The sequence below is a fragment of the Ciconia boyciana genome, chromosome 13 (genome assembly GCF_034638445.1).
Source record: "Ciconia boyciana chromosome 13, ASM3463844v1, whole genome shotgun sequence".
In the NCBI taxonomy this organism is placed as follows: domain Eukaryota; kingdom Metazoa; phylum Chordata; class Aves; order Ciconiiformes; family Ciconiidae; genus Ciconia; species Ciconia boyciana.
Genome location: NC_132946.1, coordinates 3,718,306 through 3,777,084, shown reverse-complemented (window position 1 = coordinate 3,777,084; position 58,779 = coordinate 3,718,306). Strand labels below are relative to the sequence as shown.

The 58,779-nt window shown below is 49.9% G+C and overlaps 4 protein-coding genes across 10 annotated transcripts; 1 reads left to right on the top strand and 3 right to left on the bottom strand.

Annotated features, from left to right (window-relative positions):
• Nucleotides 1-716: 716 nt before the first annotated feature.
• PLD6 (phospholipase D family member 6) lies at nucleotides 717-3,155 on the bottom strand. The gene is made up of 2 exons (XM_072878377.1): nucleotides 2,744-3,155; nucleotides 717-2,622 (listed from the first exon to the last, which is right to left on the bottom strand). The coding sequence occupies exons 1-2, from the start codon at nucleotides 3,153-3,155 to the stop codon at nucleotides 2,381-2,383; spliced, it is 654 nt and encodes a 217-aa protein (XP_072734478.1). The 3' UTR covers nucleotides 717-2,380.
• Nucleotides 3,156-3,611: 456 nt separating this feature from the next.
• FLCN (folliculin) lies at nucleotides 3,612-16,937 on the bottom strand. 3 transcript variants are annotated; one of them, XM_072877597.1, is made up of 12 exons: nucleotides 16,740-16,937; nucleotides 15,561-15,839; nucleotides 14,599-14,745; nucleotides 13,695-13,916; nucleotides 13,043-13,203; nucleotides 12,146-12,237; nucleotides 11,207-11,397; nucleotides 9,910-10,023; nucleotides 9,406-9,529; nucleotides 8,906-9,037; nucleotides 7,171-7,276; nucleotides 3,612-6,362 (listed from the first exon to the last, which is right to left on the bottom strand). In XM_072877597.1, exons 2-12 carry the CDS (start codon nucleotides 15,807-15,809, stop codon nucleotides 6,161-6,163), a joined length of 1,740 nt encoding a protein of 579 aa, XP_072733698.1. In that variant the 5' UTR covers nucleotides 15,810-15,839; nucleotides 16,740-16,937; the 3' UTR covers nucleotides 3,612-6,160. The 3 variants fall into 3 exon arrangements, with proteins under 3 accessions (XP_072733698.1, XP_072733699.1, XP_072733700.1); XM_072877598.1 differs by lacking the exon at nucleotides 16,740-16,937 and adding an exon at nucleotides 16,632-16,725; XM_072877599.1 differs by lacking the exon at nucleotides 16,740-16,937 and adding an exon at nucleotides 16,422-16,501.
• Nucleotides 16,938-21,080: 4,143 nt separating this feature from the next.
• Nucleotides 21,081-33,325, bottom strand: COPS3 (COP9 signalosome subunit 3). Of its 5 annotated transcripts, none has more exons than XM_072877645.1 (12): nucleotides 33,167-33,325; nucleotides 30,436-30,565; nucleotides 28,605-28,717; nucleotides 28,453-28,502; nucleotides 27,485-27,577; nucleotides 26,587-26,766; nucleotides 25,188-25,328; nucleotides 23,813-23,986; nucleotides 22,841-22,927; nucleotides 22,385-22,498; nucleotides 21,678-21,758; nucleotides 21,081-21,419 (listed from the first exon to the last, which is right to left on the bottom strand). In XM_072877645.1, exons 1-12 carry the CDS (start codon nucleotides 33,219-33,221, stop codon nucleotides 21,366-21,368), a joined length of 1,272 nt encoding a protein of 423 aa, XP_072733746.1. In that variant the 5' UTR covers nucleotides 33,222-33,325; the 3' UTR covers nucleotides 21,081-21,365. The 5 variants fall into 5 exon arrangements, with proteins under 5 accessions (XP_072733746.1, XP_072733747.1, XP_072733748.1 ...); XM_072877646.1 differs by lacking the exon at nucleotides 33,167-33,325 and adding an exon at nucleotides 32,759-32,917; XM_072877647.1 differs by lacking the exon at nucleotides 23,813-23,986.
• A 1,399-nt stretch (nucleotides 33,326-34,724) lies between these two features.
• Nucleotides 34,725-44,036, top strand: NT5M (5',3'-nucleotidase, mitochondrial). Its single transcript, XM_072877650.1, has 5 exons — nucleotides 34,725-35,596; nucleotides 38,945-39,045; nucleotides 39,530-39,590; nucleotides 40,007-40,121; nucleotides 40,329-44,036. Exons 1-5 carry the CDS (start codon nucleotides 35,333-35,335, stop codon nucleotides 40,484-40,486), a joined length of 699 nt encoding a protein of 232 aa, XP_072733751.1. The 5' UTR covers nucleotides 34,725-35,332; the 3' UTR covers nucleotides 40,487-44,036.
• Nucleotides 44,037-58,779: the final 14,743 nt, after the last annotated feature.

Here is a 58,779-nt window from a genome sequence, read left to right as displayed (position 1 = left end):
TGGTACCTGAAGTAGCAGTGGCTGTTCAGGTACTAAGGGTCAGCCTTCCTCCACCGTCCTAACGCGAACAGAAGGCTTGCCTTAGTTCTGTCTGAGCACAGCGTTAACCGACGACTGACCCGTAACCGAAAGAGACTCGTTCTGGATTAAAACCACACACGCACCACTCTCTACCGCTTGTACTCTGGAAACCACCCGAGGGAATTGTGAGCAATGAGGATGCAAGAGTAATTAATTTCCCAGTTCCTGTGACGATGCGACGCAGCGGCCAGCCCTCCACCTCCGACCTGGGATGTGGCCAAGTGGGAAAGCGGCAGCAGAGCAGGGACAGCCGTGCCCGGGCAGCGCCAGGATGCTGCAGCCTCACGGCTACTGGAAATCCCTGCGGCTCAAACGCAGGAGCAATCACAGCGGGGTGGCGGGGAGAGGAGGAAGCACAGTTGTCCTCGAGCCCTGTCTATCCATAGGGTGGAACGGCCTCTTTTAAGGGGCATTTTCCACACAGATTAGTCTGGGAATAACGTCTCACGCGTGGTATTTTCCCTCTGCAAAGGGGAATGGGTGTTGGAGGCTCCCGTTTCTCAGTATGTGTGAGTTCCTCTCCTTCCCTTCCACTCCGGTTTATTTCAGTGCTTTTTTAAGAGCCGCTGTTCCCGATCAACCGCTCACTGTAATAGAAACGTCACTTTTTCTCACAGTATTTATTCCTTACAAAATCTTGTGTGACATGCTAGGTTCCCATGGATGTAGCTGATCATTTTTATTTTGTAAATATAATTACCTAACTTTACATTAACTATATCGTAATAAACTATTTTTGCACCACCCTTTGCACGCTGTGTAGCAAAGTGTTTTTTTCAACAAGGACGCTACAACAGAAAGAGCGGAGCAGAGGCCAGAGCCTGAAACCCAGTGAGCCATTTGCTCTTACAGTCACCCTTCACAAAGAAAATGCAACGGGTAGCACTTTAATAGCAATAACATGTTTAAAGTAGTGTAAGTCTAACGCTGCTGAACGGGATTTACCACATAATGAACTTCCTCAGCTGCCTTCAGAGTTGCTACACCACAGGTAACAGAAATGCAGGGGTTTTTTTCCCCCAGACCCATGCCAGCTTTCTCAGAGTAGAACAAATCTGCAGTCTGTTGATGTTACTCCCTGTATCCTAAGGAACACCTAAGGATCTACAGGAATTTTTAATGATTTGGATCTTTGGAACAACCAACCCACGAGGGCTACTTGGGGTGCAAAAACCAGAAGATGATATTGAGCTTTTCTGTGAAAGTGGTTTATTGAATAGTGCCAATCGCAGCACTACTGTAACAAGCAAAATGTTAAGGCCTCTAACAAATGTTAAGGCCTTTTTTCATTTTGAGAGGTTTTGAGGCACTTTATATTCAGTATAAAGTATTTCTTTCTTACACAGATGCTGTTTAGAGTTTTGAAATGCTTAAGTTTAGACCCATCTTTGTTCTACTCTGAACTGTAGGGACAGAGATCTTCCCTCCCTCTTGTTATTCACTTGCTGTCCCCCACCCTGCTGCTGCCAACACAGGTGGTCGAAGTCACCGAACCAGACCAGGACACGGTGTCCCCACCTGAAGGAACTGGGGTTTCCTTCCACCGCTCCATGCTGAAGTCAGTGACAGAACTCCAGCCGTGTCTGCTCTCAAGACAAGACCGACTGATCCCAAAGAACAGTTTCTCTCATTTATTTCCAGCCTTCCCTACACTTCCTTGCTGGAAGATGAGCTGCCATTAGTATCTGTTCTCACACTTTTATGCTGGAGCTCTGCTCATCTTAAACCAAAGGAAACGTGTACACAATCAAAACGTACTTCTAATTTCTGCCTTCATATTTCCCACAAATCTCCTTTTACAAACTTTCAACAATTAATGCCAACAAGAAATGTAACTAAGGTGCTTAACCTCTCTATACAAACTCTAGCTTTGCTGTAGCCCCCTTAACTCTTCTTCAGTTACTGATGTAGAGAAGCTATTGGGCTACAATTCCATTCTGCAGTATCTCAAGTTGGAAAATGTCCATTTCACTGTCGAAACACCTACCCAGCACCGTATGAACATACCTCGTCTGCGCCCTCGTCTACGGGCCAACGAGCCTGCCCGTAGCTTTAAGCTCTGTGAATGCCGTCCTATCACACCTATCCTCACAAAACAATTCACCAAGCAGTTGGGTCATTCCCTCTAGCACGGGAATGACCTAATCCAAGGGACCTTTGGGGTAGAGAGCAGTTTGCTTCTCCAGAGGAGCTTACCTAAATTACACCCAGATGGATAATACAGTGATGTCTATACATAATAATAAAGTCCATGAATGCTATCTGTTAAATACGCCACCAGCCCTGTGAGGCAGCTCAATCATTTATTGTCTTTGGGAAAAAATCTGTACTTGATGGGACTGTACTCTTCCCAAATCCTTTCAAACTCATCCAGAAAAGGCTTCACATACTCGGCGTCTTCCATGACCAGCACGTTCTCCCGGTTGTTCTGGATAGCTTGGGTGGTCCAGTTGAGGGAGCCTGTGATGAGCATCCTCCTGTCCACGATAGCGAACTTGTGGTGCATGTAACCATCCTCCTGGCCATGGCGCACCTGGATCCCTACAAAGACACAACCACCTCTTCAGCGGTAACCGAAGGTGTCATCCAGGCCACGGCCACCCCAAGCGCCCGGCCGTGCCCTGCCCCGCAGAGACCCCTCGCCGCGGGGAGGCCGCCTCACCGGCCTGCCGGAGGAGGCCGATCTGGGAGCCCTGGAGCCCCATGTACTGCGCGTCGGTGACGACGCGGACGCGGACGCCGCGGCGGTGGAGGAGCTGGACGGCGCGGCCCAGCTGGGGGCTGGAGAAGGCGAAGAGGCAGATCTCGAGGGAGCGGCGGGCGGAGAGGAGGCGCCGCAGGAGGCGGCTGAGGGAGCAGTCGCCGCGCGGCAGCGGGCAGGGGCAGGGCCGGGCCGCCTCGCCGGGCCCCGCCGCCTCGGCCAGCAGCGCCTCGGTGCAGCTGGGCCGCGAGGGGAAGAAGAGCACCTCCCGCCCGGGCCGCCGCCGCCGCCAGGCCGCCAGCGCCAGGGCCAGGGCCAGCGCCGCCGCCGCCAGCGCCAGGCCCGCCCGCCGCGGCGCGCCCACCGCCCACATGGCCCCGCCGGCAGGCACCGCCCCGGCGCATGCGCGGTCGCTCCGAGCAGGCGAGCGCGGCTAGGGCGGGAAGTTTCCTCAGGGAGCCTCCCGCCGCTTCGGCGGTGGGTGTCGAGCGGCCCCGGGCCGCGGCCGCCTCCCGGAGCCCTGAGCCCCGCGGGCTTGGGCTGCTTTGGGGTGGGGGAAAGACGGACCGAGGGCTGCACTGAAGAGGCGAGCCTCGTCTGAAAACGAAGCCCTCCTCACCGCCTGCAGCCGACTCTAACCCTTCCCCAGATGCCAGCCGGCTATGCTGCATGTACTCAACAGATCCTTTAAGCTGGATCCTGCCCCAGCTTAAAGTGCCCCAGCGCCGGTGGTGGGTCTCTGTCAGGCTGCAGCTGCGGCGCTCACTGCTCCCACCTCCATCCCAGGTATACGCTGCTCGGCCATGCAGAAAAGGAAATCACGCCGGAACAAAGAAACATCCTGCTTTAATCAGTTTGTCTTTAAGGCATATCGTTCAGAGGGAAGGAGGGTGGTGAAAGACGTCTGCAGACATGCTTTTTTGTTAATTAAGTTGTGCACATTCCAGCTATCACTGACAGCAGCCTAATCTGCGAGCTGCAGGAACTTGCCCAGACAATTATTTGGTAATCCCACGTGTAGATCTGTTCTGGCAGGCAAGCACATCTGCTTTTATAGCTACACAGGAGCCCTGGGTTCGCAGACTTAGCTACTCTCCGCCTTCTTTCCTGTGGGCATTTTCTAAGTGTTAAGCTAGTGGTGTCCTTGCCCTGGCTCAAAAATGATACATTATCCAGAGTCTGGTTGTCTGTGACACAGCCCCGTTTCAGATCAGGACAGAGACCGATCGACATTGTGTACAACTCACCGCTTACACCAGCACAAGGAAAAATAAGGTGAAGCCTCAGGCTTGACCTTGTGATTACCTTTTTGCTGTTTTGGAAGAAACCACACCTCTGTTCAGAAACACAGGCTTTGCTAATGGGTGCTTATGCACCAAGTGCAGGTTAGATAGAGACTAGGTTTTAATGTTGGATTGCTTGAGAGAGCTATTCTTTAAAAGATAAAAACAGTTCAGCAGTCAAGAAGGCCTAAATGCCAAATAATGTCTTACCTGTTGTGTTACACAGCTCTGAATTCGACCAGAATAGCTTTCAAGTATAAAAATAAAGAGTACTAGATCACATAAAAGGTAGCCACAAGACTGAGCACCGACCTAGCACTGGAAATCCTGATTTACTAGTCCACACTGTCCTAATTCTTCTGTTGCTTTTATCCCACTGTCAGTGGGCTTTGTTCTTCCCTCATGACTAGCACCTAGGAAGCAAGATGCATATATTATTCAGAGCTTCCTTTCCTGTGGATAGAGCTTGAGCACCTCTTTTGTCTTGTTTCCTTACTGACAATTGGGAAATGCAAACCTTTTTGTGAACCCTGAAATTAAATAAAGTGGTTAGTTTTTGAAATAACAGAGCAATGCCTTTTTCCAAGCATCTGTTTGCTGTTTGAATATCCTGCGGTTGTTTATGTCCAGTCAAGCATTTTCAATTAATATATCTGAGCATCTCTTGCTCCATATGTACAAGAAACTAACACATACAAAGTTAGGAGGAAAAGACCTGTAAAATTCTATAAATTAGATCAAGGCTAAAATGCAGGAATTACCTTGTGGATCAACTGCTGCTTCCCCCACCCCAACATAAACGCATATTGAAAATCAACACAAAACTAGGCTTTGTCCATTTTACAAAAATAGCTCTTAATGAGATTTAATGCCTGCCGCCATTTTACAGATGTTCCAGACAAAAATCAACCTGCATATTTTATATATAAGAACAGAACTTGTGACAAGTTGGAACATCTCCTCTGAGCTTGAGTCTTGTTTGAATGAGTGTAGAAGGTCACCTGGTAAAACCTGCCTCTAGCTTGTTAAAAATGTCTATGGTAGCATCAAGTTTTCCCAACAATGATCGGGGGGGGGGGGGGAGGGATAATAAAAAAAAAAGACTTCACAACAGAAAACAGTAATTCCTCACAATACAGATAAGGAATATCTGTTTAGGTAATTAAAAAATGCACCAATGTTTCCATGAACTATTAAGCAAAAATGGCTACTGTAGAGTTATATAAGACAGAAGCACCTACAGGTTGGATCTTTTCTGCTTAACTTAATTAGGAAGCTAGAAAACTATTTCTGAAGACTGAAGAACCCCAGCAACCTTATCCTGGCGAGGTTATCTTCATTACCTGGAAGTTTTGTAACCACAGGCAAAACAAGGTGAGTATTTTACCCTCCAGAGAGGCAAGCAGGCTGCATCTTGAGACTTCTTATATTACAATTCTCCCTCCCAGACAAGATTTCCAAAGCAAATGCTGAAACCGTATCAAGTTAAGATATAAATAAAGTGGAGTGACAGGACTCCAATGGGATATCCTGACTTACGCTACAGCAGAAAATAGTCTCTTCTTAAATCCGAGCATAAAGTGGTTTGAAATAATTTACATGTGATCCATAACCTGTGACACGTCACTTATTTTTGGTTCTTGTTCTCTCAGGCATTTAGGCGATTTATGTGGGATTCGGAGAGACTAACTACATCCACTCCCAGGAGTTCTCGATGTTGTCACAGGTATCCGAGTCTTGCCAATGAAATCTAAAACTGAGGTCTACTGCCACACCATAATGCTTAATGAGGACAGTAGGGGATTTTAATTAATTCACGCTGATTCTTTGAGTGTTGCTGTATTTTAGTCTTGAGTGTAGAGGTCTAGATTTAGAGTTGAGTTTCAGGACAGACAGCAGCACTATTTATTAGCACTTATTAGTCCGGTCTCACAGCAATTAGAAAAGACTCAAGTCACTCTTCAAGTTAGTTTGAGGAACAGAAGAATAGTGATGAAGTTTCACTATCCACCTAATGCACATGCTGCAGGCTCAGCAGTGGTAACTCGGGGTTCCCTGCGATTATCGGAAGGCAGCAAGTGAGGTTGGGCACCCTTTAGTTCCGGGACTCTGAGGACGTTGGGCTGCGAACTGTTGACATCAGGTGGGACTTGTACGTCTTGCTCAGGCCAGTCATCCAGAACTTGAGAAGCTTGACGTTGTCCTCCTCTGCAGCTCCCAGAATGCTCAGCAGTTTTTGGGTATCCTCCTTGGGTCTGCTGTCCACTTTAGTGAATTTAAAGAGGACCTTCACTTTACTGCAGAAACAAGAAACTCCTGTCACCATTACGATGGACTTGCATGCATCAAACAGGGAACGAGCAGTAACTGTAGCTTCTCTCGGTACCTACTGCAACCAAAGGTTAGTAAAAGCTTCACACAATATTCCACAGAAACTATTCTCATGCTTTGAATGAAGAAGATGGGGGGAAGAAGAGTACAAGAAAAGGGGGGATTAGTCAGCGGGATTACTCATTTTCAGTAGTAACATGCGTCATTCTAGTCTGTTTTTTCATTCTAGCGAAAAGTAAAAAAAATTAAAGTAAAAAGTAAAAAATTAATTGTGACAACTGGGAATCTCCCTGGGAGACACGTCGAGTGCCCATCTGGCCTTCAGGTAAATTCACAAAATGGTAACGTTCCATGAATTATTTCACATGACTATCTGGTCTTCATTACTACTTGCACCTTTGAGATGTAGCGCCTGAAGGCGCAATCGTGACATCTGTTTGGCACGTTATCTGCCCTGGAATATAGTGCACATTGACAGGCATATATGTATTTGCATACTTCCTCCTCATAATGTATATGAGGCAGATGAGTATTGTCGTGTAGGTAACCTACAGGTGCGTGAACTGAAGCATGAAGGTTAAGAACTGCTGAGAGCCAAAAAGACAGCTTGGACCAGAGCAGAACTCCGATATTCTTAGCTCCCAACAGTAAAGCCAACTACTGTCAATACTACAGCAGAAGTTACCTGACTACAAGTTTGTCCTGTACTCTGCTGTAACTGTTCCAGGGTTAGTGCCAGAGCTGTTTCTCTGAAAGGAATGTAGTCGTACTTACTTCATCCACTCCTCCTTCAGGCAAACAAGGCACTGATCCACAACATCTACAGAAAGGTTCTGGTTGGTCAGGGCAGCTTCGATCTTGTTCAAGATTGTAGGGCCAACTACAAGATCAGAAAGAGGGGAAAAAGGGTGAGAAAGAGGACGCACAAGCTATAGATTGCCCGCTTACACCTTCACTAGTAACTGTTAGCAAGGATTAGTCCATTTATTCTGTGACCTGGGCCTGAACACCTGCTGGAATTACAGACAAGAGTACACATTTGTTCCACCTCTTCTTCTGTTCAAGAGCACTAGTCTGCACTCATTTTTCACCAGTACTTTGGTCTGGTGCGTTACTGCAGCTTCCTCTACATGCAGAAACTACACTACTAATAACAGCACGGCCAATTTCAACATAGAATTTGGCTTGATTATCTGTTCACAGATAATAATCTTCAAGACAGAAAGAAACCTACCTATTCTACAAGGTGGAAAAATATACCCCCCAGTGGTCTGCCTTGATTTAATTTCCATGGAAGAGGAGCTAAAGATCATCCCATTAGAAAAGTGTCTGATCCAAGAAGCAATGTGGAATTTTGTGAAGGATCCTGGGACATGCACACAGGTTCAGAGGCCTTTGTTTTCTTCAGACCCACTTTTAAACTGAAGTTGGTCAGATTTTGTTTTTTCTAGTCCCATGTCAAAAGCTCATTAAAAAATGCAAAGTTATGAGAAATCTTCATGCTTTGTACAATATACATACATATATGTAAAAATATAAACCCTCAATTTCAAAGTCTCCTTGAAAGTCTCTTACTCTTGATTTAATGTTCCTCTTGTTAAGGACAGTTCCAGGTTATAGTACAAAAAGAAACAGACAACCAACCCAAGGCATTCCTTTCCTGGACCACTTTTTGGAATTCCCTAGGAGGCTATTTTCCCAGCAGTCCATGGCCTAATCAGTTTGATGCTGTGGTAGAGAAAAGACCTTTCAGTGACTATTTTTCTCCAGAAGATTCTGGACATGCCACTGGTTGGATGCAAAGTAGACTACTGTAATCATACATGTGGGACCTACAACAGCTGCTGGAGCGCAGAAAGAACACTACAGAGGAGAAAGTCTCTGCTTTGCATTGCACCTGTGTCTTCAGAGGACAGAGCAGGAAGGGTTAGCCATCTGTCAAGTCTTTTGAGAGAGTCAACGAGGCCAATTCATCTAAATTAAGACTTCCCAGAAAACACGAGACTGCTGGACCTGACTCAGATCACGTCTAGGTGCAAGTGCTCAAGTCCTTGAAAAAAGTAGGCCAAAAAAAAAAAAAAAAAAGGTCTGGGCATTTCTGTATCAGTCATACTTGTCTATCAAGTGGAACATGGGAGATGAGTAACATCATGGTCCTTATAAGCTCGACTTACTCAAAATACAGACACAAATATTCCAGGATAGAAAATGTTCATTGTGGGTTACAGAAGAATTTCCCTACAATTGCTATTGTACCCATATTACAGAATTCATTTCTCATTTCTGAAAATTAGTAAGCAAAATGCTGATCTGGTAAGGCAAACCCTTTATAATTAAACAGGCTGTGGTAAACCTCACCTCAAATAGCAGTGCCCCAGTTGTATATTGACCTGGCTTTCTACTCAGACTTCCTTCAGGGCCAGTACATGCACAGCATAAAAAACAGTTAAAGATTAAGATGCTCTTTTAATCTCATGATACAGGTTCTTTCTGCTTTCAAATCACCCACCTCGATCTGCTGCAACAGGGCTACCGCTGGTGACAACAAACTCGTACTTGCTGAGGGACTGCTCATCATCAAACAGAGTTGGGTAGAGACTGGACCGGGTAGCAGTGCGAACTTCCACAAGGACCGCAAACTCTAGAGCAGCAAGACCCCAAAAGAACATTAACTGTACTAGCCCAGATTCTAAAGTACAGCTACATATCCTGCTCCAAGAAAGCACAGCTCTGTCAGCTTACAATATTTGGCCCAGCATTAACCTTTCTGGAGTAGGAACCAGGAGTGTCAGGTACGATCAGTACTTAAAGCAGGTGTCACACCTTTTAACTACTGATCAGGAAGGGGTATGGGGAAAAAAAAACAACAAAACATGAAGTGGTACAGGTTTTAGTTCATGCAGCATTGTTAGACTATCTGCCAATACTTAATACAAAAAAAAAAAATCATCTTGTGTCCTTTAGCATAAGATGATAGGGAAAGGAGAGGGTTCTGCAACAAGTTCTTACCAGATGATAATATGTGGGATGGGATTTGGACATGTGGGCTCAGCCCTAGGAAGTTACACCGATACGCCTCTTCATACTGGTCACTATAGGGGATGATCCGCACACAACCAACAGGCAGCATAGTCTAGAGAAGGAAGGAAACGTGTCAAGAGAAACACTGGAACTAAACAAGTTAAGTACAGTTTTCTCCCTGACTTCCAGGGCTAGCCAAGCCTTGGAGCCCTGCTCAGGCAGATGCTCCTGATTTGGAGGTTCAGAAATATCTGTCTTACTCAGCTTGAAAGACTATGCAGTTGCTGAGGACAACCAAGACATCCAAAGGTTGAGGGTTTTTTGTTTGGTGGTTGTTTTGAGGGTTTTTTTTGGTTGTTTTTTCAAAACCACGTAATTTAGAACACATTCTCCACAAGATTACATGTCAGAGACAGGTCATTATGAAGGCTGGACTACTAGAGAAATACATGTAAAAATATGCATCCAGGAAACAAAGGAAGAAGTTTCTACCCGTAGCACGTCAAAAGCAGACTGGACAAGATCCATATCTCGAGCTTTCCAGATGACCTGGTTCCCCATCAGAACATGCCAAGCCAGCATGCGGAATGCTGATGCCCCAAGAACCTGAAAAAAAAAAAACACACCAAAACCCACCATTCTGCATTGGTTATGAAAATTAGTGAAATGTCCAGTTTGCCCTGTCAAAAACATGACTGCCACATAAGAAAATGGCTAGAACTGAACAGCAGAAATGAACACGAAAATTTCGCAGGTCTTGTGCACAGAGTAATAGCTCTAAACCACAGCACCAAGATCAAGTATTTCTTTGACAGGTGCAAAAGGTGTCGGACTGTCATGCAAAGCGATATTCACCCCCATCTATGGTTTCAAGAACAAACAGCAGCAAAGTACCACTTTGCCAACATGCTTAACCACTGATCCAATTCAGTATCAAGCACATTAAAAGAACGATAGTTTCATTTCTCGGTTGATCCAAATTCTTCAGTGCTCTGGCTAGACCGCATCCATCAGCCCACCCGTTGGCCAAATCAGCGGTTTTGGTAAGATGGACGCAGGCCTGTTTGGAATGGGAATTAACAACTTCTCTTAGATTATTACAACTTTCAGGCATTTCTCTGATCTGGGTTATGTTCACAACAGCGATCCAGGCATGAAAGATTAAACAATATTCTTAGACAAGCCTCCAAAGGCACACACTTGCACGACACAGTGGTGCAGTTCAATAGCTTCAAGCATTCCAAATTAGGAGACAGTAGAACAAAAGGAGGCTAAAGACATAAAGAGGTATTTGTCAGGAGCGTCCAGGAAAACAAGCTGGTTTGAAAGAGACTGTGGGTCAAATGCACTGAACCTTCCCCCTCAGCCAGGTAACTGGAAGCACTGGATAAAAGCTACTGTACAGAACCATTTGTTTTGTTTGTAAATGACCTTTTTCCCTCTGAAATACTTTTGTTTTAAGCAAATAATATTTGGCTTTGAAGAAGCTGCACAACCTCTGTATTAAATTACTGTCACTGCTCTTTGGAAGAAGTGCAGAATTTCAGAGAAATCATATGATCCCATCTCACATGACGGGTAATCACTAGAGGCCCACGTGATCTCAGAGGAAGGGAGCACCCTCAGAGATGCAGTTAACACCGTATTACTAGCTGTGTAGGCACAGTGTTGAACACAGAAACAGGAAAGAAGCGCAGACTGCAGGAAATAATTGTCTTTACAAAAAACATTATCAGGAGAAAAGAAGTCATTAGCTTGTGAATTCAGAGTAACTCGGCTCCTCTCTCACCTGTCTCATGTGCCTGAGAGAGCGAAAGACGGACAACCTTCTGTGAGCTACGTTCCAGCTGTTGCAATCTGGCATCAGAGATGTTTCAGGTGAGCATTTAGATAGCTCCTGCCCTTCCACAACATCTAGCTGGGAAGAAGGCTTCTCTTCTTCCTCAGAACCATCCCAGCCTTCTGACTCTTCTTTCAGGTCTAGCAAAAAAAGGTAGAACGGTCATAAAAATTACTGCTCACTAGGCACAGGAACCACCTCAGAAGTGCCTACACACACTGCAGCCAACTGATTTTGGCTATATGTGGGGAGACAGAGTTCAGAACGCAGTAACTGAAAGTACTAGCGTCCCAGGCCCCCCTGAGGTGTTAATGAAGTTTCATAGTTCAGATATACAATAACCACAAAAGGGTCAAGAAGGAATTTTCACCTTCTACGGGACACAAAGTCACATCTTTTGACCAGCTATGTGTTCTCTATTCTTGCTTTAAAGGTCATGGCCAAAGCTTTGAGGCAGGTTTTGTAGATTCTAGTCTAAATGGATTAATAAAAATAATTCAATGCAAGAAAAAATTATGATCCTTTAATTTTAGAAATTTTGTAGAAAAAGGAGCAAGAAGAAAGCTCCATATGTTGTGACTGCAAATTCTTCTGGCCCTAGAGATTCATCGGGAGGGCCAACCCAGCCAGGGAGAACAATAATCATGATGATGCAACACTCCTACACAAGTAACAAACACCACACGTGCGTGCAGAAAGCCTACGAGGCCAAGGGCCTTGATTTCACGTTCCTTGTCAGTCATCTCCATATGGGAGAGCACATCAGCTACTGCAGAGACCACCACTAAGGTAAACCCTGAGAGAGATGGCTGCTGACAAAAGGACTTGGTGTTTTACCATCCAAAGCATTCTCAGAGAGTCTTCCAGCTCTGGAAACTTCTATCTCACCTGCCAGTTTTTCCATCTGAACAAGCGTGTCTTCTGTTGGTGCTCCCTCCAGAAGCTTCTCTGTAAGTCGGCTGCCACAAGCTTTCAAAAGCCTGGAGACATTGAAAGAAACAGAAGAAGCGTTCAATAAGCCTGCTTGCTGGGTGCAAAAATCCAGTAAGAAATTTGGTGTGATGAGCTCAACAAAAAAATCCAACCACTAACCAATTTGTGTTTCCTTTCAACACATCTCTATGCTTTCCTCGGTGTGATTCCTACGCATCTTACAACTGCTGCCACTCCAAGTCACCAAAAGGCCTACCATTTTGCAATTACTTTGTGCAACATACTTATCCTCCATCCAAGTCACATGGCAGTGTTGCAACCCTCTCTGTGGCATCTTTCCAGGGAAGTCTAATAAGCAAGTTAGGCACTGGAGCAACTGCACTCCCACAAACACACTACTGTGCCAAACGGCTGCACCTCCCGTGCTGCCTATCACAATAGATGGGCACTTCCAGGTGAACCACCACTGTACTTCAAGTGTGAATCTGAGGTACAACACACTGGGGGTAGGAGCATCTTTTCTTGCTTTCTCCCATACTTACTTTATACTGCAAAGCCTTTCCATCTAGATAGACATGGTTTCCATTAGCAGCCACATTAGTAGGTTTACTTCAGCCACATTAGTAGGTTTACTTCACAGCAACAAGAAATTTTTTTTGTCCTAAAGGCATCAGCAGGCTGCTGTCTTTCTGTGCTTAGCTCCTTCCAATTCAGAGACTACTTAGCAAAGTCCAACTTATTACCTCAAGAAAAAAATACCCAAACACTCAAATCACTTATGCACCCTTTCAGAATATGGCAATATTCTCTTCATGAAGGAGTTGTAGAAGCTAGATACACAAACGGCATTACCAAGCAAAGGAAGTGTGCAAACATGCCCACAGGTTTTCGTCGTTGGTCAGTGACGTTAAGGAGCGGGCTGCATTGCCGTTCCGCTGGTGCAGGAAGGGAGTGAAGGCTGTGTTCATCCGCTGGGCACGCTGAGGGCACCCATACTGCTCTGCTTCGAACACCTACACCACAGAAGAAGGGCAGTATGAGAGACTGAAAAAGATAAAATCCTTACATAAAGCTGAGCCAAAAAACCCCAACAAGAATATGAAGTGAAAAGGGTGCGTCACGCACAGTCATCCAAAATACATTGTAAATTATGGGAAAGGAGAGGGAAGGGACATCTTATTCTTAGATTGACTAAAATTATCATTAAGTAACACTTGTGCTCCAAAACCATTGTCCTTCACAACTTTAGTTACTTAAATTTCTAACAGAGCTATTGTCTAGCAGTTAGGTCTGTGAAAAGTGTTGTGACTGGCTTAAAATGAGAGAGACACCCTGTTCCCTCGCTCCTACACCCCCAGATACGCACCATCCTCTTGTCCCTTGTGTCAACCTTAATGACTACCCTGGCTGCAATGAGCTGGATCAGCTTTTCAACTCAGCTGTAAATCAACTATCACAATGTTTTACTAACGTTGAGTCAAATGGACTCTGTGAGCTGACCTACCTTAAGTGCTTTGCCCTGAAGCTCATCAATGATGCCTCTGATTTTTCCCAACAAGAAAGGCCAGGAGTTGATGAGGTAAATCCGGTCCATCATGATAGTGATGATGCTGTACCAACGCTGGAAACCTCGAGCCAGGCTGTCTTTGATAAAGAAGGTGTGGCTGAACACAAAACCATGCTGTTCATCTCCGAAAAAAATAGGGCCTTCACGTCCTGGGCAGACCTGAAGGGGAGGGACACATACAACAAAGTAGTTAAGCAATCACACAGCTAAAACAGTAATAAACTGAACATAGACTCCTGCTCTTTAACACATACTTGGTGAATAAAACAAGCCTTTTTTAGGCTACTATCCAAACCCCAGGGTCAAACAGACCTCCAGGGGTATCCTACAAACACTACAAAACCTTCAATTTAACTGTATTTTAAGAATTCAGCTCTACTCAACTACAATACTGTTGAGAATCCACAAGGGATTTTGCTGATCCTGACACACAGAAATGCTCATTAATCTGTAAGGTTCTCCCTTCACTTCTATGAGCTGCTGAATGTTAATTGTCTACAGAGACCAAATATTTCTTGGCACTAAACAACAGATTCCAATGTTTCTACAAAAAAAAAAATATTATCTTACAAAGAAAAACAACACACAGAGGCAAAAACAAGAAAAGGAAATTTTTGGTGTCGCAAGGTGAGAGGAAGGAACTCTCAAGGTTATCAAAGATCAACCTTAAAAATTACCCCCAATCCTAGAATGAACAGACTTGTGTGTCTGTCTTTCCACCTCCATTCCCTCCTTGTTTCAGGCTGCACAGAGCAGCCAGGATCAGCAAAGCACTATCTTGGATTTGAAATGATGCATGAGGCCATAAACAGGTTTTCTCCCTGTACCCCAAGACAGTTACCTCACAGCTCAGACTGCGAACACAGGCCTGGCGCACGATGCTGAACAGCTGGGGGTGGTTTGGGTGCTGGTGACTGACGTACTTGATTGAAGTTTCTTTGTCATGGCTGACATATCCAGGATGTCCTCCTGCAAGAGAGCGGCAACCCTGAAGATAGAAAAGCAAATCCAGCCATAAATGAGCATGCAGTTCTCTAAGGTTTCCAAAGGCCTCTGCATATTCCCTTCAAAATGTAGCGAAACATTACTTACACATACAGATAAGAACACAAATACTTAGAAGACAAAAAATATGAGTCAGGGTCAGGATTTGAACCCAGCGCCTCACATAGAACCCTGCGCAATATACTTCCTCTGCTCTTATGCTCATTTTCCGCTATTGAATTTGATTGTGAACTTGATGCTGGCTCTACAAGTGGTAAAATTCAGTTAACAGCAGCTGTGAAACCAACTGGGCTAGCAAAACTGGCCATAACCTAAAGGAAAGTGAGTAACAAATACCTCAGAACAAGTACTAATAGTAGACAAGCATGAGAACAACTGAGAACATACATTTTATCTGTTTTAATTGCTTCTGCTTTTTTTTTTGCTGTTTCCTAATCAATACTGCTCTTCAAATTACTATTAATAAATGACCAGACCTAATCTAATAAAGTAAATGCTCTTCAAGGATGAGGAAAGCATTTCTGAGCCACAGGAGAATCACAGGGCTGAAAGAGACCTCAAGACACCATCTTGTCAGGGTCTATATACTCAACAACAGTTCCTCCATCCTCTTGTCATGGATCATTACAGTTTATGAGGACTTGGGGGATCTTCTGGTACTAGCAGTCACATACAAAACAAGTGCAGTTCACTTTTTTTTCCCCCTCTCTTAAATAATTCAATTTGCATTAGAGAATCCAAGAGCCCTTTAGTTAAGCCAAGGGCCATGGACATCCGCACACAGATCTTCACACTTGCCTCACACATGTCTGACTTCTTTGGCCCTGGGCTGCTGGAGTCGGCGCTGGCACCTTCTGCTGGGCTGTGCGAGCGGATCCGACTGCTCATCTGAATGCCACCTTCTTCCTCTTCTGCCTGCTCATTCTGCCCAGAGATGTCCCCGCTGCTCGCACCTTGGGGAAGCGGTGAATGTAGAACCTCAGTACAAAAGAGGGTGCGAGGACCGTGGAGCTCACAAAAATGGCAGAGGGCAACAATAGCATTCATAGTGAGAGCTCAGCACATACGTCAGGCCTCCTGCACGAAGGGAGAAAACACACAATATCAGCACAACAGATATTAAAGCATCTCTTAGGCCTCACTGGTGCAAGTCCTGCTCTACGTCTCTCCAGGAGCAGCTGGCCTTAAGCTCAGCCTAAGAGACTAGTGCAACTCCACCACGGGGTGACCTGAGCAAGGACCAACTGTGCATGCCCTGATGGGGTGGGACTAGAGCAGACCGATGCCCCCGAGCCCGGGTCCCTGACTGAGCCGGGACACCTCAGGCCCCACGGGAGCGGGACGGGACGGGACTGGACCGGCCCAACCCCCTCCTGCCCGGACACCTCCGGTCTTACGGGGACAGGCTGGGCTCTGACAGACCAGATCTCCGTGCCCGGACACCTCGGGCCCTGCCGGGCCCGGCGCAGCTTCCCCCTGCTCGGATGCCTCAGGCCGTAACGGGTCGGGCCCGGCCCTGCTCAGCGCCCCCGGACCCGAACGCCTCAGGCCCAGCCGGACCCGGGCCTGCCTACCCTTCCGGGCCCCGGCCTCCCCGCTCCGACACCGGTCCAGCCCAGGTTCCCCGTGCCCGGACACCCGTGCCCGGCCCCCGCTCACCGCGGCTCCCCCGGCCCGTCCCGGCCCGTCCCGGCCCGTCCCGTGTCCGCGGGCGCCTGACACACACTGACCCACCGGCCCGTACCATCCCTACCGGCAGCTAGGGGGGGAAGAGGGGCAGACAGCTTCCCGGCTTCCCACCCGCCGCCGCCACGGAGCGGCGAGGAGAGGAAGGAGGAAATGGGAGAGGGAGGAGGAGGCCGTTCGTACCGCGGTACCGAGCCGGTCCTTCCCGCCGCTCTCCCGAGGGTCCCCCCGGGTGCGGCAGTGACTCGGCCCACGGCCGCCCTGTCCACAGGGGCTGGGCAGAGCCATTACCTCAAGACGAGAGGGGGAAGATGACAAAGTCCGGAAGACGCCTCCTGCCTTCCCTCGCTATCCCCTGCCCCGCTGTCGCGCCGCAGAGAGCAGACAATAGCGTCCGACCCCCGGGAGCCGAGAAGGGAACGAGCCGCCGCCTGCGACCCCGCAGCCGCAGCGGGCTCCGCTCCCCCCGTGAGGTGGTGCGGGCTGCATGGCGGGTCACGTGACCGAGGGCCTCCGGGAGGGGACGGGGGCGACCCGTGCGCAGGCGCCGTGCACGAGCGGGGCTCGGCCTCTCCCGAGGCGGGGCCGCGCTGGGGAGTAGCGGGGCCGTAGCGGCTGCCTCGGGCCGGCGGTAGCAGCTTCCGGGGGGGAGAAGGAGCTTCGCAATCGGCTCCCGCTGAGCCCCTTCTCCCCTCCCGTGTCCCCCCCTCAGGGCGGCTAGCCTGCGCACCGCAGGTTGGGCCCGACATCTCCGTTAAAGACACTCAATACAAGCACTGGCAGTACCCATCGTGTGTTTTAATTGCTTAAACTACTTAGAATATAAGATGAGGGCAGATGAAGGCTTCCATGAAGTAACATCTTTTCCCACTCCATTTATAAAGCAGTTCCATCAAGATGTTGACACAGGTAAAACCCAGGTTAGAATGTCTAGGCTCTTCAACACCCATCCTCTCTCCACTAAACTACTCATTTCTCCTCAGAGGATCAGGCTTTATTAGAGGATTATTTATCACTAGAAAACCATGATGGCAAGATAAACCAAATTCCATGTGAACTATTAATCCTTTCAGGCTTCAAACAAAGTACTATATTCTGCCCCCCCTCCCCTTCCCTTCCCATCAGAGTTGACCCCTGTGGAGTTTTAAGTACCAGACTCTGAACAAAAGTAGTAAGTCTTCCACAAGATAACAGCATAGATCATTCGGCTGAGTAAAACTTGTACTTAAATCACAAGGAAGAGCAGCTATCACTGATACCACTCCAATATATGCCTCTGGATCCAAGCAGCCATGCATGGACTAATGATTATGCCTCTGAAGAAAGCGATACTCAGATGGTCAGCAAGACAGACGATTACTGTAACACAAAGATCAGATACGAACAGAAGCGTTTGATCCAAAGTCCATCTAATCCTGGAGCCCGTCTCGGACAAGGACCTGTAGCAGCACTTCCCAAGGAAGGCACGCTGTTTGCACAAAAAGAACTACTATTTCTACTCGAGATAGTTCAGGAGAGCTCCGAGAAGCCACCAGCAGAGCTGGAACAACTCCTGAGCAGAGGGCACTGCCACACGCAGCAGACAACTAGCAGCCTCCCGCCAGTCAGCCAGAATCACGTCCTGAGAAGCGACAAAAACAAAAGACCCCCCAAAAAAACCTAAGGAAAAGCCAAATACAAAAGACCTACTATCTCATTTAAGACAAACTAAGAAGAATGACTGGTTTGTTATCTTTATTTTCCAATAGTACATTTAAACAACTTCTCAGGACTAACCTCCTCAGCCAGTTCGGCCATGCAGAAAACATTTCCTAGGTTATACAGATCGCCGATGACAACACATACAAGGGGTCGCGGCTGTGCTGTAGAATAGAGAAGAGAAGTTGTATAGGAGGAGGCAGCTGGAGTTAGGCGAAAGCATGTGGCGCAATGGCAGTGCTACAGGCGTGTTAGGTCACTAACCGGCACTCCTCAGCAGCACAAGAATAGGAGGGGTGGTTGTACACAAACAGCTTCTAACCATTTCTTCTTAGAAACATTTTAATACCTGCGAATAATAGCTGAACTAGAGACCCCTCCTGTGGCTAAGAAGTGTAGTTGCATGTCTAATGCTACCTTCAGAACTGCATTTTATATATTTGCTAATTAAGATGCATGAAAATAGGAGTTAGATATCAAAGCATGCACTCAGTATTTCGTGAACGCATCTTGTGGCTATGCACGACGGGAAGAACTAGCCACAGGACCGCTGAGAGTCTAAGTTCAGAAGAGCGTCGCACGCAGTGTTCTTATATTTGATCAAAAGTCCTTCCCTGCAATAAATACAAATTAAAACCAGAAAGCTCAAGTGTTCTCAAAGCATCTCGGCTGACCACAGACCATGCAATTAGTTCCAAGACTTGAAGGAGCTGCTTCATTAAAAATCTGACTTAATTTCAACAGTATCTCAAGACATGCAGATGCCAGACCATATGTGTTTATCAAACTATTACTTAAAAGCCCTTCCCTGAAGCACTTGCGGTGAATGCTTTATCTACTGATTCTACAGGTGGGACCCGACTTTGAATTTTCAACAGCAATCAGAGTTTAACAGCACAACTATCTACGCCGGAAAAGGAACCTCAGCAGCTCTCTGACTTTAAAAGCATTTTGCCCTCTTAAAAATCAGATTAAGAAAAATAGTGTAATGTATCATTTGGAACTCTTACATAGCTATTTCTACCATCCTTTTGATGTCAGCATGGATTTATTTCATCTACTTTAGGCAAAAAAAGAGAAAGTGCAGCTGCTATTTGCCAGCTGCATATATTAGTTTGCTTCTAATTCCACAGATAGAAAGCCATCCTGCAGCTCTCAGCAGGTAAGTCCAAGCTCACTGATAGGAACTGGCGGTATAAAAGCTCCGCCACTGCGAACTGGACATTTCTGGTTCTTCTCCAACTTCATGACAGCATCCTGCATACATTCTCCCCCTTGACAACGAAAGGCAAGCCTCCACATTTTTGTAGAGGTGGCAGTTTGGGGTTAGTCATTCGCAGTACTTTATGACTGCTGCATGTGGCTGTAAACACTTCAACAACCCAGCTTTGTGTGTGAGCCCACAGCATTACTAATCTACTAATTTAACATTGCCACAGTACCAGAGAAGAAAATTGCATAAGCATGTTCAGCATTGAAATCACTGCAGGATTAACTAGGAAAAGATATTTATGATTTTTGAAGGTTTTTTTTAATTACAAGACTCGTAAGGCAAGTTATGGAAAAATACCACAATATTTTGCTTTAAGATCAGGTGTAAAAGTTGCCTTCAAATATGGAAGTCTCTATGATAGGAAGCACAAATACTCAACGGTGAGGTACTAACACTATGGACCTATGCCGTGTTCAATAGTAAACTGCTATTTTATACTTTTAAAAACATCATTTACCACCTAGAGAACAACCTGGGGACATATCTCTTCTACTAGAAAGCATACTGCTGTCACAGAGGCTCTGCTAGAATTAAGACACCAATTTTAAGTGAAAACCCCAACAGTTCTGTATCGGCACTGGAAGCACAAATGGAGTATTTTCAAGCACGGGTGACCTCAATACATACAAGCTTCACACGGCAAGAGCCAGAAATGCTTAGCTCCTACTTAGGCTCCTGAAAAAAAGCTGGCAGGTTAGCAGTAGCAAGCAGCTCCTAGTCAGGCGTTTAAGTAGGAAGCACTGGATGCTGAGCTTCTCATGTTCTGACTTGGTGACAGGTTTATTTATGCCTGATAGCAGGAGATTTGCACTGACATGAAGCGTTTCAAAGGTGCTTTAACAGTGAGAATCTTCAGATACATGAGAGCTACAGAAAATTAAAGAGCCTGTTGATTTAAGGGGTGAAGCACTTAAAGAATCCAACAACAAAGTTTTTGTGTTTAAAATAGTGAATTAAAAGACAGCATTCCAGCATGTTATCTCCAAATAAAATCCTGCATTTTGAGAGCTGTATAGAATTCTATGTTTCCAGAGAAAATAATTCTACATGGAACAAAGATCTAGAGCATGGCCTTCACTTATTTCCACCACAGAAAAGTATGAGCCTGTTGAATACCTTCATGCCAATTGTATAGGAACAAAAATTTAAATTTATTAAGGTGTGAACAACTTCGTATCTAGAATGCTCCAGAACACCAAGATCTTTCCAATATCCTTTTGTTTAGGTCTAATAAGTTTGATCTAAGAGCAAATGTTATTAGGACATATTTTGTACCAGAAACTTAAAATCATAAATAGCTGTCATGTATGGATTCCCTATAGTGATTTCTGCTTTTCAGCAAAACTACCTTACAAGGACTCATCAATACGCTCATCCTTTTGGGAAGAACACAGTTCTTATTTCATTTAATAGACAGCAGCCAGCTACACCAGGCATATGCAAATTATAATGTAGAGAATTTACTTAAACTCCACCCCTCTCCCCCCACTGTACATATGATAAATCTGCACTTTGAGCCAACTTTAAATACAGAATAATGAACCAGTAATTATCTTGTAAGTGAACCAACACTAGTTTGTATTCTTCCCTGAATAACACTTTTTTTTTTTTTGCAGAAGAGAAAAAAGGACTGCTACAGAAACACAGCAACATTCAAACCCTTTAAAACAAAAGGTAGATTATTTAATGCATTAACGATGTTAATCTGAAGATAAATAAATCCACAACAGACTTTTAAGTTTCTTTTGAGATTTCCTTTTTCTTTGCAGAGAATATTTCTGGTATTATACAGTACTGAGAGGGTGTTCTTTTATTTTCTTAATGTCCAGGTGAAAAGCAAAGCTCAGTTCTCTCTGCTCTCTTCGTGGAACTCCTCAATGCCCTATTCCAGGCGTGATTCTTTCATAAGCTTTTACTTGAAAGCGCAGTGGTGAGCAACATGAATTTCAGGAATAACTGGATGGTTTGGTCCCTGAGTCATCTTCTTGAGAGCCCATACTCTGGAAGGGAGAGAGTTATTTCTTTTCAAAAACAGGTCTGAAGGTTTACCTTTGAGACAGACAGTTCTTTGAAGTTAACAGGTAGGAAAATAAAGTGCAGATGAAATAGCATGCACTTCCTTTTTGTTTTAAAGCATGATGTTTATGCACACACTATTACTATGTTATTAACAACACTGTAAATACTGACATTCAGTGCAACACATACTCACTGCACTGAATCTCTTACATACTCTTACAGGACACTAAATCAATTACCTTCTGCACAAACTGAGGGTTCACAGTGATCTCTTGATCCATGGCTTTCAGTCGTTCATCAAGCTCTATACATTTCAGCATCTTAAAAATAATATATTAAGTTTATTACTTTGTCCAGCTTGTACATGATCTGAAAGATATTTCACAGCTGTGCTATGTAGAACCAGTAACTTTTGCGATCACAAAAGCTCCATGCCAAAATGTTCTCATCCCACATCTCCCAAACAAAAGTGTCAGACCACTTTTTTATTCCTGATTTTGATCTATGTCTTCCTAACAATCCTTTTTAAGGCCACTGATAGACATTCCCATGTGGGTCAACCACCTCAACCTACAGGCAGGTTATCAACAGCCAGCGGAAGCAATTCTTGAAGTCTAAAACTCTAAAAACTATCTTTCTAATCCAGCAAATTCAAGGAGCTTCACATCACCAACATTAAGCAGTCAGTCTACTGAAGCATCTCAAGCTTCAGTAGACTATATTAGAAGATACAACAGGGAAAGCATTGTCAGTAATTGACTATCAATCTAAAACCTTTAAATTCCGGTACTGTGAAATAGTTGAATAATGATTCCTCAGTCTCAATAATGAGTCCTCAATCTCTACATGTAAGTTACCTACACTGGCTTCTCCCTGCAGCGCTCTGATTACAGACTAAGGTTCTTCAGTAGGAATTCCAAAAGCAATTAGTATCTTAAAGATTTACCTCCTGATCAATGTTATGAAGCATAGCTGGATTGTTATATTTTTCAGGATTATCATGGAAACAGACCATACCATCTTTCTGATTAATACTTGCAAAGATTTCACCGTCTTCTATCTGAAATGAGAGAGGGTTTAATGCAAGGTATTACTAAAAACAGAATTTCAGGTAACTACAACACACGGACTCCTTGTGGAATCATCTTTAACTTGTTTGCTTTTTATTTCCTAACAGCTTCCCAAAGACAAATGATGCATGCCTTATCTTAGGCAGAGAATATCCCTTAAGATTTTTTGAGAACAGTCTAAACACCACAGCAGACTGACAGTATTTCCTTCACCCTGAAGAAGAATCATTCTTCAGCCATTCAGAACATGCACTGCCAATCCCGACACTTAGAGAGTCTTAAATTGAATCAGTTTTTAAATTAGGATAGTTTAGCCAAGTCACAAGTCTTACCATGTGGAGCACGTATTTTTCTGCTTCTTGGGGCCCCGACAACTGCACTCGACTTGCCATGTCTTGTAATGACAATGTTAAAAATGTCTGAAATTTAGGAAGTATTAAATGGTTAAAACTAGACGCCAAGAACTTTCCCTATCAATCCTTCATGGCCTATGCAATCTTATTTTGAAGTCTGATGGGAAGAGACAAGTGCATCACATAGTTATTACTTATAAAAGCACTGTGAGAGTGGAGTCAGTTCTTCCTCCAAAGACACCAATTTGTTATACTGCGCATGTACGTGGACCAAACTAATGGAGTCATTACTCCATTTCTGCAATTCCTTTTTACCCCAGACACAGTCCTGACCACGTCCAACCTCTTCCCTCACCTTTCTACACGAATAAGGTGACTGTCCATCCCTTGAATTTCCTTCAAGAGATGCAGGTATTGCATTACTTCTGAGGTTAGTTCTACTGCCACAAACATCATCTGAGCTTGCAAAAAAAAAAAGAAAAAAGAAAAAAAGAAAGACCTTTCCCCTGAGCATCTTTAAGGATTCATCTGATCTCTCAGCTGAAAGAGCACATCACTCCACACATCCAAAATCTGTCCCACTCACTCACTCTTCTCTAATGAAGCAACCTGTAAAGTTCAGGTTTCCTATTTTTCAAATAGAGATGAAGGTCATTTGGTAGCAGTGCTCACAACTTTTTTGATTATGTATGAAAATCTCATGGGCAAACCCCTCTGACAGACAGACATATTGAACCACCTTTTAAATAATGCATAAGTAGGCAACTGAATTGGTTTTCTATATAGAGCATTTTAGTCTCATTTGTTTTGAGACACAAATCTCGGTTTTAGTCATTTCTCCGTGACATTACTACATTATCATTTTGCTCTGAATTGAATCAATTTCAGAGAGAGACTCTTTGAGAAAAACTGTTCACAACTTCTCAGCAAAACAAACCCCCTACATCTTACCTTGGTTAGCCTCTGAATATTCTTTTTGTAGAGAGATGACAAGCATTGCTTAACCAGCCCCATATTGTTATCCCTTGTGAATGTTTCACTGTGTTTGTTCACCAGATTTCGAAGTTCCGAGGGTTTATTGGTTGAATAAACTTGCGCTAATTCATGGTAAGCATTGCTAAGGGGCTGCAATTAGAAAAATGAGAAGCCTTCTTAAAGAACACGGTGTTCAACCAGCCTCACAAAATCTATTCACTACTTCCAACATTAGAAGCCATGCAGGCATAAAAGTAAATTTAAGTAGCTCAAGCATCTCTCAAAAACTACACGATGCCCATACATGGCTTTACAGCAATGATAGATCCTCTTACACTAAATCTGTATTACTGCAATATAAGATTTAGTAAACATCATTCAAGGACCTCTGTATGACAGTTCCCGTTATGGCAGTGCAAGAAAAAGTCCATTAGTTGACCAGCATATGAAGTAAGCTAAGGTAAGCAGCATATTGACGAGTCACTGCCCATCCATTATATTTGTTCTACCCTCTAAGACACTGTCATCCTTGACCACAGCGCATCGCAGCATGGACAACAGAATCAGAGGGTGAAGACTAGTTCACCTAAATTACTTTAAAATGGCAATTGTTTGAGCTTGCTTATTAGTATCTGAAGTTAGACGAAGATTTTTGGAATTCTTTAAAGTTTTGGTCACAAATCAACAAACTCAGTGTTAAATAAGAACTAACTAACTTTTAGAAGCGTGTTATTTACCTAGGATCAGAACTCTCTCGCTAGCAGTTTTGTCTTCCACCCTGCACCTCCTAATCAGAATGCTTATGGACTCCAAACTCACAGCTTTTTCAGAAGCTTTTATTCTTTATAAAGCTGGATTTTTGGAATAAACTATTTAGCATTTCATACTTCAACTACATGAAGTTGCGGGTTGAATGTTTTTACAAGGACACTGCATATTGAAAGCCAAGTGAAATCTCTGAGTCTTGTTTGAGTTCTAATGTAAATGCTACCAAGTATCAGTGAAGAGAATATTGGCAAGTACCATTCAACCCTAGAGTTTTTCCAAATTTAAGTTTAAAAGCCTTATGGTTTGGGTTGTTTTTTTTTTTTTTCCCAAAACCTTATGGACCTTTTTAAGGTCCATATCGCCAATATGAACAATACAGTTTGTTTGTAATAGACGTAGAAGTTGCCAGACAATCTTTAGCTATTGTACACTAGAAAGGCAGCAAGAGGTTGTACTCTGGCACATTGTGCATTATTTCCCATCATCTGCAATGTTAAACAGCACCATCAAATGAGGGTAGAAAAAAAAAATTTACAAATTCAGATTTGTTGTTCTATTATTTATCTGTATTCACAAGACTTACCTTAATGAATCTACCAACTATCTGGGAAGTGTATTTCGGTAGCTGCTGAACTTTGCCAAGTAGTATCAAAGAAACTAGAATATACTTTTTATATGATTCCAACATAATATGACTGACTGCCATGGCTGGAGTAGTTATTGCCTAAGCAAGAAAGAAAGAAATTGAAGAGAAATTTAGGATACTTACTGGTGGATCCTGGTAGCTACTGCGTTAACAAAAATCTCAGTTTAAATCTGCATGCAGAAAGGATGCAATGACATATGAAATTCACCTTTGAGCATTAAAGCTTAACTAACTTCTGTCAAAATTAATTATCCAAAAATGTCCCTAAAAAAGTAAATTCTATACAAGCTACTCAAAACATATCATGTTACAGTGATGCCTACCTTAAAATAACCCTGTTAAGATCAAATGAAAACTTCTTTCCTTCGTAAATATCTAAAGTTGTACTAGAAATCACCTGTAGCTACTTGTTACCAGGAGTGATCATGCAGTTCCTGCAGAACCTGGATTTACACAGATCCTTAAAGAGGTTTTATAAAGCCATTACATCATCAGATCTCATATTTAAGTATGCTGAAAGAGGTCTGCAGAATAGGGAAAAGGGATTTTAGTTTACTATGATACTGATAGCTACTCAAGAGCTGACCCTTGTTTACAGAAAACTGCTGCACCAGTTTATTTTGCACATTTGATGGCACTTCCCTCTCATACACACACAAAGTTTTCCCAATTTTGCGACTGGCTCTTCTTTCACAGAGAAAGTAAAAGCAGCAAATATTGTAATAGGCTTGAAGAAGTGTAACTCCCCTCATAAAATTAGCAAAAGGTCTTAGCACAACCGCTGGACTATTTTTTCTTTAAGAATACACAATTCTGAATGTCAGCCTGTGAACGGTTTCTATGCTAGCAGTAATAAGCAGGCATCTGAAAAATATTTATAGTGAGATAAATTTAACATCAACCTTTGAGTTGCATAGTTTTATGGTGCAATAGTTACTTGGCTGTAAGAGACCTTAAAGGAAAACACCTCTAAAGACAGTTTGCTCGTTACTTCACTTTATACACTAAAGAGTACCGTTCAGGCTGTACCTTTCATAAAAGAGCTAATAGTGGATGCTAACCCAAATCCGTTTTTATGCATTACTATGATGACCACACATGCTAAACCAAAACCTATGTGAATGATGAACAGCAGTATAGATCTGTTAGTAGAACGATATCCCTAAGGTTAAGAATGAAAATAATCGGAGACTGCTTGTACTTTGTTAGGTTCACGGCTTTTATAGCTATCCTTGGTGGCAATTCAAAGATGGCATGTTCTCCCAGCACTATTACACATGCTACTTTTGCCTTTCAGTTGATCACACTTTAGACTTACCATTTTATTTAAAGTTACCTGTTCATAAAAGTAGAGTGCTCTTTCAAAGTTCTTTAGCCCAGTGTATATCATCCCACCATAGTAGTAGTAACATAAAAAGTGCTTCGCATCATATGCCCCATTCTCTTTACAAATATCCATCATGTCCACATCTAGATACGGGAGGGCAGGTTTAAAGCATTTTGCTAACAAACAGAGCTACAAGAAAATAAATCAAGTTTTCATAAATTAGCCATTTCCGTTCAAATTTCCATGAGGAAGAAGTTGAAACTCAATTCATCTAGTACTATTCAATAAATCTCACTCCTCCAAGAGTGGAAAAACAGTGCACGTCAGTAGTGCTGTAACACAGATTATTTATTGTATCATGATATTTGGAAAACCCTTAACACAGGTTGTGAACTGTTATAAATTATCTGAATCCTACAGAAATTAGACTCTGACAAAGCTGCTTGAAACTCCAGGCCTTCCAGACTACTGTGCTGGCAGCACTAAATATGGCACTAAACATTCCTGTCCAACCCTAAATCCCAGGAGCCAAGAATGAGACAGAAGTGCGAATCCAGGCCAAAGACACCGAAACAAACATGCCTTTTGTCAAACTTGAGCAAACAGTATCTGGATATTACACTTATACTGCCTAAGACAAGCAGTGTGTGACTTTCAGCCCAGAGAGAAGGGATGTCAAAGGACTTTCCAGAAGTGATCAACAAAACCAAAGATCTGGGGACATGCACTGAACATTTAAAATTAATAGAAGAGGATTTTATTTCAGTGTATCGTATTATTTATTACGGGGAAAAAAAACAGTTAGAAGCCATTTTTACATTGCAATATGTGAACATGCATTTCCTCCAAGGGTTACAGGTATTTTATAAGCTTTTACTGTCATAACAAGCGCTTATGCTCCCCTTACCTGGCAGAGATCTGCGTGTATTGAGGTCAGCTGGTTTGTGTTCATCTGCATCTTGTCTATGGCTTGTCTGAGAATGCTAATTCCTCGCAGGGGCTGTCAGAAATTACATCTCTTTCAGATAATTTCTCATAGATGGCAGCACATTGGATCTTATGTTGACACTTACAAATGAAAAATAACACTAATTGACAGGTTCCATTAAGTAATAGTTAACTTGAGGTTCCCTTTTTGTAGGATACTGCAGTCTCTCAGAAAATAAAATTAACCTTGGCTATATGACTTCTCCTGATAAACTAAATCAAGTCATCAGTTCTGCTCCACAAAGCCAACCTCATCAGGAATACAGTAATTTGTATCGATAAGAAAACCTTTCTTGACTCCACGACACCATCTAAACTCCCACCAAATAACAAAGGCAAGGCTCTCTCTTTACTCCATTGAGACCAGACTTGATCTCTACTTCTATTTCAGGCTAGATTTCACTAAGATGGCCTGAAAAAGTCAGTATCTTAGCAACAAAAACACTGGTCAAATATTTCTTCATCAAGTTTCCTTTACATTTTAAGGCATTTCATTACGATCATTATATAACACTGGTGAGAATAACACCGAAACTAGTATTACTGCCTCACCAGCGCTAGTAATTTTTGCAGCTCTCTCCTACTCACGCACACATTGTCTGAAGAACACTCTTGTTACTACAGATTTCCTAGTTTGTGCGAGAGAGCATGTTTCTAGGTGACTCTCCCCCCAAAAATTTATCTTCCTTATGCTTTCCTTAAGGAAATCTTAAAATCTTGGTTTAGGTTCATTACCTCTCAGTAAACTTAACAAGTAAGGAGCTGCACAAAAATACTTAAGATGAAGTTAGTGGCAAATCTTTATAAAGCCAGTAAGAGACTGGTAACGTCCCCTTTAAGAGCTTGGATTTGTAGGTAGCTTATTTGTACTAGATGATACTTGCTCACCTGTTTTCTCTCCACAAGGGCGTTTGTTAACTGGTGGCACAGGCCAGCAACTAAATACAGTAAAACACAAACAAACAAAACCAACACAGTGAAAAATCAGTAATATCAACCCATCAAAAAACACATAAAGTCTGAAAGTAAGCTTAACTTACAAGTGTCTGTTGCATATCTAATGTGTTCCCCATTACAAGTGCTGATAAAAAGCTGCACCTGTGAGAATAATGTTTCGAAATCAGGGATGCTGGGCATAGAAAACTTCACAAACCTAAAATAAAAACAACAACAACAAAAGGTTTAACACTTAACATTTGGAGATTAATAAAAAGCTTCATCATTGCTAAGTCTCTGCAGATACATGTAGATGCTTGCAAACAAATCCAAGTGTTTGACAGATGGCACACGACTTCCCCAGGAGCTGCACAACATTTGAAAATACGCTTTCCATGCACACCCCCATTCTCAATCTAGTGCAAGCTACAATTTAGAACAAACTATGGCGAAAAAAGATCATTTTATCTGGGACAATAGTTACAATCACAATAGAAACACTGGCTAACGATAATGAATTGCAATACTCAGCCACACAACTTCTCTGGACACTCTTGCCTATCCTACAGCCATCTCCTGCTTGAATGCGCTCAAGATTTCTCAACTCTGAAGTTATTAGATGAGTATCTCTTGCTAGGAGCTCTTTCTCTTCACTTCCAGTTTCTCTCCATCTCTGGCGGTCCCTTAGCACCCTATAGGCTGTAGCCTTCCACATTGCTGCTTCTGTAAGATGAACTGTGATTATGCTCATCTGAGGGCCATGAAAACTCTAGCTACGCATCCTACAAATGTCACAAAAACATACAGAAAAAAACTCTGTTTAATGCTGTTTGGACGGTACGCAACCCTGCCCATACTTCAGTTGCTATACACTGTAATATGCGGTTCAAACTCACCTAGATCATGAACTGTCCTTCCCCGCAAAGCTTACGTGCCGCCACCCCTCCCCTGTCTCTTCAGAAAGTCTTACTCTACCAGCATAGGAGTTTGCCATGCCACAGTTTCAGCCAGGAGAACTTTACTACATGCTCCACTGATACCATCTCTTAAAATAATACATTTTACATATTATTTCTTATAAAGTTATCTTCCTTCCTCCACCTGTTTCAATGACTATTTTCATATACCCCATGATACGATTCTTCTGCTAACACAGTACTGATGCCCCATTTTTTGTAAATTCCATAATGCATTTTTATGAGATGCTAGTAAATTGTAATATTAAAGTGCATTATCTCTATGTATTACATTCATTTTGTTTCAAAAGGGTAGTAGAACAAGTACTAGAATTCTGGTCTTTCCTTTAGAAGAGAACTTGAAAATAATGTGGAACCTGTAGACACTTCACCTGCAGTTAGGTACAGCTAGAAACAATAGTTTGAGCTTCAGGGCCAAATATCCTTACCTTACCTCTGCATCACCAAGGCAATGCAAGTATTATCTTAAACCACAGAGAGCAGCAAGAGCCTCAATGCGGTCTAGAGACAAATACCCAAGACCTTAGATAAGAACCCATGCTTCACTGGAAAAAAAAAAGTAAGTGCCTTGCTTCATGCTTACAGTTCAGCACACTAATGCCCTGCCAATCGAGTTTTAAAAGCTAGTTTTATACCTTTTTTGCTGAACATGTACAGAAAAATACTTATAAGCATAAACAAGAGAAACAGATACAGCCTTAAGGAAAACAAACCCCCAATGTTACCATTTGACATTAACAGCATTTACAAGCTCCAGAGGTTTTTTTCTTTTGAAAATACAAATTTGCCTTGCTATTTTTATTAATAAAATGTGCATCACTGAAGGAAACTAAGCACCATTCTAAGAAATGCAGACTGAAAACATTTATGTCCAAAAGAAAAACATTTGGTTGACAATTCCGCACGTTGCCTGAAGTTTTAACACTAAGATATTTTATTAAAAGAAAGCAACACTTACAAGACAGCAAGAACGCCTAACGAGTGTTCCTGCACATCCAGGGCACCAAGCACAGTATCCAGATGAGAAAGGTTTTTTGCTAGCAGTTCTCCACTTTTATTGATCAGTTCACAAAGCTGGGTCATTTGCCCTGAAATACAAAACATCGTTGTCAAACTCTAATCAGAGAACACTCATGCATTCCCATACTTCATTACACCTTGCTGCCCTATATAACCTGTGGAAAAAGTACTACCACACAGAGAATTTACTTTTCTGTAATACGATAAGCATTAGTTTTCAATAAGTGAGGTACCCACCATATGTTTTTTATAAGGTGACAGCTAAGCTTCTGGCCTTTGGGATTGCAAAGGAAGCCCTCAGAACACAAACACAACATGAAAAGTAGCACCAGCTCGCCTCATTAGAGAGGGGGCTTCAGGGTCTCATATCAATGCCAAGCACACCTAAGCCAAGTCTCCAAAACTTTGATCAGCGTACTGTGATGCAAAATTTTGCCTCATGTGGATATCTACACTTGTGCCTTGTAGGTGTTATAAGGGAGAAAAAAATAGTTTTCTCCCCTTTCTAAAAAAATCCCAATACCAGAGCCTGTTCCTTGCTGGTTCTCAAGTGCCCTATCCACTTTTCAGGTCTCCTCATAAGCATTTTTTTTGAAGTAGACATTCAAATTACAACTAAGTATCAACAATAATAGGATTTTAAAATCTGGTCTTAAATTTACTTCATATAATTAGAACTACAATGTTATTCTACTCATTGTGAGCTATGAACACAGCATGAAAGGCAACTATTTTGAATTATGAAGGTACGGTAAGCCCAAAAAAAACCTTACAAAGAAAGCAGACCGATTATCATCAACAGCTTTCAAAGTCTTCCCCCTGCAATTACTTTAACTAAAACAATGCCTTTCTGAAGCAGAGTATTGTTTAAATGTTTAATCCTTGCAGGTTAGAGAGAAAAACCAGAGGTTCTCTCACCCTTACAAAAATCTTGATAAAATGAGGAATAGTGGCTCCATTCATAGGGATTAATACTATCCTCAACTCTATGGCCTTTTCCTTTGAAAAGGAAAACCTGGGAAGCCCTAGCAATGAAACGTTAGCTTCGAAGTAAGAGAGGGACCAAAAGTTCCAAATGTGGAACCAAGAGCCCAGGAACTCCAGAAACCCATCCCCAAAACAGCGCTCTCCATACGGAATTAAAACTCCAGGCATAAGCATGGAAAGGAATAGGGCTTGTAAAATGCTCTGTGGTTTGATTCAAGCATTGCAAAACCTTAGTTCTGGTGTCCTCCCTCGTAGAGAAATCCACCCATTCTACAGCTATCATCTAGCATTCCCCTAAAGAAGAAAGCAAAAAAACCCTCTACCCACAAACACACACTGAACAACCCACACAGCCGAAGTAGAAATACCCACAGCAGGCCCAACAAAATGTCCATTTATGTCACCTCCCATGCAGCCAAATGCTGATAACCAGAAACCAACACAACCACAAGTACACAGACTTCTCCTGTGTGCTCTCATAACCTCCAGCAGCCTGTCTGGTGTCTGGATTTACTTTCTCACAGAGAATGTCTATCTGGCTCATCCCTAATGGGAGAACTTCCATACAGTCAACCAGTCTCCCCTTGAACCTTTTGCATCCACAAAACCTTGTAAGAAAAAGTTCTCCAGCGGAACTACACGCATACAAAGAATCACCTTTCATCTGGTTTGTAGCCACACCTTGCAGGTATAATCTGTCTCTTGTATCCAATATCCCCAGTAAAAATACTCTACATTTAGTAAGTTAAACCAAAGTAAGAGAAAGTTGCAGCTCCACCCAAAAGTAACTGCCAGAGATAAAGCCTGGGGCCACAGAGGAAAGCATCAATTTTTTATCAGTTCCAGGGAGCAAACATTCCATGCAGAGAAACACTCAGAACACATTTTAGGAAGCATCAACACAGACAGAAGGATCAAGAACTAGGAAACGCTATGCCCACACACAGGAAAATTAGGAGTCTGGCAATGAAACTAAGGAATTCTAACTATGGTTATTAAAACACTTTCTGAACACTGACGTACAGTCTCAGGCCTCCTATTGCACGCTCCCGTGGTAAGGCAGGACTCTTCTGCCCATGCTCTACTTTGTCCCCAGGAGCTAACACTTCTGAAATGTATTTTAACACACATGCCACAACCTGCACGCTCATCGGTTAGGCGACAGGCTGGGCTATACAATCCCAGTCCGAGTCCCTGCGATGCCCGCTCCTACCCCCTGATTTTCAAGGCTCAGATTTTGGCACGACCGCCGGAGCCGGCTTCACTCCACTCACCCGGGACCTCCAGCTACCGAAAACCACTACCTTGCCGCTGCCCTGGCAGAGGAGGCGAGGAGCACTGCGAAGGGCACAGCCGGCCCCTCACGCCCTGTCAGACCAGCGGCCGCTAAACCTGCCCGGGATCCCGCCGAGGCCGCCTCCGCGTGCGGCGAGGGAGCCCTGAACTACAGCCCGGCAAGGGCCCCGCCGGAGCCAGCAGCCCCCCGGGGCGGGGGAGCAGGAGCGCCGGCCCCGCGCCTGAGGGAGAGCCGTGAGAGGCGGCAGGCCCCGGCCCGCCCCCTCCCAGCCGCGCGGGGCCCGGCGGGCTCCACCGGCCGCCGCCCCCTCCTGAGGCCCCGCTGGCTCCCCGCCGCCACCCGGGCCCACACGCGGCTTTCTTCTCCCCCCCTTCCCCACGGTCACCTTGGGCCGAGAGCTGCCGGACGCTGTTGACGAACTGCTCCAGGGCCGACGCCATCTTGGCGGCTGGCGGCGCGGCCGCGCGCGCTGCGGGCGGGGGGGAGGAGGGGGCGGCGCGAGCCGGGAGCGGCGGGGGACGGGGGGGGGACGGGGGAAGCGGGAAGGAGCCACCGCTACGGGCGCCGCCGCCGCCAGCCAATCAGCCGCCGCTGCGGAGGCCGCGCGACGCCCGCCGCTGCGCGTCACTTCCGCCGCTTCACCACCTCTCGCGAGAACGGCGGGCGCTATGGCAACCGCCGCCTAGCCCCTCCGCCCCGCCCGGAAGCGCCCACCTCGCGTCAAGCACGAGAAGCCGTGACTCAGCAGGGCTGGTGGCGTCATGATGGCGTCACCCCTGCGCCCCTCACAGCGCGACACGGGGCCTTCAGCGGGGGCCTGCTCCCACCCGCTCCCCGGGGCGGCGGGTGGTGAAGGCCCGGCCGTGTGCTGAGGGAGCGGCTGCGCTCTCCGAGGAGATTTAATTCCTTTTATCCCCTCTGACGGGGTTAACACGGTGGCCGAACGCAGTGGTTGTCGTCCGATTCCGTGTAACGTTCCGTGCCTTGATATCAGGGAAGAGGATTTGAATTCTTCATTCAGGTTAATTCGGTTGAGGTAAATGGAAGTGTATTCTCCATCCCTACAGGAGCTGAGGCGGTGAAGGAACGCGGCCCTGAGCTGCTGCAGGCAGGGAATTTGTCAGTCCCTCAATATACCGCAAAGAAGGAGGAAACCTTCCTGCCAGTCATGGAGATGTGTATGTATTCCCTCGCTTCTTAGTCAGAAACTTCAGCTTACGTTGAAATCCCATTCCTTGCAATACGCAACATGCCTCCGGTACCAAGTGAAAGCAGAGTACAGACTTGAAACTTCACACCTTTTCCCTCCTAACCTCACCGTTATTTTACCATCGTGTACAGCCTGGCTGCCAGTTCTGCTCCTTCCTTCATTCACGTTGTGACCTTCCCCAAATCACCTGACCTCTACAGCTCATTTGCCCTTTCTGTGAAACAAGGGTGATATATTCTGCTGGAAAACATTCGGGAATTGAAAGATGAAATATTTTGGAACCGCTAAGCCGTGTTATTGCCATTGACCAAACTCTTTTCTTTCCCAGCTCAGCGGTTACCTAATCCTGTTAGTCACGCTCGGAGGCCTCCCCCTTCTTTAGCAGCTTTAATCCCCGCAGTGTTTTTTGACCAGAGTGATCTTTGGTCCTGTGTCACAACACACAGGTGTGCTGTCAGCGCTGCTTTTGGGTCCCGATATTGTCTTTTAAGGGTTCCCGTCACCCGTGGGGACAGAGCTGTGTCACATCGACTGATATCCTGGGCAGAGCATGCCCCCTCCCCGCGAATTGGTAGAAATGGATGTATTTTATGTCAAGGCTTAGCTGCAAAAAATCACCATGTTACGTGTGTCCCCACACCACGTACATGTGCCCCAAAAGACCCACCTACCGCCTGTTCCAGGCGGGGACGGGCGTGGGGGCAGAGGGGGGTGTCGGCAGGGGATGGGGGAGAGAGAGGGTCCGCAGCAGGCAAGGGGAGATGCAGCGGCGGCGTGGGGTGCCCCCGAGGCTGAGAGTTAGGGAAACCGAGGCAGGGGCTCGGCACCCCGCCGCTCCGGGGAAGGGGAGGGAGCGGGGCCGGGGCCGGCTTAAAACGGGCGGGAGGCGCGGTGGAGCCGCGCCGTCGCAGGGCGCTTGTGCCGCTTTAAGGCGGTGCCGCCGCTCCGGGCTCGGCCAGGCGCCGGGAAGAGGAACTGGGCTTTGCACTGCCGGGTCGGGGCGAGCGTACCGCCGTGCCCCCGGTGGCCCCGGCCCCCCGCTGCTGCTGCTGCCGCCGCCGCCGCCGCCTGCTCCGCGCTCGCTGCAAGGGAGGGATGGGGCGGGGAGGGGGAGGAGGCGCTGGGGGCGAGGACGGGCCTTTGCATCCCCACTGCACTCCCCCTGCAGCCCCACTGCTCCCCGATGCATCCCCCTTGCACCCCCCCAGCTCCTTCCTTCTGCTGCAAGGGAACCTGCTTGCCAGGGCCGCCTGCTTGCAGCGTGCGTGCTTGAAATAAAGCCCCCGCCCCCCCTCCCGCCCGGAGATCCCCCCCATCCCCTGCCCTGAGCCCCCTTCCACCATGATTTTGCTGAGCAGCTTCTTGCACCTGCGGCCTCGGCGCTGCGGCCCCTTCGCAGGGCTGGGCAGGGGGGCCGGCCCCGCAGCGGGGTCCCGCAGGGCTCTGCGGGTGCTGGTGGACATGGACGGGGTGCTGGCTGACTTCGAGGGAGGCTTCCTCAAGAAGTTCAGAGCCAGGTACCCCGACAAGCCCTACATTGCCCTGGAGGACCGGAGGGGCTTCTGGGTGTCGGAGCAATACGGGCGCCTGGGACCTGAGCTGAGTGTGAGTCTATGCATCCCCCGGCTCTGCGCGTGGCTCTTGTTCGCTCTGTGCCGTGCAGCTGGAGCTCTGGCCCCGTGGGACCCGCTGGCCCCCAAGCTCATGGGTGCAGCACTGGGGAGGGCTGCGGGTGCTGGCCGGAGCTCCCACCGAAACACAGGTACAGGTCTGCACGCAGGAGGGCTTCCAGCGGTGCCTCTTTTCCCAGAAATCCAGCATTTTTCATGCACATCAGTCTCTTTTCCCTGCATGCATGGATGGAGATAAATGCAAGGAAAGGAGATCTTTGAACATCAGATGGTTTTAAAATACCCCAAATTGCATAGCTGGGTTTTTCTAGCTCTGATTTGGCCAAGCTGCGTGGATTGATGCTGTTCCTAGATGGATTATTTAGTTCCTCAACAGCAATGTGAGGGGTGGGATGCAGCAGAGAAGTTGAGAGCAAACCGTGCAATCGATGCTTCATGTGAGGGCTTACTTAAAACAACCCCAAGCCCTCCCATGCCTGAAAATTATTGTATTCATTTTAATAATTAAAGCCTCAAAGCAGAGCTCTCTTTATGTTGTATTTCATCATTCAACAGAGGGCTGAGTGCTGCAGAAAGTTGGTTTCTGCATCTACAAGTTTCCCATCTCGATGGGATGTCTGTGGTCTCATCTGCAGATTGCAATTGCACTAGTTGAAAGGTATTACAGCAAATAAAAGTACTCTTGTCTTTAGTGGTATGATGGCTACAAGGAAGGGAGTGTGAATAAGGTCCGGGGCTCTCCCACTGGCAAAGTCCTAAACAGCTTGATGAGCTAAAGGAATAACATGTCATCTGTAGCTGGGATTGATGAAAGGGAAATGGAGGATGTCATTCATGCAGCAAGGCAGATGCTAAAAGTTTGGCAGGGGTAATGCACGATAACTCTTTTTTTTTTTTCTTGACCTTAACTATTTTGGATGTGTTAAATGAAGTGAGCTCATCTTGTGTCTGCTGTGATCAAGTAAAACCACCAAAACCTAGGGCTGAACAAGTAGCAAAACTTCCACAGACCGACCTCAGGGCAGACCTGATTTCATCCATGGTTTCAGACCAGGGGTAAAGAGAGTAGGAGCCGCTCTGTGGCTACGGGCACATGGGCCGTTCCAGTCCCCCCTCGTCTCAGAGCACCATTGCCCTGCTCCAGGAGACCAGAAAATAGGTGCAAAAGAGTCCAACGAGCTGAAGGTCCCAGCTCTGAAAGGGAGAACAACAGCTCAGCAATACACTGCGCACACAGACCTGGAAGGATGGGGAGCCCTGGACGGGAAGGGAAATTGCTCATGGGGAGAGATAAGAAGAAGGAAATCGAGGGTCTGTCCTGCCTGGCACGTGGTGGGATTCCCAGCCTGGGGGATTTTTCCATCTGCCAGGCAGTGTGCTGGCTGCGGTGCCGCAAGGAGTTATTCTGGCTCTGGGAGCCGAGCAGGTCTTTTTTTCAAGATGAGCTTAGTTCTTCCCCCATCGAGCTTGGTTGCAAAATGCTTTTTGACATAAGTGGAAGCAGAATAGGTACAGAAGTCCTTGCTGTAAGAAAACACTTCAGCTCAGTTTGAAGTGCTTTGCTGCATCGGGCCACATTTCTCAGATGTCTCTTGTGCAACTACAGTCAGTATCTTAAAAATAAAACACCATTGCTCACCGGTCTAAAGCAGAGCAACTGGAGTTGGAATGTTTGCCTGGCCCTGAGGCAAACTGTTAGGGTAGCTGTTCTTGTCGCGGTGCCAGGAGGCATTTCTGCTGGCTCTCTTGCACCGAACCAGTGTGTTTCATTTTGAACATGTACGAAGAAGGCTTTTCTTCCCTCCTCTGAACCACTGATGTTTTCTGTTGCTCCGGCAAAAGGGAAGACTGCAACAGTTGATCTGAGTAGTCTCTCCTTTTAAGTTGGGTGTCTGGTCTTCTCATGTTACCTGGGATTTTTTGAGAAATACAGGGTTTGATTCTGGCATGTCATGTTAAATGCTCAGTGCCCAAATATGTAATGGGTTCATGCATTCATCTTCCTGAGAGCAGGCAAGGTGCGCAGCCAGTGTCTTGGCACAGGCAGCCAGCAGGATGAAGCAGAATGTGACTCCCCGAGTGTGTTTGCGCTGGGGCATTGCTGCCCTGAGCCTGGAAATCTCCCAGCAAAGCCTCAGTTGCTCATGGTTGCCTGCTTTCTTCCCCCAGTAGAGGTGTAGTAAAGGCAAAACGTGGTGGTTACCCACTAGATTCCCACTCATCAGGCAGGAGGGAGCTGCAAGTCTAGCTGACGTGTCCAACCAGCCTATTTGTTGCTATGAGCTGCAAGAACCAGCATATAAGCATCACTGAGGCTCCTCCATACCATGAAATATAAGAAGGCCAGGATGGGCTTGAAGTTCCATTTGTCCCTATTCCCCTTCCTCAAGTACAGAAACAGAGGTGCTCAAAATCAAGATCAATCCTTCAGGGCAGGGCTCCCTTCAAAACTTCTCCCAGCTGCAGATCCAGCTGCTCAGCTGCATTGCAACGCCGGGACACAGCTGTTTCCTCTGCCCGCAGCCGCGTTGCAGCACTCCCAGGCTCTCCTCCCCGAGGACCCGGTGTCTGTGCAAAATAATTGCTTTGCTTGGCAGCTGACAAGCTGTTACCTGTTTGAGGGAGTGCAGGGCATGCTGTTCCTTAGAGCTGTGCTGGAACCATCACAGGGAGCCCCGGGACTCTGCCCTTGTCCGAAGGTTTTGCTCCCTGCGGCCTCTCTCTGCTCTGCTCTCCCTGTGTGCCATACCAGTGCACGCCAGCTGCTGACCTGGATGTTAAGTGTTTCAAACCCTTGCCTGGAGATGCTCTATTTGCCTGATAGACCTTGCCCAGGCATCCCTGAGGAAGAGCATCTGCATTCATCCTGACATGTAGTTCATCCTATAATATACTTTCTCCTATGAGAGCAGCCCAGCTGCTATTTTAAGTGATCTGATTGAGACAAATAGGCCAGACAGCATCTGTGGCTGAACAGCATCCACTTCGAAATGCCCCTCCGGACGCAGACCCGAGGTTTGGTTTGGTTCTGGACAATCTCTCATTTTGCCTTGAAGGAACAAGCTGCTCCCTCTGTGTCTGGGGCTGCAGAGGCAAAACCAAGCCTGCTCCAGAGCACCTCTGATCTAAATTGTATGGGATGGGTGCAGGTTGGCAGGTGGGGAACAGAGGCACCCACAGAGGCAAGGAGGGTTAGCAGGAGGGGCTCCCACCTTTCTCACTGTCACCATCCTCTGTCCTAGCAAAGGGTGGGGAAGATGCACATGCAGGGAGAAGAGCAGCAAGAAGCCCTGCGTAGTAACTGCTCTCTTTCCCCTCGCAGGAGAAAGCCATCAGCATCTGGGAATCCAAGAACTTCTTCATCGAGCTGGACCCGCTGCCCGGGGCTGTGGAAGCTGTGAAGCAAATGGCAAATTTGGCAGAGTGAGTAGGAACCTGCCCGTTGTATTGGGGAACAGACAGGGGAGCAGCAGTGGCTTTGCAGACTCATCCTCCTCTTGGCAGAAGTGCTGAATACAACATCAGTGTTAAAAATGCCTAACAGCCCCCCGGGCATGGAAGGAAAGAGAGGGCTTTAACTCCTGGAGCAGTCACCAAGAAAATCAGCCATGTGCAGCCCCTTGCCTTCAGCTCTCTGTTCCCAGCAAGGGTGGCGAAAGGGAGAACATGCCTGTGCCATGGGTGTGGGTACACATCCTGGGGGCGGGATCCTGCGAGATGGGGGATTAACGTCTTAAATCACCGTGGTTTGATCTGTGTGTGGCGGGGGTCTGCTTTGGGTGCCTGCCTGCCTAGGCACTGAGCGGGGTCTTGCAGGGGCAGACGGGTGCATCTCAAGGAGGAGCAGGGTCTGATTGGAGTTTGGCCACGGAGTGACACTCTGCCCCCGTTTCTCTCCTTGTGGCAGCACCGACGTGTTCATCTGCACAAGCCCAATCAAGAACTACCGCTACTGCCCTTATGAGAAGGTGAGCAGGTTTGAATCCCAGCTTCCCCTCCCGTACCGCACTGCCCGGCAAAAGCCAGCTGACCCCAGCATGCCTCCGGCTGTAAAACAGCAGCAATATTTCCCTGCTCCACCAGTTTTGTTCCTGAGCATCTTCGCAGAGCAGCAGCTCTGCTGTCGGCCGAGCTCTGCCATTTGCACACACTGAGGTGCTTGGTCTTAATATTTCATCACGATGTCAAAAGCTGCTTGGCTTTAAAAGAACTTGTGCTCTAGCAGCATCCAAATCCTTCCCACGAATGAACTTAGTAAGCGAGATGTCCTCCCTGCATGGAGGCCAGGGCTCGTGCTGGGCCCTGCTGCCGCTCTGCCAACAGCCCCTGCCCTGTCCATCAGCCTTCCCGTGCCCGCGCTCACCACTCGCCCCTTGCCTTCCAGTACGCCTGGGTGGAGAAGCACTTCGGCCCTGAGTTTCTCGAGCAGATCATTTTGACGCGAGATAAGACAGTGGTTTCTGCTGACCTGCTTATAGACGACAGACCTGATATAACAGGTAAGGGAGGTGCAGGGTGGCAGGAGTGACTGGAGGCAGCCCCAAGGGGCAGACGGCATCGAGGGGAGATGGGTGCTGGTCCCTGCCCAGCTGATTAGGCTCTCGTTGGGGGTTTGTGTCTGAAGGCTCCTCATGTTGGAGTAAGGTCAACCTCTGCGTCTTGCGGAGGAGTTGTCCAGAGAGCCGACCTCTCTCCTTGCTTTGCAGGGGCCGAGCTGAACCCCAGCTGGGAGCACGTGCTCTTCACGGCCTGCCACAACAAGCACCTGCAGCTGAAGCCCCCCAGCCGCAGGCTGCAGTCCTGGACCGATGACTGGAATGCCATTCTGGACAGCAAACGCCTGCCACCCGGCCAGGCCACCTAAACTCTGGCCTCCTATGGCCGCCCAGGGCTGCAGCCACCCGCTTGTGTCCCTGCGGAGTCCTGCTGAAGGCTGAAACCACAGATGGACAGACAGACAGACACTGTCCCTGCTGCGGAGATGAAGAGGAGGGTGAGCTGAAGCGCCACACCACCTGGACCCAGAGAGCGGACCCTGGCCCGGCTGTGCCACAAGGGACCAACAGCAGGATTGGCCCCGTGGACCCGGCAGCCTGGCTGGGGGCCATTTCCCACTGGCCCCTGGGGTCTCTGTGCTGCATCTGCACCCCCCACGAGGCCAGCCCGGCGCTTCTGATGGACGAGGTCACCCTCAGCGTGTCACTGCCCTTGTCCGGTGCACTGCGTGGCCCAGACCAGCTCTCCATCCTCCTCTCTCCGTTACGGTTGGGGATCATGCAGGTGGCTTGTTTTGTCCTCGCGGGGCTTCATACTGAGGGGCTGCCTCGGGGGATGTTTCCTCCCAGCCGGTGTGCGGGTCCGGGGAGAGGGGCGGCTGGAAAGGCAAGGGGAGCAGGCGGACACTGCCCAGGCTCAGCTGTGCTGTTCCTTGCAGCTGATGCAGTGGAACAGCTACGTGCTTCTCTGCAGGAAGAGTCCCTGCAGCGGGATATGGGGACAGTACCACGGGAGAGTACCACTCCTCCCATGGATCTGGCCATGGGGAGAGAGCCCTGAGGCACTGTCACACCTGGGATGTAGCAGTCCCCCAGCTGGCAGGAGGGATCCCCACTTGCCTTCATCCCTGAGGAGCTGTCACAGCTTTAGAGCTGGAGCTTTAGAGCTGATTTGGGATTAAGAGAGGAGCTCTTCTCCCACCTGCTCGTCGCTCGTGGGCCGCTTGCCCGGGGCATCTCTGGGGCAGCGAGCAGGTAGTGGCAGTGCCAGCACCGGCCCTTCCTGGGAGCCGGGCAGTTCCTGCAGGAGCTCATGGCTCACCCTGCCAGCCACTGGTCGGATGGTAGCTCTTTGGATTTCAAAGCCAGGAAGGTCTGCACACGCAGGCTGCATGATCACATCACTCTATCTCCCTCCTCCTGGTTGTGTCCAACATCAGCCTGCCAGGAAAGCTCTGGGTATGCGTCCGCCGGGCACCCTGCTTCCACGCAGAAAGTCCTGGGTGCTGCATCCCACCAGGCACTGGGACGATTGATGCCGCAGAGCGTCCTAAAGCCTTCAGTGTGGAGCCACCCGGGAAGATGCCACTGGGTGGAGAAGGGATGCTGGTGGAGGAGCTACAGCGTCACGGAGAAGTGGGTAAAGCAGAGGCACCATGGGTGTCCACAGGGCAGGTTGAGGGTTGTGTTGGTGGAGGATTGTCACGGCCATATCCATGGATGGTGTTTTCAGTCCTCACGTACCGCACAAGGGAAGAAGTTGGGGGGACGTTGCTGTTAAGGGCTGGGGAGCCCATCAGAGGTGCCCACGAGGCTGTGTCACAGGGTTAGTTTGTTCTGCAGCTGCCTGCAGCTCTGCCGCTGTCCCGGCTCTGGATGTCTGGGGACGGAGCGTGCTGGCAGCCCCGCTCACCTCGTGCCGGGACCCCTGCGGCGAGGTGTTCAGTCACTTGGCTGGTGTGAAGGGGCTGCAGCATACACGGCTGTCCGTGCCAGCTGCCACCGTTGGATGACCGTGCCAGGGCTGCTGAGCTCTGCAAGTGGCTGGTGCTGCTGGGAAGCTGCAGCTGGGTACCGAAAAGGGAGCGTTTGGACCAAGGGGCAGCTCCAAGAGGGATGCTTTTTGCATAGATGTGCCTACAGCCTCTTCCTCCCCTGCCCGGCTCGTTCCTGCCTCTCTGAGCCTGCACCAGCCCATCCTTGAACTGCAGGGACCCAGCTGGCACCAGCAGCAGGACCAGACAGCAGCCGCTGCAGCTTCTCCTCCGCCCGACCCCAGAGAAGAGCCATCCCAGCTGCTGGGGAGAGCCGGGTGTTCCCTCCCTGCCTACAGCCGGAGCCGGTGCTGCCAGGCAAAGCCCCAGGGACACGCCGGGTGCGTCAGGGCCAGCGTGCGCATGCGTCACTGCTGACACCGTGGAGGCCACGCGGCCCCCGCTCCCGCCTGCCCCCATGCCGTCCGGGATCCCACCGCGCGCTCCTGCTCTCATGGCCCCAGGACTTGCTGGCTGCAGGAGTAAAATTCCCCACTGGGACACGTAGCCCCACAGGCGGGGGCGGTAGCCAAGGCTTGGCCGGGGTTAGCCACCCCGCGCTGCTTGCTCACGCCTTTGGCTTGCCTCTCCGCTCTCCTATGGGCCCCCCGTCAGCAAAAAACTATGTGAGCTCAAAGCTACATAGCTAACAAATAACCTATTTCAGCAGCAGCAGCCGGCCCCCTGCCATGTCCGGGACCTGGAGGGGCTAGTGAAGTCGGTGCTTCCGAGTCTGTGCCTTCCCCGGCTGCTGCGGGGCCAGGGACGAAGCCCACATTGTCTCGGGCCTTTCTGAAAGCTGCCCCGACTCTTGGGATGAGGTGATTGCCTAAAGACAGCACGGTTTGGCCCATGGCGGTGGGAGTTACATACCACAAGGATCTATTTTTTTTTTTCCTTTTTTTTTTTTTCTGTTTAAACCACTGTGTGCTTCTCCGGGTGGGGGGGTTTGGTTTGCAGGCTGTATTTGGGAGGGGTATTTGCAATGTGCAGCCACCTGAGATGCAGCCCCCTGGCCAAGACCCACCTTGGGTCTGGGGAGCTGGGACAGCGGGTGAGCACCGTGGGCAGCAGAGCACCGATGATCTCCTACGGCTGCTGAGCATCACGTACCCCTCGGCTCCACCGGAGCCCCACTGGCTGCCGGCCCCTTCGTGCAGCCAGGGTGGTCTCATGAGGTCCAAGCTGTGTTTTTTCCCAGTGGCACCATTTAAACATGAGTTGCGCAAGCTCTCCAGAGCCTTCTCGCTGCCCATCCTTGAGCCAAACCCAGAGCTGGCATGTTGTTACGGTAGCTGCCCAAACCAGCCATCTTCCCCTAAGGTTGGGGCGGACCCAAGCGATGTGGCTCTCTGGGGGCCAGCGGGTCTTCCCCCCGTGGTGGGACGTGTGATGCCGTAGAGACCATGTTGGTTCACGCCAAACATACTTGAAAGCAGAGCTGGAGTTTCTCATGCATGAGGCTCTGACTCCACGCACAGAAATCCCGAGCAGGTAGCTGGCCTGTTTGCTTCTGCCGAGCTCGGGGCCGGGAGGTGGCTCTCCATCGCCCGACGGATCAGCCCTTTCAATGTTCAAGCCCTTCTGTGGCCAGCTAAGATGCACAGAGCTTTTATTTTTAAACGCACATCTATAAAACCGAGGCCGATGAGGAGCACTGCAATAAACACTGGGTTTTATTGGCATCCAGCTTCCTAGAAACAGAGTCTGGGTTTTGCATTTTCCCACCTGTGGCTCTGCCCTCTGTGTGGGGACAGGGCAGGGGGTTCGCAAGTCCCCATGTCCAAAAAGCCTGAAATCGGCCCCCAGCAGTGCCATTACCTCATTAGACAGAGTCCCTCTGGGCAGAAATAGGGATGGGTTTTGGTAGCGATCAGCTTCCTAAAGATCTTTTTATAATAAATAAAGCCCTAGAGTGTGTCTCCCGTTGGGCCACAGAGCAGAAGCAATAAAAGGGGCTGGAGCTGTCATGGGCTGGCTCTCCCTGGGTTTTTGCACCTTGTCCATCGCTGTGGGCTGGTCCACGTCCACCCACGCAGGCTGTCAAGTGTCCACAGGCTTCCCCTGCCCGCCGTGGGACCATGCCACGGGGGACCCCTGCGCTTGACCAGTGCTTGCATGCTGTAAGCAATGACACGCAGGATCGAAGGTGGGGAGGGAGTACTGCAGGGCCATCCCGACAGGGCTGGGAAAATCCCCATTTCTGGATCGGGCTCTGGGGAGGGATGCTCCAGTGGCCTGTCCCAGGCTCTCCTTGCCCTGATCACAGTAGCCGGGGTCAGCACAGCACGGAGGAAACAAGCACTGATGCTGGGGCAAAGCATGGGACTTGATTTTTTCCTCTGTTATTCAGTGCAGCACTAACTCACTACCACGTGCAGCTTTAAAGACAGCTTGATTTTTCTCTTCCAGCTCAGAGTGCTGTATTAGATGGTTGCAAGCACTCGGAACTTAAATTAGCTGGTTCACTGGCGAGTCCAATCCTGCCGCAGCTCAGCCCCTGCCTAGATGCTACGGCAAGGAAAAACGTGGTCTGTGCCACAGCTTGTGCCCAAGATGTGCGTTTCTGGGCCTGAGCCGGGGTCAGGAGTGTCCCGCGGGAAGCTGTGACCTGCCCCAGCACATTGTGAGGCAGCGGGGAGGACGGGGCATTTGCACCGGGGCTTGGGATGCGTGGTCCTCACACTGGTGTGACTCCAGGACACGAGACGGGGTGCAGGCAGGATCACATCCATGAGCTGGAGGTGCAGCCCTGCCGGAGTCGGGACACCCAAGGGCTCATAGCAGAGGCGATTTGGCTGCCAGCTTGAGCAGCGCGGCCTGGACTGGGTGTGCGTCCCCCTCAGACGCTGCTGTGGGGCCCATAAAGCTGCCCCAGGGCTGGTTTGGGCAACAAGCACCTCTCTGCCCTTGCAGCTGCTTTTTAGGGCTGCCTGCAAAGCCTGGCAGCAAGCGTTGGGTCCCTGCTGCCTCGCTTTCCCCACCACCCTCGCCCCACGCTGGAGGTCCCAGCTCCCCGGAGCAGGGGCTGTCCTTTCCCTGGCACAGGGACAGAGGCAGTGGGTTTGACACCAGCCCTGCTCCAAGCTGGGGTTGCCACGGCGGTGGCACTGGGGACGGGGACGTGGATTTCCCAGCAAAGGATGGAGCAAGGTGGAAGGACCGCATCCCCACCAGCCTGGCGAGGGCTGGCAGAGCATCGTGAACCACCGGCACGCAGCTGACCTGCAGGTCTGCAGCTGTGTCCGCTCCGCCACGCTCTCCTGCATGCCCTTTTTTCCCTTGAAAAGCCTCAGGTTGCAGATACCACGTATCTTCCAGGTGATGAGCACAGTTTCCAAGGCAGGGGGAGGTGGAGAAGAGGGGGAAGGAGGTGGTGGTGACCTGGACCGGGCTCTGAGCACAGGGGAGCGCTCCAGGCCAGTGCTGGTGGGAGCCTTCACACCCTTCCCATGGCCAAGGCTGCTGGGCAAAGGTGGCCTTGGGCCAGAGCAGCACCACCGACCACGGAGGAAAGGATGCCAAAAGCAAAGACGCCATCTCTAACGTGTAAGCACTGCCCTCGGCTGGGGGCTGAATTTGGGCATTGCCCAAACTCACTGGAAAAGTTCTGGGAGGTTTGGGTGCCCTCCCGGCAGCTGGCGCAGCCACCACGTGAAACCCCTCAGCTGCCAGGAGCGGGGTGGGGGTGCGAGCACCCAACCCCCTTAGGGAATTCACCCCGAGAGCAGCCCGCTTCACCCCGGTCCAAGCTGGACCAAGCTTGCAGGACCCTGCAGGGTGGGAGCAGGCGATGCTCACGCCTGGGTCCCTCAGAAGCTGCCGCCACGCAGGCATTCGTTAGCTCTTTCTCACGTTGGCTGATGCCCAAATAACTCCGAGCCGGTGCGAAGCCCGGTGAAGGGGGAGAGCGAGGGCTGCAGGGGCCGGCCGGGGCCAGCCCTGACGCAAGGGCCGCGGGTGGTGTGGGACGGAGCCAGGGCAGGGGACAGCGGGAAGATGAGTCACGCGAGTACGCAGGAGGGGAAGGAGCGGAGGCAGCGATGGCTCAGCCCATGGCAGCAGCCGGACGGGCCTTTGCTTCTGCAAGGGCCACCCTGCCCCATTTTGGGAGAGGAGCGGGATGGTGCCCAGGGTCAGGGTCTGGAACCCAGCGCTGCCCGCGCAGCGTGGGCAGGACAGCCGTGTCGATGCAGGAGAAATATCCACTAGAGGGGACTGTGCGATCGCGTGTGGGAGCGTGCAGCTGCCAGCCCGGCCGCAGAGCAGGATCTGGCTCCTCTGGCCGCAGGGCCAGTCCTTCCTCCAGCCCTCAGCCCTCCTCTTATCCCAGCCCGGGCTCTCAATGTCCTCTGCGTCCCTGTCACTGGGCACTGCAGCCGGGGGGACGCAGTTTACCCGGGGCCAACCAGAGCTCCGTGGGGTACCGAGACAGCAGTCACAGGCACTGGGGAAATGTGCTGGGACGGCCCCAGCCAGCAGCTAAGCCCCCACCCAGCCGCTCGCTCACTCCCCCCCAGCAGGATGGGGCAGAGAATGAGATGGGCAAAAGCATGAAAAACTTGTGGGTCAGAACTGGGGGTCTATAGGGTCCATATAGAAAATATTCCTGGAAAAAAAATGCAGGCTGCAGCCCCCTGGCAACTCAGGGCATCCCCCCTCCTCCTCCATGCCTCCCTGCTTCGCTCTGCCCCCACTCCCCCTGGGACCCCACAGCTCTCCCAGGGCTGAGACTGTTCATCCTGCCCCTGCAAGCCCAAAATCCCCCAAGGACCCGGGCCGTTACTTTGCTTTTTCCTCCCGCTCACCCTGAAGCCAGAGCCCGTTGTGGGGGGCAGAGTCGCAGGTGGCAAGGGCAGGCAGAACTGGGGAGGTTTCTGGTGGTTTCCTCTCTCCGTCTCCTTCTCCCCCAGCACCATGATACTGTTTCCCTCCTGGTAGGATTAATGGGCTTTGCTTCTCTATTTGTACACAAGGACTGCACACCCTGGAGAGGAATAAAGCTTCCCTTGCCCCAGCAGTGCTGGGGAGGCCAGGTCAGAGCCCACGGTGATGGGCTACATCAGCTTTCTTGTGCCCTTCAAGGCTCCACACACGTTAAGCCCATCCTCCTGGCAAAGATCCTGCAAAATGTTTACTTGTGACTGTGTTAACAAACACGCTTGTGGAACATGTTGTGTTTAGACATGAGCGTGCCACCCTCTCCCTGCCTCCCTGGGGCCAAGCCCGTGGGCAACGTGGGGCTGGGGCTCACGGCTGCCAAAAACCGGCTGCTGACGCTGTGCCCATGCACACCGCTGTGACCGGCAACCCCGAGGACGAGGCCACCTTGCCTGCCATTCCCACCAACCACCAAACCTGCCAGCAACGTCCCACCAGTGGCTCCTTCCTGGAGGTTCCAGCTCATGGTCCTGGAGCGGGGATGCAGCCAGGGGAAGGGTCTGACCATGATCTCGTACAGCCCTGGTGTCCTGCAGCTGCTGGGGCATGGACACGAGGGCTCCAGGGATCCTGTCCAGCTCCATAAATACCCGTCATAGGGGAGGACACTGGTCTCAGGCCACCCCGTGGGCAGACACCCGTGGAGCTGAGCTTGCACACCCTGTTCCCACAGCCACCCTCGATGGGTCTGAGCACGTCCCCATCCCCAGCTCCCTCGCCCGCCCGCTCCTCCTTGGCTGCTGGGTGCCAGCAATGCTCCAGGGACAGAGAGGGTGCCTTGGGGACATGGTGCTGCTCCTCTCCCAGAACAGACTCACCCTAAATATATACTGTTTTAAACTCTAACTTGCCAGACTTTGGGGGAAACTTGCCTTGGCTGTGTCTGGGTCAAGCCCAGCCCAGTCCCCCATGTCCCAGAGTCTGCGTTCAGCATCCCCAGGTAGCCGGGACTGGAGCCGCGTCCGGTCTCTTGAGATCCAGAAAAGGGAGATTAACAGCAGCAACTGAAAGGCTGTTAGTGAGATATCGGGTGAGAGCTCTAGAGGGTCTATGGAAACATAGCTGGCTGTCCCCAAGTCCCACAGGTCCCCTGTGACCTGCTTGGTGCCCGTGGCACGTTTCCATCATGCCAGCCCAGTGGGAGCCCCAGCTCGGCAGCACCTGCGCTGCCTTCAACGCTTGCATGTCCGCCGGCGATGGCAGTGATGGCGGTGGGTCATCCAACGGCTCCCGGGGACGGCTCCAAAACACTGGCGGACTCAGGAAAACTCCCAAAGGTGCTGCGAGATGCAGCAGGGGCAGCTGTGGATGCCGGGAATTGGCCTCTGTTTAGTAATGGTGAGGCGAGGGGGGTCCCGCTGTGTGTGCCGGGGGATGCACCAGGACAGGGGACAGCTTGTGATGCACGGGGCAAGTCCTTCCCAGGCGAAGCGATGGGAAAGGCAGGGACCTGCTGCACTCGGTGCTGCAAAGCCTCCCGCACACAGCGCTGGTGCCACCCGAGCGAGGCTCGGTGCCATCACCACCGTATCGCTGCTGAACACACCAGCCAGGAGCAGGCGGCAGCCGGTGCCTGCTCTCAGCCAGCTCTCCACCCGTGTTACCCCTTACGGCACCGTGCCTGCCTGCATGAGGCTTTTGGCCGGGCACTGGCTGGGCACCGCCTGGCTCATCACCCCAACCTGGTGGGGGCTGCTGGGGGTGAGCCGTGCCCCGTCCTGCCGGAGGGCCCTGCTTGCTTCCCCTCCCCGTTACAGCCATGCCAGCTAATAACTCCATCAGCCCTGAGGAAGCATCGCAAGGAGCAGGTCCCCGAAGCTTTTCAGGTGTTACCACCCCCTCCTCTTGCAGGCATCGCCTTTGCTCTCAGTCCCACTCCTGGCTCTGCACAGCCTCTGGAAAAGCAAACTCAAGCCTTGGATGCCCATTTTATAACAGATTTTCCCTTTCCAGCCCAGCAGCGCAGTCTCATGGCCATGCTTCCTGCTCACGCATCTTGTACGCATCCTTTTTTATCATGGGGAAAGTGCTCCCGGGCTGGCTCCTGGGGACGGGCACTGGCGCAGGTGGCAGCCGCAGCCCGCGGCTGCAGCTCAGGACACGAGTGCTGCCGCGTTGGGACTGCTTCACCCTTGCCATGGGGCTCCTCTCTGCAGATGCCAGTTTATTCCCTGCAAAACATACCAACCTGCAAGGAAACACGTCTGACTATGAACCTCGCCGGTCCGGCACCTCCTCGGTCCAAAATTGATCTCTGAGTTAGCCATGACTTTTCAGATTATGAAAATGGAGGCACCAAATATGTTATAGTTGCTTCACATGTAGTGGGGTTGGGACTGCCCACACCTATGGGTGATAGGAAGATAGGGAGGCAAGTGTCCCAGCCCGGTCGGCATGGGTCAGGGCCCAGCTCTGTGACAGGGTCCCTGCTTTTGGGTGTTCATAGAGACCACAAAGAGTCCACAAAAAAAAGCAAAGCTTCATTTCTGCTCCGCCTGGCGTGGCCTTGGGGCACAGTGCTGGACTCCAGCATCCCCCTCTCATCCGACTCCCATGCAGCAGTGCTTGTTGGTTAAAAGGGCTTCAGAAGTGCCTGAACCTTTAGGGCTGCATGTTCCCAAGAAGCCAGAAACTCTTGCATCTCTCCCCCCAGATTTGCAGCTTTGCAGCCCTGGCCATGACCCAGCACCTGGCCAGCCCTTCGGACTCTGCTGTTTTCTGTGCTGCCCAGCTTTGCCGTGTGTCTATCAAACACGTCGAACGTGCCGGGAGGAGCGTTTCTGGTACAGCACCTGCTTTCGCCGTGCAGCATTGTTTCCCCAAAGCCCAGGGGAACAGCAGCAGCTCGACGCGGTCTGACCCCTGTCAGACCCAACCAGCTCCGTCCTGCTCGGAGGTGGTTGCTTCATCCCAAACTAGCTAATTCTTGCTGCTTTGTCTATTCTTGCTTTTGAAGGAGGGAGGGGAGAACAACACAGCCCTCGGGGTGAAGTTACCTTCTTAATTAACGAGGCTGAGAGCTTTGCAGATATTGTGCAGAAGGAGAGAAAAATAAGGAAAACTGGGCAAAACCAGAAAGGATTGGGTTCAATTGTCAGACCAATTAACCTAGATCCACGCTCTCCCTCTGGATGAATAGCTCGTTATTATGTAATTGCTTGGGCCCAGCTCCTGATTGAGAGAAATTAAAATCAGACACTTAACAAGGCAACCTGGTGTGGAGATGGGATGCGGGAGCTGCCTGGGGAAACCATCCGCAAGGCAAAACCAAGTGAAAGCCTGAGCTGCGTGGGGTGAGCTTGAACCTGAGCTTAAAGGATCTTGCTGAAATCAGCTTTATCTGGACCGTTTGCACCATCCAGGACCCAAAAAGTGGCTAGGCTGGGGGATAATTTGGAAAGGTCCTGGAGATGGTGAGTGGGTGGGAAGCCCTGATTTAGCCAAGCACTTAAGCATCTGCATAATTGCAATGTAGCTGCAAGTCCAGCTCAGCTCAGCAAGGGATTTAAGCAAGATACGTGGTGTGCTCAGTCAGGGACAGTGATTTGGGAGCTCTTTTGTCTGGAGAAGAAATAAAATTCATTGTAAGCACTACTTGACCCTTTCCTCCATGCTCTGTGTTAGGACCCGTCTGCCCACAGAAGAGGAAAAATTCCGTCATTACAGACTTTTAAATCTATACCTAATAAAAAAAGCCACTATTCCTAATAAATCAGCCTGAGAAAACTAGCTAGTGCCGTAGCTGAGCAGGCCATCTGTAGGGTTGATGAGTTCATATGCAGTGGGAAATTTAAATGCAGTGTTTGGGAAAGGGCTGCAGGTTTTAATATTAGCTGCAGGTTTCAATATTAGCTTAAGAGTAGACAAGCATGTTTTTCTGCTGCTGAAATGGAAGGGGATCTCCATGCGGGAGGGTTGGCCTTTCCCATCCCCCATGTTTTCATCTACCTCTTTTCCTGCCTGCAAATTATCCGTGGAGAGAGTGAAAGCTGCAGAAAAACACCGTGCGTGGCTGCACACCCTGCACACCGTTTGCGCTGCTGTCTCAAGGTGCAGCTTTGCTTCCAACCGAGCCGTGCCAGCTGCCGCCCGCAGCCCTCCTGGCTTGACTCTGATACCTGCATTTCCCCAGGACTTTTTGGGGTGCTGCTCCTGCGTCTGGCTCGTGCTGGTGTTAAATTTTTTTCCAGCCCTTCAGCTGAGACCCCAGCCCTGACCCCCATCCTTAGCAAAACTCCGCTGCAACGTGTTTTACAGGGATGTTGCTTGCTGTGTAACACACAGCAGGTATCTTTAAAGAAAAAAGCACTGGTTACCCTAAATTAAGCAGTTTTAGCTTATCCCAGTAGCAGGCATCCTTGGCTGCTGTGCGAGGTGCCCACAGCATCAGCCACGTGTGTCCCCAGGGCTGGGACGGCCACCCCGCAGGGCTAAGCCCCGGGTACAGCTTCAACAGACTCGCCCCAATCGTTCTTGGCAGCTGCTTTAATTTTTGCTAATGAACTGGGTGTCCTGAGAGGTCGTCAAAACTGCCGCAGGTCAAGCAGAGACCAGCAAAGGGCGAGAGGAGCCTAAACAGACCCTCCATCCCCAGCTGGCAAACCCCAAAGGCTCCAGCAACACAAACAGTGTGCCTTCAGGGAAACCACCAACGCTCTGGCTACACCATGTGTATTTATTGACATGGAAAACAGCCGGCCCATGTTTTCCAGCTCCGTGCCCAGGGCACAACCCACAGCCACCAACGCACTTCAAAACATCCCTCTCCCGAGATGCTCGGCGTCTGCCGCTCTCCGAGAGGGTCTGAAGGGCCCGTGCGCACTCGGGTGGTTTCATCCGATGCTGAAACAGGCTCAGGATTTTCCTATGAATGCCCCAGGATTAAATTAAAAAGGATTTAAGCAGATGGTCGGTTCTCTGCTCTTTGTAGTTGGCAAAATGGGAACCATATCGCTGAACTGTCTACCAGCACTAATTAATGTTTGTAAAGCGCTCTGCTCTGCAAACTGCTGCCTACGTGCTAAGTGCTATCATTAGTATTATTACTAAGCTATTTATGCTGGTTCCAGTGCTTTCTCTTCCTTGTCCCAAAGGGCTTTTCCTCTTCCCTGTGCAGATGTACTGGGGCTGGGAAGAGGAATCAGCCCTCCCAGGCGCAGGCTGGCTCTAGCCCAGGCTCAGATCCCCAGTTTGCCAGCAAAACCCTCTGGCTGTGCCAGCACCGCTGGTCTGGAGCCACTGGCTCCACGGTGAGGGCAGGAGCAGCCAAGGACTGGGACGGTCTGCCCGGAGATGGGGTTTAGCATCATCATGCCCAACCATGGGCGAGTTTGTTGTCTCGCTGCCTCTCCTGATTGCAAAATGGACATGATGCTGCTTCCCTGCCTCCTCCGTGTTCCCATGGGGAAAAGCTTTCTTGTAATCGTAGGGGCTATTTGCATCCTTCTCTCTGTCACTGTACGGCAAAGGGTTTTGCAAGAGAAGGGAGGGATCACTCATCCTTCCTAATGACCTAAGAGGAGATCAAGGCACAGAGGAGGTTTAGTGATGGATGAGCTCAGCCGTGGTCCATGACAGGCCCTTGTCCCTGTGCAACAACCGGGCAGTGACGTCTGCTGCCACTGGCAGATGGGACGACGCATTCCCTACGAACAACCATCCTTGCAAGACGGTATTCTGCAAAACTGCGGGATGGCTTCTCCCTTCAGTGAAGCCTTCATCAGAGAAGCAACTCACAAAGAAATCACGGCTGCTGCTTCTGGAAAGCAGTGGGAGAGCAATGATCCACTCGTGGGTGCACGGAGCAGCCAACGCTCCCCACAGCCTGCACTGAAACTTCAGAGCCCAAGATCTTTACCCCAATAATGTTTCCGAGACACTGCTTTGAAATCCTTTGCTCAATTAACCTAACCAGGCAGGACGTTCCTGAACATCCCCATGACATCTTTGTGATACCAGAGTGGCTTTCGTGACTCAGTCGGGAAAGAAACTGCCCAAGACAAGAAACTGGGGCAGCACCCAAGAGGGACCGATGGAAACAGAGACTGCGCTGAGCTGGGTACCCAATCTGCTACAGGGACACAGCGGGCAGCATCCACACCCCTGCTAATTCGGGGTGACGAGGGCAGCTTCACTGCAGTCACCTGCACAAACAGCAAAATAACTGGGCTGAGGACTGATGCTATGCTTCTGATGGGAGGTTTAGAGCATGAATCATCCTTTTTTTTTCCCCCATAGCAAGTGCATGAGATTAAATGAGACTCAGAAAGCTGGATGCAGGATGCAGGCAGAGCAGGCAGCTCCCGGGGCGGGAGCAGAGCTCACTCTGGCCAGGGCAGGAGCCGGCACAGGTAACAGCAACCCACTATTGCCCTGGGCCAGGGTGCATTTGCTTTGCAGAGGTTGTTTGGACCAAACAAAGAATAGCAGAAAAAAACACCTCCAGCAAGCATGCAATCAACATTTTCTTCGTGGTTTGAATTATCCATGACTTTTGACCCAAGATTAAATCTAGTGTGTAACTGGTGGTTATATATTGAGTCATATGAGCAGGCTAATCACAGGAACCCCATGTTCTCCAAACAGCCTGCGCCCCGCCAGGGCCGACTGCAAACCGCTCATGTTTCTAGCCGAAGCACCCTGCGGCTTTTGCATCATCCTTTTAATTCAATACTTACAAAGCACTTTTTTGTCCGACCAATATCTCAAGCCCAGAACAAAACAAACCCAGCGATGCCATGAGCGGCCAGCCCAAGGAAGCCAGATTTCCCATGAAGTTTTGCCGCTCAGTGGCTGCTCCCGTGTCTAGTAAAGGGCTGGGCTCACACTGCAGTGTTTTTCTCGGCAGGAGCTGTCTCTCCTTTCCATCGGCAATTCTCCTGGGGCGCATAGAAATAGCCTTTTGACTTCTACCTCTGTGTGCAATTCAGGTGAAAATGAGCGCTGGAGTGGGAAAATATTAGTGGGGGGTGAGCGGCAGGTAAATGGGCTCTCCCAGGGTGCGATGCCCACCTCGATACCCATTGGGAAGGCAGAAGGGCTTGGCACAGCCTGGCCCTGGCTCTCTCCAAACTCATTTTTTCCTCTTTGTGCCTCCCTCCCCTCTCCTTAGGGCTGTGGGAGGCTGAACGTATTCACCTCTCCCGGAGAGCCCAGGTAAGAGCTGTAAAAGGCCGTTATCAGCAACGGGGATCGGTAATACTCCTGTGAGTACAATTGTGCAGGCTCACCGGCGTGTTTCCCAGTGCCGGTGACTGGGATGGGGCTGGCACAGCCCGCGTGTGCTGGAGCCCTTTCCCTTCCCTCTGCCCGGGCAGCGGGGCCAGTCTGGGGACTCGGGGAGGACCCAAAATGGGGCTGATCCAGGTTCTGCCCAGGTTCCCGAAAGGCTCCAGTGAGTGGGAAGTGTGTGGGAAGAAGTTTGTGATGTGCAGGGGGTCCCCACGGACCCCCGCACACCAGGTTGGCAGCGGGGACCTCGCAGGAGCAAGGCAGCAAGGGATGCCGGGGGCCACGGGGGGAGCAGGGCGAGGGTCCCACCGCCCTGGACGCACGCAGGCTTGAGGCCATGGGGGGAAACCCCTGGCTCTTTGCAGCAGAGTTAAATTAAGGCTAAATCATCTCTGTCCTCGTGCAATAACTCACTGGCTGGTAGAAACCCATCAGAAAGAGTGTGACCTTGGCGCGGGCTGGTCGTCTGTCCGGCCGCACTGGTACGGAGCTGCTCAAGAGGCATTTCATCACCAAAGGCTCTTTGTCTGGAAGGCCAGCCACTGTCCCCGACTGTCCCAGGAGGGATGCTGGTGACACAGGAGATGGGGGACACCTCCATCCTGGGGTCAGAAGGGGGACAGCCCTGTCCCGATGGCCCCAGGACCCTCCCGAGATGCCCTGGAGGACGGCGGTCCCCAGCAGTCCCCCAGCCAGCGCTGGCTTTGGTGTGACCCCCCGTGCCCCAGTACCCCAGGTGTCTCCCAGCTTGCAACAGCCCCCAACCCTGTACCCAATCCTGCTGCAGGGACCTCGCCGCATCCCCTTGTGTCCCATCCCACCCCCCAGCAGGTTGCCCAGCTCCTTGCTGGTCTGAACTGGTGCAGGTATCGGCGTCGGGCTTTCACCTGCTCTCAGCCAAGGTGGTTCTGCATTGCTTTGCAGTGAAAATAAAGAAACAGCTGGAGGGCAAAATCCATGGTTAGTAAACAGAGCTGAGCAACCGCAGACCTCTCACCCAGGAGAGGAGGAGGGCAAGGAAAGCGGAGCCGCCTGGGGGCACCCAGGGTTGGATTTCAACACCCTGCAGAAGACAAGATGCTTTTATTTAATCGTCTGGGTCCCAGCCCTCCCCGTGCAGCCCCACGTGTGGCGGCCCCGCATGCGGCGGCAGTGGAGGCGGGTGTTTGGTCTGGCCGCAGAGCCCTGCGCCGATAAGGAGGAGCCGGGCAGGAAGCGAGCAGCAGCGGCCGAGGGCCGAGGGGCAGTGGTTGAGGTTTGGGGTCGGCTCTTGGGGCTTGCTTTGCCCTCTCCCCTCCGCGCTCCCCCTTGCAGCCTCTGCAGAGGAGGGCGACGGTGCGGGGAGAAGAGGTGGCTGGGCTGTGTCCCCAGACCCAGTTACTCGGGAGACCCTTATTTCCACAGCCCCTCTGCTTTGCGTTATTGCTCAGCTGATTCCCCCAAGTCCAACACCGTGTCCACCACTGCTCACCCCGCTTTACATTGCCTTCAGGTCACCCGGTGTCCCTCCCAGCAGTGCCACCTCCCACCACGTCCCTCCTGGATGGGGGGAGAGGAGCAAACCCCTGAACTAGAGTCAAAAACTTGCATTTTAAAATCTTACGTCTGTTTTTTTTCCCAGGAGGGGGATGAGTGACTCTGAATACATGCACCATCCTGTGGATGCCACCACTGTCCTCAGGGGATGCTTGTCTGTCCCCAGGGCTTTGTGCCAGAAGGCCAGGTAAGGTCACACCGGGACAGTCCTGCTGTTGGGTCCCTTCAGTGCCGGCTGCAACGGCTCCATCCTGCTCCACCTCCAGCATAAATCATGGCAAGCGATAAATTCCCGCCAGCCCTCAGGGACCCATCCCTGGGGAGGGCAACGGTTCAGCCCTGAGGCAGCAAAACCAAAGATCATGTTTTTCACAGGGATGATATTACCCACAGGCACAAACAAGAGCCCAGAGCAGCGGGGTGCTGGCACCATGGCACTTCGGGGCGGCACCGATCCAGCCGGAGCCGTGCAGGGACTCCAGGCACGAAGCCTTCAGCAGGGCAGATGCTTCCAGCTGGATCCGGTCCCTGACCCGGCTCCTGTGTGAACCCTCAGCCCGTGCAAGGAAAAGGGACTGGTCGGGGCAATGGGGATGCGGGGCAGGAATACGCAGCGTTGGGGGGGTTCAAGGCGATGCCGTGTGTTACTGCACTGCCGAGGGGCTGTGGCCAAAGGGAAAGGGACGGAGCTGCCCCGGGGGGTCCTTCCCCCGCCGCTTTCCCAGCCCCACGCTTTACAAACCCTCCTGTTCCCAGCCCCGTGGCTCCCGGCCCACGGGGACCTGTCCCCACCCAGCCCTGGCTGAACCCTGCCAGCAGAAGGATTTGGGGAGATTTTGGACCAAACACCACAGGACACACAAACAGCCTCACACCAGCTTTCTGCGGCACAGGCAGTTGAGAACGGGCTTTATTTTTTCCTAGTGAACTCCCAAGGTGCCCACTGCTAAGAATACCTGGGAATCTTGATTTTCTTTTAAAAAAAAGTGTTTCCCTGCTGTGACGGCTGCCGCAGAAAGCCTGAGCCTGCAAAGGGTGGCATGAATTTGTCACTCAACAAGATTCAATGGGCTCTCGGCACACGAGAGGGGCAGGCGATCCCGGCGGGCGAGCACGAGCGGCGCCCGGGAAGTTATCGGGCACATCCCAGGGATTTGCCAGGAAGTGCTGGAGGAGGCTCCGCACCGGCGGTGATTGCCACGCACACCAACGTGGCAGGGCCCGTGTCATTTCTCATCACTGGCTGGCTCCGCAATCTCTTATACGGGAACCTGGCAGATTATTTCTCCATTTGTGGGTGTGGGAAGTTGATAAGGAGTGGGGCCGGGAAACAGAGAGCTGCTGAGCTTTTTGTCCTTGGGGCTGCTCTGGGGCAGGTGGTGGGTGACAGCGAGGTGCCAGGTCCCCAGTGGCTATTGGGGGGACGTGATGATTTGCCTTTTCTCCTAGAAAGAGCCTTTTCCACACCAGAGGAAAAAATACCCTCGTCATCTGCTGCCTGCTTGCCTCGTGGTCAATATACCAAGCAGCAAACCGATGCCAGCCCTGTGCAGGGAGAGGGTCCCCAGGGGCATCTTCCTAATTTTGGTGGTGTAGGGTCATATTGTCCCTAATTCCTGTGACCTGAAGGTCCCCGGGTAAGGACCAGCTGACCCTCTTCGTGGCTGGATGCGGGGCTCAACCCCATTTTTCCCTATGCGATGGGTATAAGCATGGCCTTACTGCAAGCCACAGCCGCTCCCTGCCCTCCTCTCCCCAGCTGCATCCCCGCGGCATGGTGCAGGGTCGCTGGCCAGGGGCTGCTTGGTGGCCACAAGCCAGGTTTTAGGGTTGAGACAAGGTGGGGGCACCTGCATTCCTCCTACGCTGGTTTTCTAGTTCAGTGCCCTGCACCACCGAGGGCAACAGTCATGTTTTGCATTGAGCAGTGGCACAAACTCCCTGACCTCCCCGGGGCTCACCGGGCATGTGAGCTGCGGCGAGAGCCGGCGGGGTTTCCAGCTGAAGGCTGTCCCTTTGTGAGAGCCGCTCATCCCCGCTGGTGGCCCCAGGGGAGCACCCCCCGCCAGCCTGGCTGCAGGAGAGGACGGGGAGCGCTTTGGGCTCTGCCGCCGAAGGACGAAATGGGAACAGTGCAAGGGTGCAGCGAGGCCGTCCTCTGCGCTTGGGGTGTCGGAGCATGGTCCCCCCCCTCGTGGCAGCCGGGATGCCGTAACATCCCAGGAACAGCCCGAAGGTCCCGTTCCAGCTCCCGAACTGAAAACAAAAGTGCGTCTTGTTCTCATCCTGTTTCCAAAGCCAGAAAGGTCGGGGCTGTGAGAGCCCTGCCAGGCTGGGCGGCACTGCCAGCTCTCGCTGTCCGCCCCAACCTCCGCACATGCGGGGACCAATGCGTGCCGCTGCTCCTGCCCGGCCACACGGCTCCCTGCCACCAGTGCTGGGCTGGAGAGAGCTGGGAGCCTCCCCAAAAGCCCATGTTTGGAGAATCTTGCACCCAAGTTCATGCTCTCGCTCCTGCTTCCTGCGCTGCCCACGCACGCCGGAGGGAAGGGAGACGCGTGGGAATGCTGCATCCGGGGGCACCACACCATGGACCCCTGTGCCCAGCATGGTCCTGAAGCCTCCAAAGCCCTGCTGCAAAACACCATCAGCTCCTGGGATCTGCCCTGTCACCATGAAGGGATTTCCTAATCCACCTCCAAATCCCCCAAGCCCCAAAAAGGCTCATTCTCGTTAGACGGGGCCATCGTTAGAGGCGCCGGTGCTGCTGGCATCGAGGGCTTCATGGGCAGCCCTCCTGCTGTGACGGGTAGGGGAGAAATACAAAGGGTCCCTATGGCAGGAACAGCGGCATGGCCCTGCCATCGCCACGTCAGGCTCTAAACCGTCCTCCTTGTCCCTGTGCTCGGTGCCTGCATGTG

Coding starts and splice junctions, on each gene's coding strand:
- PLD6 (XM_072878377.1), bottom strand. CDS start 3,155: ATGTGGGCGGTGGGCGCGCCGCGGCGGGCGGGCCTGGCGCTGGCGGCG. Junction 2,623..2,743: donor CGGCCTCCTCCGGCAGGCCG/GTGAGGCGGCCT, acceptor GTGTCTTTGTAG/GGATCCAGGTGCGCCATGGC.
- COPS3 (XM_072877645.1), bottom strand. CDS start 33,221: ATGGCGTCGGCCCTGGAGCAGTTCGTCAACAGCGTCCGGCAGCTCTCG. Junction 23,987..25,187: donor TAGTTGGTAGATTCATTAAG/GTAAGTCTTGTG, acceptor TTCTAATTGCAG/CCCCTTAGCAATGCTTACCA. Junction 22,499..22,840: donor AAAAATACGTGCTCCACATG/GTAAGACTTGTG, acceptor CTCTCATTTCAG/ATAGAAGACGGTGAAATCTT.
- NT5M (XM_072877650.1), top strand. CDS start 35,333: ATGATTTTGCTGAGCAGCTTCTTGCACCTGCGGCCTCGGCGCTGCGGC. Junction 35,597..38,944: donor GCCTGGGACCTGAGCTGAGT/GTGAGTCTATGC, acceptor TTCCCCTCGCAG/GAGAAAGCCATCAGCATCTG. Junction 40,122..40,328: donor CGACAGACCTGATATAACAG/GTAAGGGAGGTG, acceptor CTTGCTTTGCAG/GGGCCGAGCTGAACCCCAGC.
- FLCN (XM_072877597.1), bottom strand. CDS start 15,809: ATGAATGCTATTGTTGCCCTCTGCCATTTTTGTGAGCTCCACGGTCCT. Junction 13,204..13,694: donor TTCAGGGCAAAGCACTTAAG/GTAGGTCAGCTC, acceptor TCTGTGGTGTAG/GTGTTCGAAGCAGAGCAGTA. Junction 12,238..13,042: donor TTGCACACTTCCTTTGCTTG/GTAATGCCGTTT, acceptor CAATGTCTCCAG/GCTTTTGAAAGCTTGTGGCA.